This window comes from Telopea speciosissima, chromosome 11 (genome assembly GCF_018873765.1).
Source record: "Telopea speciosissima isolate NSW1024214 ecotype Mountain lineage chromosome 11, Tspe_v1, whole genome shotgun sequence".
Classification (NCBI taxonomy): domain Eukaryota; kingdom Viridiplantae; phylum Streptophyta; class Magnoliopsida; order Proteales; family Proteaceae; genus Telopea; species Telopea speciosissima.
The window spans coordinates 19,694,141-19,766,229 of NC_057926.1; the positions used below are offsets into that span (position 1 = coordinate 19,694,141).

The 72,089-nt window shown below is 41.2% G+C and overlaps 1 protein-coding gene across 1 annotated transcript; it reads right to left on the bottom strand.

Annotated features, from left to right (window-relative positions):
- Positions 1-13,410: 13,410 nt before the first annotated feature.
- Positions 13,411-35,819, bottom strand: LOC122646398 (caffeic acid 3-O-methyltransferase-like). The gene is made up of 6 exons (XM_043839947.1): positions 35,396-35,819; positions 34,542-34,852; positions 34,379-34,443; positions 33,371-33,682; positions 22,915-22,919; positions 13,411-13,426 (listed from the first exon to the last, which is right to left on the bottom strand). The coding sequence occupies exons 1-4, from the start codon at positions 35,809-35,811 to the stop codon at positions 33,380-33,382; spliced, it is 1,095 nt and encodes a 364-aa protein (XP_043695882.1). The 5' UTR covers positions 35,812-35,819; the 3' UTR covers positions 13,411-13,426; positions 22,915-22,919; positions 33,371-33,379.
- Positions 35,820-72,089: the final 36,270 nt, after the last annotated feature.

Sequence of the window (72,089 nt, forward strand, 5' to 3'; positions counted from 1 at the left end):
TTTACGAAGCATGACACCAACCCCATGATGATGTGTCAGAATGATACCCCATAATAACTGACCAATAGTCTATCACCAATAAGGCTGAGGAAACCTCATCATCGGGGACCGCGGTACTTATAACGGCGACTCTATTGGGGATTAAGTGGGCGAACACCCACTTGAGGTCAAGCTTTCTAAAATAGATGCTACTAATAAATGCAAGAATATTCTCTCCAATTCTGTGTGAAAACTTGTGTGGCTAACTTTTCTTTATAGTACTGGAAGTGAAATCAAACGACGAGGGTACTCCCTGTCATACCTTTACCCCCGAGGAGGTAAGGTACGTCATACTAAGAACTCTGAGATCGGATGATAGCCACTTCCTGCACCACTTTCATGCACACACACGGCATGGGAACACATTTACCCCGTGGTTAGTCGTTGGACCCCATGAGTAGTCATGGGTAATTCACAGCGAAGCCACAGCCCTTGATATTACTATATGAGTTTAGAATCACCAGTGAGGGTAATCACTAGTGTGCTGTGGGGTGCTTTAGCCACTCAAAAAAGGCACTAGCACGGTTACTCTGAGATTGTGTGACCTATTCTCTAGGTATATTAAAAAAACCACGCACCCGCAATTCACGACCACGAGCGATAGGTATATCGTTCAATCAAGGGTGACCTTATTCTGTCCTAACAGCCTACCTATTGCATGCATCATGTAGGAAATTAGACCATATACGACTAGGATACGCCACAAACTAACATAGTTTGTTTAGGGCTGAAAGCGAGATTCCTGGTGGTATACCTTTCCTAATGTGGATTGTCTGTCATGGAAAAGAGCTCTATTTGTCCCTCAATAGTCCCTTGTCAAAAGCGACATATCTATCTGGATTAGCATATCAAAAGTGTTGCCTTGATTGTCCCTTAAAGAATGATACACTATCCAGTATATTACGTTGACAAGGGAACTCTGATTATCCTGCAATGAAAGGCATTCTATAATAACAAAGGATAGACCGCCAAGAAATCCTCGCTTAGGCCATTCTGACTGTTACTATGTGACGATTCAAATTTAACCTTCAAAAACCATCAAACAACGAAGGATTTATGGTATCGTTACATCAACTCTAAGATTATAAAGGCCTTCACTGATCAATCAGGAGTGTCGGTGTAATTACACCATCGATTACCTGAGTAAGATGGAATTAAGGGGTCAAAGGCAGATTTGTTGCGTAGACTAACCTTGTTTGTATATATTTGTTTTGTATATTTTTTTGGTGTCAAAAAAATCCCCTCAAGTCCTAAAAATAAGTTTTATAAAGCATAATTCGCGTCTAAGAAAATTCTTGTTACCCGCGTGGGCCCATCATGACAATAGGCTAACCCAAAATGGTACAAGCCTAACCTGTATTGCCATTATCATGACTAGGCGGGTCATCCCACTGATCAATGCATCTACCTCCGACATGCCATCTAGGATTTGTTGGATGCTGAGAAGATTGAGCTATCGCCCGAAGGCGTTAAACTATGGTTATTAACTTGATGAGCATTAGTCTTGCTGACTGACTTAAAATAGTTCCAGCACCCATCTCTGGTTAGAAGGGCACTTTTTAATGGTACAGACTGCATGGTCCGATGATGAAGAAGCAGTAGTACATTACTCTTGAGTAGATGGGATCGCACTGAAGACATCATCGGGTCTGCATCCCTTAAGTCTTTAGGTTTTCATTCAGTTAAGTTTCTTTCTGTAATCTCATCAACTGTGTTTTCCACAGCTATTAATGAATATGTTTCTTTTCCATCTATCCAATCTCTTTTTTTTTTTTTCAATTCATCCAAATAGCAGTTTGTGATGATTTCATGACTGTTGGTAAAAATAAAAAATAAAAATAAAAAATCTATTGCCTTTCCTTGATGTCAAGGCCTTGATGATCAAAGATCTTGAGCTTTCCATACATCTGATCTCCTTCCAATGAGCCGAAAGCCTAAATGAAAATTCACCCTATGAAGCCCATTAAGGGAGGCCATCTTTGCCTACCAGATATCCTAGATAAATTCTGAAACAATAAAATCTGCTAGTCACCCCAATTATGCCTTAGCCCTTTCCTTAAAAAGCTCATCTTGGCCAACCTATAACTAATATCCATACATTTTCCTACTTATCGAATGTCCCACCAGCTTCTAGGGTCTAACCAGAAGAAGTCTTCGGGTTGAAATCAGAAGGGCAATATGCCCTCCATTAATGAAAAAGAAAAAAGCTCCGTTTCCAAAACCAAAGTTGGGCCAACCTAAAAAAAGAAAAGAAAAGAGAAAAAAAAAAAAAAAAAGGAAACAAAAAATGATAATTGAGAGTTCAAAAAAAAAAAAGAATGAGAGAGAAAAAGAGAAAGGATGCGTTGGCCTAGAATCTTGCAAAAGCAATTGGGAGCAATCAGCAATCAAACCATGGGGCCAAAAATTACCAATTCCCTTTTGATGGAATCATCAAAATTTTTAGACAATCATCGAAGATGAATTGCCAAAGTCTTAAGTTAAAGTATGAGCGAGGAATTGCCAAACTTCTTAAATTGCATTTCTAAAAAAAAAAATTTCAAAAACCCCAATGAGTTCAATTAACAGATTCCTGGTTAAATTTTGGGAGCAGGAGTGTCAAGTCATGGTTGGACCCTAGGGGCACATTTGAGCCATTACCATCCTTTGAAACCTAGTCCTAAGCCCCATTACAACCTAGTGTCTTCTCGGGCTAAATGATGGTGAGATTCTCATCGACAGTTTTGAGCTCACCCTGCTATGATGGAACTTAATTATCAATACTTTGACATTAAGACAACTTTGTCCTGAACTACGTTCGACCTGATCCCTATTTGGGGTACGTAGGCAACTAGATGAAGTAATAATCAAGTTCGGTCCTCCCACGTGTATAATTTTTCATTCGTCCATGTACAACTTTTCATTTTTGCTCACTTGCATCAAATCTATCAAATTTCTACTTTTCCCCTTTCCTACTGGTATCCCTCTCTCTTTGATGCGATCTTATGGTGTAAAGAAAAAGAACCATGTCTACCAAGTTCACGAAGATTTATGGCTTATGAAGAGATGATTAGGGCATTAAATGTCAACAGCATTGTACTCACCCTCTCAACCAGTAAGATGACCAAAAGAATCAACTTGTCGCTGGGGTAATCTCTATCCAAGATAAGAAGGATGAAGGAGCATAAGGAAAAAGATTTGTTTCCTTGGGGCAATCCACCAGGTAAGAGCATGTGAAATTAAAGGGGCATGTTGTCCATGAGGATCAACTCCCAATCATAGAAGAGTCTCAGCCTAAAAGGCGAAATGACCGTACAAGCGAAGAAGGATGATACTGTCTGGGATAAAATGCCATGACTCTCCATAAAGGAAGGGAAGAGTGACCTATCCACCCATCTTGTTCATACAAATTCCCTCAATTTACCCTTTGACTCGCTTTGTCAAAAATTCACCCAACACCCGTTCGATGTTGGCCAGTCGATGTTTGTCGAGCCTACGCATGTAACGAGGATGTGAATAATATGCCTATGTGGAATTATGCATTACTGAGTCAGAATGTGAATACCATAAGTTTTCAAAATAAATTTATTTTACAAATAAAGTTTTTTTTTTTAAAAACTGTTTGAGTGAATCCCAGATTTCTCTACCAAGGTTTTTTGGTGAAGCTATAACATATAATTGTGCACTAAGCTTTTGTGAAGGACAAGTGTTGTACAACACAAAAAATAGAGAATATTTGGTAAGTATCTATGGTTGTATGTGATTGGTTTTTCACTTGCTTGTATTTGTGTCATAAACATTTGCATAGAATTGATTACTTACATAGGATTGTGTTTTCCTTGTTGTATGACATAATGTGCATTAAGACTGTGATTCCTTTTGCATGCAAAAAAATAATAATAAATAAAATAAATAAATAAAAAATATATAAAAATATAAAAAATTACTTGCATAAGATTGCTTTTTTCTATTGCATTTTGGATCATAATGCCTGTGAACTTCCTGAGTTTCCTTTAAGCATTTTAGTAGTCTGATTATGACAGCACTCATGTACGATCTGATTTTCATCATCATAGTACCCATGCACTACCTGACATCTAATGGTATACATGTTGGATTGCTTTTCCATTTTCATCATGGCTATACATGCATAGGATTGCATTTTCCTGACCAATGCCATGATCATATACCATCTGAATTCTTATTTCCGCTGTACTCGCATGCAACCTACTCATCCGAGCCTGACAGAACTCATATACAGTCTAGTCTCTGATCATTTAGTTCCATCGGACCCTCATACGGTTTGACCAAACCTTCAATCATTCCTGCACTCACGTGCAATTGGACTATCTGATCACTGTTGAATTCATGTATAACTCGATCTCCAATCACTTGGCCCCATGTACAGTTTGACCAAGTCCTTAATCACTTCTGTACTCATGTGTATTTGGTTTTTCAGATCACTGTTGATTTTATCTTTCGGTCATACCTGATTCATGTATGATTCAACCGTACCTTTTAATGAATCTTGCACTCTCGTGCAATTTTGATCCCTACTATACTCGTGTATAGCTTAATCAAATCATTGACTCTTTTGATCCTCACTACACTCGTATGTAGTTCGATCATCTTATGAAGCTTCAGTCTCTATTGTACTCATGTGCTGACTGACCTATCATTTGATCCTCATTGTACTCATGTATAAGATTGATCCATTATCTGATCTTCCTTATACTTGCGTACAAGTTAATCATTGAACTTTTTTATCCTCACTATACTCGCGTGTAGTTCGATCATCTCATGAATCATTCGATCTCCATTGTACTCGTGTATAGATTGACCCATCATTTGATCCTCATTCTACTCATGTACAGATCGACCTATCATTTGATCCTCATTGTACTCGTGTACAAGATTGATCCATTATCTGATCTTCCTTGCACTCATGTACAAGTTAATCATTGACATTTCTGATCCTCACTATACTCGCATATAGTTCGATCATCCCATGAATCTTTTGGTCTCCATTGTACTCATGTACAGATTGATCCATCATCTAATCCTCATTGTACTCGTGTACAAGTTAATCATTGAACTTTCTGATCCTCACTATGCTCATGTATAGTTCAATCACCCCATGAATTTTTTGATCTCCATTGTACTGATCAATCCTCTGAATCTTTTGATCTGTACTGAACTCACATATAGATTGATCAATCCCCACTGTACTCGTGTATAAATTGATCCTTTTTTTATCTAAACCCATGAACAATTTATCATCCGAATCATTGTTTTATCCAACTACTACCGGACTCATATACAGTGTGATCACCGTGATCTCTTAATCATTTCTGCACTCGCGTGTAATTGTTGTCAAAACTTATGAACGACTCATTCCCCAGTAAGCCTTTCAGATGAGACCCGTCCCTCACTGAAACCATATCTTTCCCTTGGAATGATTGGAGTGTGTCATTCCACAAATCAGCCAGATCGACTATAAGTACGTCATGTCCATGGCTTAGAGTATCTTTCCATGTACCATTGTCTTTGATTGACAGAAGAGTGACTTTCCACGTGCCATCATCAACAGAAGAGTGTTGTTTCAATAGTCGTCCAAATCGGACGAAACCGTATCATTCTATATGATCAGCCAAAGGGTGTCGTATCATTCCTAAGTTACTTTGTAATCGACCAAAGTGTATAGGTGATCAGCCGAAAGGTGTCGAGTAACATCAAATTACTCCCATGCATCTAATATTATTTCATTCCCCTATGGGGCATTCATTTACCCATATCCCAGTGAAATAATCAGTCGTGCTCCTCCAGCACACAAATAATTTTCAGTCGAGCGGTGTTGTATCATCCTCAAAATTTGATTCTCGATCGAGCGGTGTCGTAACATCCTCAAAACTTGATTCTCGGTCAAGCAGGGTCGAATCACCCTCCAAACTTGATTATCAATCAAGCGGGGTCGTATCACCCTCAAAACTTGATTCTCGATCGAGCGATGCCGCATCACCTTCAAAACTTGACTCTTAGTTGAGCGATGCCATATCACCCTCAAAACTTGATTTTGGCCGAGCGGTGCCATATCACCCTCATGCATTCTCTATCGGTTAAGTGGATTCATTTCCTCATTAACTTCTAGCTCTTCTAAATCTTTTTCTAGATTTAACGGATGATTTCAGCACGTCTTCAACTTCTTCAAGATTTACAGATGATTCCAACCCGTCTAAATCTTCTTCAAGATTTAACGACTGATTCTTCAAAATTTAGCAAAAGATTCCTGATCATTTTAGTCTTTAATTTCTGACCATTCGGGTCACCTGCTGCTCTCAGGTAAAAGACGGAAAGATCACTTGCCAAAGGAGTACAGAATGAAGACCGTTACTCTTTGACGTGTGACCGGATGGGTTACTCAATAAAAGAGTGCAGAATGAAATTACTTTGAGTTGCCGAATGATTGGTGTTGTCATTTAACCCATGAAGATTTGGTTATTCCTGAATTTTTTCTTTTGAGGTTTATCGAAAGATTTCATCGTGATTAACCGCTGATTTGGCAACTCTGGTTGAGTAGTACCATATTACCCTCACATAATAAAGATTTGGATTTTCTTGAGTTTTTCTTTCGAGGATTATCGGAAGATTTCACCATGATTAATTGCATGAATTTTTCCTTTGTGGTTTATCAAAGGATTTGTTTACAATTAACTGCCTGTTTGGCAACTCTGGTTGAGTGGTACCATATTACCCTCACATAATAAAGATTTGGTTTTTCCCGAGTTTTTCTTTCGAGGATTATCAGATGATTTCACCATGATTAATCGCATGAATTTTTCCTTTGTGGATAGTCAAAGGATTTTATTATAATTAATCGCCTGTTTGGCAACTCTGGTTGAGTGGTACCATATTACCCTCACATAATAAAGATTTGGTTTTTTCCGAGTTTTTCTTTTGAGGATTATCGAAAGATTTCACCATGATTAATTGCATGAATTTTTCCTTTTTGGTTTATCAAAGGATTTATTTACAATTAACCGCCTGTTTGGCAACTCTGGTTGAGTGGTACCATATTACCCTCACATAATAAAGATTTGGTTTTTCCCGAGTTTTTCTTTCGAGGACTATTGGAAGATTTCACCATGATTAATCGCATGAATTTTTTCTTTGTGGTTTATCAAAGGATTTTTTTATAATTAATCGCCCGTTTGGCAATTCTAGTTGAGTGGTACCATATTACCCTCACATAATAAAGATTTTGTTTTTCCCGAGTTTTTCTTTCGAGGATTATCAGAAGATTTTACCATGATTAATCGCATGAATTTTTCCTTTGTGGTTTATCAAAGGATTTATTTACAATTAACTGCTTGTTTGATTCCTTTTTTGTAAGGTTTATCGAAAGATTTCATCACGTGGTTTTTTGCAACTCTACCGCCCTTAAGCAAAGCGTCAGCAGTACATGGTCTTGGTGACAAAATCTGTTAGTCTTTTATCTTCACCCTTTGGTTGTTGGCACAGGCCTTGGCCAAAGAGGGGCAAATTATAGACACTAAAATTTTGCCACCATCGCTGGCAATGATGATAACGGGACACAAATGAGGAATATCACATCATTTCCCCCTCAAAAAGCCAAAGAAAATAAGGTCCACAGGTCCAGACATGCCCAAAACACCAAAGAAGCCCATTTAAGGCCCAAAAAGTAGGAGGAATGGTCCACACTGACTATAGCGCCATGGACAGTCCTCCACGGCACCGTGGAAGCCTCCCTCGACAATGTTGCAAAAAATCACACCACCATGGGGGGCTGAGGTGTCAGCCTGCTGATGTCATCCATGGCGCCATGGACAAGTCCTCCACGGCGCTGTGGAGGTCCTCCACGACGCCATGGAGGACTTATCCGGTGCCATGAGGAGTTGGGTACTCCCTACAAATAGGAGGGTCCCCCTTCCCTCATTTCATGGATTCGAAGCCTAGGGAGACCCTCCCAGTCCAATTTTTGCCCTTTTTCAGGCCTTTGTAAGTGAGTTTTAAGCGGTGTTTCAACTTGTGTGTAGATCCATCGGCTACCCACTTGAGTGAAGAGTGCTCACCCCATCCTAATCAAGCCGTTATTCCATCTGTATACGGATAACGAAACTTCCTTTTTATTAGCCATTATTCTGTTCGCATACAGATAATGAAGAACAACCCCGAGTAAGCCATCATTCTGCCCAAGGAATCGGTGTTGATCCATCCATCCGTCTCCCCCTGAGCCAGGGATCGCCAAGATCCGAGGAATACTCGTGTGAAGGTATAATCATTGCATTTTTGTCGTTATAATGTAGTATTTTGTGTTTTCCCATTTTAATGTACATAGTGTAAATAGAATGTACATTATGTAGTCATACGTTATGAAGAGAGAACATTCGCCCTTTCAGCATCTATAATGGAAAGACTGGTTTTTATACGGCAAGATGGGTGCCTAACACCTTCCCACGCTTGTAAGCTGACCCCTTACATCCAAATCTCTGACCAGACCATATGGAATCATGTAGCCAGTTTTCATTCATAACGGATAGGGCTACACCCATTGGGTCCTAGGCCCTAACCATAGGTGGCGACTCCTCATTTTCTTTTTTATATTTTTAAGAAGCATGACCCCAACCCCATGATGATGTGTTAAAATGATACCCTCACAATAACCAACCAATAGTCTATTGCCAATAAGGCTAAGGAAACCTCGTCACCAGGGACCGAATTACTTACACCTAGGTTTTACACTCATCCAATTATTCACGTTAAAAGCTTTTAAGTTAGGCCCTAATTGTGCAGAGTAAATCAAGAGTCTCTGCCAGACTGTGGTTAGTGCAGAGCATCACGCCCTAATACCATGCTGTCAAGCCCCCATTCCAGTAAGGAATATAATAATAAATAAAGGGGTAACTGGGATGACATGGATCACAGATACAATGTCCCAATCTACAATCCTAAACTAACATCAATATCTCATTAATATCAGAGTGCAGAAAGAAAATAAATATTTCATTTTCATGTATCAATTGTATAAGAGGAAGCTTTTAGAGGTAGTAGTTATAGTATGTTCAACCAGCTAATGATACATATTACAGTGTTGTTACTGTCACTGACTGACCATGACATAACTACACAAAATATGGTATAACAGTAAATGTTTATACAAGGCTCGAGGCCCAAAAGTCAATAAAAGGGGACCACGTCCCAAGAATCACCAAGGCCTATAGGCATAATCATCACACGGGCATCCATTGTCGTGTTCCTTGGTCACAGTCTCCGGATCCCCAGTTCTGATACCATCATATCCCGAGGGTTCAACCTCGACACTAGCAAGACAACCAGTACCTGTATCATCATCTAAAAAGATTGTGTACACGGGGGTTAGCTCCATTGAGCCAGTGAGGGGATGGGGATGCACATACACACAATAACACAAATAGTCCATGGTGCATGCCATTATTAATTCATTTACCACCTAACACACAATGCTTAATCAATGGGTATATGCTATTGGAATAACTCGGGATGTCACACCTCAAACCACCCCCTGGGAGGATTAGGTAGGTGACCCAAATTGCACAGTAGCAATTTGCCAATCCCCAAGGATCCAGAAGTTGTTAATACCATTCACAAACACACACATCCACCATAATTAATAAGATAGAACTTAGAGTGCTGCGAAAGCTAATAGTTACATTAAACATTTAAACAAATATTTACATCATTGTTTTAGTTCATACTCTCTCTCAACCCGAGCCCCGAATAAAGCTATACAAAAGGAGATTGGTTAGTAGATTCCTATCTACAACAAAAGAATCCCATGGTCAGTAGAAAAAGTCAGTTGCCCACCCATCATGGGTCCTCATCAACTATCATAGAAAATACTCACACCAGAGGTATGACTTTCGTCTGGGTCCATACCAACACAGTCATAATAATCATGGCCCGTCCCCATGAGATGAGCCTCCCCACTACCAAAACATCCACCTGCAAGATCATCTGACAAAAGGCATATACAAGAGTGTGAGCTCCACCAAGCCAATGAATGAAATATAACCATGCATGCACATGCGAGTACAACCAAATGAGTCCTACATACAATGCAATTCATTTTATTTATTAGCCACCTAACATCACAACTAAGGTAGGTAAAAGTGGTACTACAATCCCCAATACATGTATCCCTGGTGCGGGCTTCTAACCCCTTCCTGCGATACACCCATTAAGTTGTCGGAGTGGACCGGTCAGCTCTAGCATGCTCTCCATGGTTAACCAGACCAGCCCTTTGGGATTAGTCTGTGAGGCACCCATCATCATTTCAATGTAACATTTTTTTTTTCTAGCATTCAGCCATATAATCACCTTTTCGGTGTAAAACAATTCTATTCCTTTTGCTCTTTTCCTTTTTCTCTTTCATATAGCTACTCCCACAGACATCCAACACCATAACCTCTGTTGGCAAGGGTTCGTAGCACTGGTGATGATACTTTAGCCTAATGCAGTCTATATGGCATAGTATGAGTTGGGTGGTGTCAACCGCATCCCATTCTACGGGCTACCATAGGCCTCATTTCTAAGCCGACTACAGCATCTAATCTAGCAGTTTCATATACAAGCATCATTGTCCATTCTAATTGTTCATCAGTCAAGAATTCAATATTTATAGAATATAAAACAATTTAAATAAATAAGCACATTAAATAATATTGTTGTATTTATCATGACTTGTTAGTCATGTTACATTCACACACATGGTATAATTCCACTCACCTTGTACTAATCCTGCTTACTCAGCAATCAGCCCGGTCCCGGCCGGTATCTGACACTGCATCTCGAGCTCGGGGTCAAAACCTAAGTTATCCGGATCATTAAAGTGTGTCAAACAAGGTTTAAAATTATATTAGTGTCCTAGGGTTGGTCTAGGCTTAGTTGGACTCAACTCTGTTTACATAAGCATCATTTACAATTCTCTGGGTCTTACATTGGGCTTTCGGGTCAAACTCCCAGTGCATCATCCAGAGATGTAAGGTTCATCTTTCCAAGTATTTTTACAGCCTGGTCTGCCTATGCATGGCCCTACCAATCCCATAAATCAGTACAAAGGTTTATAGCCTAAGAGAGACTAGGTCTGTGTGTGGGTTCTGGGCTCTGTGGGTCCCACTTGAGCACTCGAGGTGTGGATCACAGCAAGGACCAATGGGGAATGGTTTTTAAGACATTTTCATCCTCCCCATGTTGTTCTAGACCTATTGGTGAAGGTCCAAAAAGTTGGAATCACATCTGAGCCCAAACAGCAACACTGGGCATTTGACTGGGTGTTTGGGTCAATCGTCCAGTGCCTGTTAAACACGAGATTTGGCTCCAAATCTTGGTTTTGGTAGTAGGTTTGGCCATGATTTTGATCAAGGATGATCCTAGGAGGTTTGTGGTCCTAAAATGGAGCTAAATGAACTAGTTCTAATGGATTCTAAGTTTGGTTATCCATTTGGAAGCTGGGTTGAGTTCTGGCAGCCATTCTCCAGCACAGAGAATGGCTGCCATGGCTAAGCTCAAGCTTTGGATTTCGGTTTTGGCTACATGCAAGGAATGAATCATCATTATTTACCTACAATAGGTCTGGTTCTAAGCTAAGACATGAGAAAATCCATTTTCATGCAAAGATCCATGCCCATACTGCATGATCAGGGTGCAACTCTGTAGTTCAGCTCATCTCTGAGACTGACATCCATATCCATTGTTGTAACAGCTTTAGATCCTACTTCAAATGACTAGATCTTGCATGCAATGCTCATGCATGCAAGATCCAGAGCCCCACTAGGCACCTAGGTGATGCTCTGAGCATTACTGGCTAGAGATACACCAAATAGGTATATGAACCAAATGCAAACTTAGATGGACAGCAGTGTTAGGGGCTGAAGCACATACCTATAAGCTTGTAGAGATATCCAAACCAAGTTCAAACCTAGCCCTACTCTGTTCTTCCTTCCTTCTCCTTCTCTTTCTTTCTTTCTCTTACTGTAGAAGCAGCAAACGAAATGGGAGGGTTGGCCCCTCCTATTTATAATTTCTAAGCTCTTAAGGCCTGTTTGGCCATGAGTTCCCTCTTCAAAGAATGCATTTTTAAGTGCATTTTGGGCCATTTCAGATACATTGGTGGGGTCCACTTGGTTTCCAGAGGTGGGTAATGGTTTTTAAAATTCCCATCTACCTCTAGGGGTTGCCCACAAGCTATATGCATTGTTCCCATGTGTCTGGAGTCCAAAATACAAGTTTCAAACACTCTGGGTGTTTGGGTCATCGCCCAGTGCATAGCCCAGAGAATGAAATTTCTACTATTTTGCCTTAGCCTTGCACACAGGTTGAGGCTACCACTTGGGCATTTCACCAATACCCTTTCCAGGACCAAATACACATCTGAATGGGTATGGCCCCTATGTATTTGTTAGAGAGAGAGATTACCTAGGGTTGGAGCTGTACATTAGGCTGTGGGCTGAGCAGCTGCATGGGTCTGCAAACCATCTTCTCACAGGTGTACTGGATGACATCCTTGGAGGTTCTCCACTGAATTCAACCACAGGGGTGACACACCACAGTGTGCTTGGGTGATTGGTCACAGGCTCCTGTCCTTCAGGTAAAAACTCCAGTCAGTCTGGGGCAGGTTTAACATGGGAAGACATTGTGGATCCTTCCATGTTTACCACAATGCAACCTCAGCTATTACCATGGGGCCTACGCTGGTCGTAGCCATCACCACCCAAAGGCAGACCCCGATAACCATTACTACCCCTATCCTGGTCTCTCTAACTTTCCATGGACATCAGGTGCTCTGGTTACCCAACACCTAAACCCCTGTTGGTAAGGGTCGTAGCATAGGGAACGAAGTCCTAACCACAGTTATACTACATACTGCCTATCGTGTCGAAAGGTATTTTGGGTGTATCAACGTCCTATTCCATCTAACACCCGGGTACCAGCACAACACTACGCATATAGGCCATCATGACATGTAATAGTAGTTTTCATTCCTGGGTCCCAGTGCCGGTATGACTCGACACCGAAACCCACATGCAAGTATAACTCAAGTCACATCACATGTATTTCATAATCCATATCATCAATGTCAAATAGAAATAGATGCAATAATGCAAACATGATCATAATGATGCAATTTATAATATATAGATGTATAGATGCATATAGGCAAACCCATACAAAGCCCAAACCCACTCACCTATTGGCCACATATTATTCAGTGCGATTATTATGGGTTGTCTTAATACATGCTCCCCTGTATTAGTTAGATCACCTAGGGATGCGTGAACATGGTTAGAAGGTGTAGGAGGGGCCATGAGGGAACTCCCCCAAAATAATTATTGGTTCTTGAAAACACAGCACAAACGAATTCAAGGGCAGAGGCAACAGGGTGAATCCGTCCCTAGATCTGCCCAGGCATTTAAGCTCAAACAGGTGGAACGGAAACATGGACGGAACCTATCATTGGGTCCGTCCGTCTATCCGCCCATGACTGAGACTTTACCGAGGGGAACAGAACATTGGACAAAATCAATCCTATGGTTCTGTTCATTGTTTTACCCAGTACTGAGGTCTTACCAGGAGGAATGGAACCACAGACAAAATCACTCCTTGGATCCGCTCGTTGTTTTGCCTAGCCATGTCACCCGATTTCCATGGAACGGATCTATGGACGGAAGCACGATAACTGGTTCCGTTCGTTGATCCATTCAAGGCAACATAGACATTCCATAGGTTTCCATCTCCTAGCCTTTTTCCTTAGGATCTAACAACTACAAGGGCTAAGAGAGGGTGTCCTAAACCTCTCCAAGGTCACTAACACCTGGTTACATCAATAGTCTTAGAGAATCCATGGATTTGGTCTCTCCATTGATCAATTCTTAGGGTTATGGTTGGAGGGATCATTGGACAGCAACAAGGTTGCAAATAGGGCTCCATGAGGGTTGAATGTAGAGGGTGGAACCCATTAGTGAGGCTTATGATATAGCTCAGCCTAGATCTTGGGTTCCAAGTGGAACCCTAGGTGAAATCCATTCCCTAAAAGATCCTCAAACCCAATATAGAACAGAGGGAAAGAGGGAAGATGGGTGTTTACCTCAATCAATGTAGAAGTTAATGCAAACCTCCCCCAAGTTAGAAAGCATTCAAGCCTTCCTCCACCATCTCCACCTTTCCTTCTCTTCTCTTCAATGCCACAATGGATTGTGGTTGGAATGAGTAATGGCTAATAAGGCCAAGGGTCTTATTTAATGTAAATGGCCCTAAGGCCCTGTTTGGTTTAGCCCCAAGTTATAAAATTCACCTTTTTGTCCAAGTTTAGCCTTATGGGGTAACCTACATGGCCCAACAATGTAAGTGAAGGTCAAAAGTGGGGCCTACCACTCCCGGGGGCATAGACACTATGTTTGGAGTGTGGGATTGTGGGTTCCACACATAAAATACCCAAGACAGCCATGACAGCTCAAACGGATGATTGAACGGACTCACCAGCAATGGATTCGTTCGTTGTTCCGTTCCTGCTATCAAGGCTTAATCAGTCAAGAAATGCCACGGGCTTTGTCCCACACTTCAAGGGCTTCAAGGATGGTCCAACCACGTGAGTGTTGGGGTAAGGACTATGCCTATGATAGTTGCTCATCTTTCATCCAAGCTCAGTTCCCGGACCCTAAACAGCAGTCTCTTTTCAATGCACACACCACAGAGGCACCACTTGTTGATGCAAGCGGCCACCAGGTTCTCATTACAATCCTCTTCGCTTTTGGGACTAGTGCTAGGAGGGCAATCTAGGAAATCACCATCCACGAACCTTCCCCAGCCTCTATTAAGGAATCTCTCTTCAATCGGGAGTCTGGTACTTTAGTCGAGGATCTTATGAGTTGACTTGACGACCATTGCAAATAATTCACCAGCGTACGCTGCTGCCTCACCTACATGGCACAACATTACAAATTTTATATTAGAGCTTTAGGTGCGGTTATAACAACATTTTATTAATATGCATATCATTAATCTAAAATGACCCTAGGTAGTGCCAAATATCCCACAAATAAATCCCAAGAACAATGAACATAGACTAGTGAACAAATGCTCAAAAACTGTCAAGAGAAAACAAAGCAAATAATTTGACGGTTGTTGTTATCGGTCGACCAGGAAAAGAAGTGACATGCAACCGTCACCTATAGAAAGTTTTTTGATCGATGCCAACAGAATGTCAGTCAACCAGTAACCTGCCAATCGCACTTTCAGACGACCTATGATCAAACGGTAGATTCCAATGGATCTTTTGAACTCTAACAATCATATTGACCGGGCAACCGTCAGACCAATTGGTCGACTAATAAACAAAAACATATGGCCATTAGACTTTTCACTTCACCAACCTTTTGGCTAAATGGATGATGTTATAAAAGCTATCATTCCTCTCAATAATGTCAACCAACTACCATCCAAACTAGAGCTTTATTGTGTGAAATAAAATCATCAAGAAGTGAAAAGTTGTCCTTGAGTTCAAGAGAATATTTTTCAAATCATCTTCAACAAGGACTCAAGGATTCAAGTCTCCACACTCTTCAACTATTTTTTCAAAGGAGTGTCTAAGGAGTCCTCTTAAAGTGCATTCATTATTCATATCATCATCTTGCACTCAATACAATGAATTAGGTGACATTCCTTGTTAGGTAACAATTTATTCGGTAATTGTTCATGCTTTTGAGTTTGATAGCACTCTAGATTGAGCATTATTGCATTGCTTTAATCTAGACCGTACATAGACTATTGCAAGGACCCTCTCATCCTTAAGAGATTGCATTGTATTAGTCTAGCCATACTAAGATTTTTACAAGGATCCTCTTATCCTTAAATGATTTGATTCTCTTGTCCTTAAAAAATAGGATTCTCTTATCCTTAAAAGATTGCAGGGGATCCTCTTATTCTTGAAATGATTTGTATAGGTGATATTTCTCCACCTATTTGTATTGAAAGGGAAATACCAGTGGAATTCTCTCAAGTGTTGAGAGGAGTGGATGTAGATTTGCAAAGTCGAACCAAAATAAATCTTTGTCTCTTCCATTTGTGTAATTGTTTATTTACTCATACACATTGATTCAAAAATATCCCGCATCATACATTGTAAATCACATATAATCGAAATAAGAAACAAATCCTCTAGTAATAACCTATTCACCCCTTCTACGTTATTTCACATTTTATTGATTTTGGCTTTAATCAAAACAATTATTTAAAACTAAAAAAAAAACAATCTACTTAACATAAAAGGCAACAAGACAATGTCTCCTTGTAGGAAACTACCCATCCCTCTTCTTTTGTTTAAGGCCCTTATCGATCTCTCCATGACTGAAGATTTGATCATCTTTTAGTCAATTTTTTGTAATTGTATATTGTTAACCAAATAACAGAAAGGGAAAAAATACGATTCATCACCATTGATGATTGTATTACTAAGAACAAGATTGAAAAAGTTAAAGTTCTCAAATTGAAACCATACGTTGCATTGAGGATGGCTCTGATAGCAATCTGAAGGAAAAAATGGTATTGAATCAAAACTTTTCCGATCTGATACAAAGAATTGATCCTCATGCAATATATGGTATTCGAAACAGACGATACAATATGGGCTTAGGGTTACTTCTTGAGTGCCGCAATCAAAGCTCCTCCAATGGTTCTCAACACTTGAACACCAAACCGTAAAGGTAAGAATCGATCTCTACTCAACACTTCAATGGAGAAGGAAGCAACAGAATCCTTCCTCTAATAATGACAATACTAACTCTTGGAGAGAGAAAGTCTGCAATTTGGGAGATACTATTTCTCTAAAAAAAGTATGAGTTATGTAATTGAGCTCTCTTTGATCATCTTAATGCTATTATAAATCCAACCCTTATTCTTTTCCTTATTAGGATTCTTATGACCAAGTGATGCGAGCCTATTAGGTCATACACCAAGGTAGCCTACACTGAGCCACATTCAAATGACCAATGAAGTTAACTGTACATAAGTGCACCTTAGTTTTGATAATAACCACAAAACCCATAACACTTTAAAATATCTCACAATGGATCTTGGGAAATGGAATTAAATTATTGTCACTACCCTTGTCCATTAAACAACTAGTATAAGCATCACGATCACTGATTGGACAACAAAACAATGCAATTAAACGTTTATAAAATATATTTAAATAATAGTAATAATTTTATAAATTCTTTTGTAAACACTTTACAAAACACCGAGCTCGGAATTTTTGTCCAATCAAGTTTATGATTCTTTCTTAAGATACTGTCTGTACACAGGAAGTTGAAGACTTATTAAGTGTCACTTTTGCTCACAAGTAGACAAGTAGAGATCAACCTTATGTATACTAGAGTATACTATGTCGGTCTGCAACGATAAAACCTCTCAGGTCTGGGACCACAATTATCACAAGAACCTATTTACGTTGAACCATAGTTAACAAAAACGGGAATGACAAAAAAAAAAAAGAAAGGAAAAAGACAGTACGAGTTTTAAACGATAAAAAATTGCAAACTGACATTCTAATAAACTTGTAAAAAAAAAAAAAAAGAGAACGGTTAAAAAGTGGGAAACAAACGGTATGGCTTTTAAATGTTTATATTTGAAAAAAACAAAACAAAAAAAGGGCACTATTATCATATAAGTTGAGGAATTTTTATTTGAAATACATGACTCTAATATTCAAAACGACTGTAACATCCAAAATTAATCCATATATATATATTCCACGACCATTGGAAGTTCTAAGAAATGTCATCTATTATCATCCAATATCAATTCCCAATTCAAACACCATAATGTCTAAAGTTGAGCAATGTGGCTTGGCTACGGGGTTGCTCATTATTTTCAACATAGCCAACACATTCATGGAGTGATGCATGTTTAGATGGAGTTGGGAGTCAATGCTTTAGAAACCCTTTTCAATTGATGCATCATTTTGTAGCTCAATTCTGGGGTGCGTGAATTGACCTTGAGTTGAAGGTGATATCATGAGAAATATAACCCTTCAAGTCATTTTTATGTTGGTGACAGAATCAGGTCGATCAGAGTTCAGAAGAGAGAGATATGGTAAGTTAAGTAAGGTATTGTCAACAAGTCCAAGGTCTTAAAAATGCCAAAAAATAAAGGGTACGTATTTTAAACGTGTTTTAAATGCATTTAAAATGGTAATGCTTTCCATTTGCCTTTTTCCAGTATGTTTGGGAAACATACGAACAAAACATGTTTAAAACGGTAAAAAACGTGTCTAAAATGGAGTTTTAAATGCATTTTTGCTAACAATGTGCTGAACATCTCATAGTAAACCATGCTGAGTTCTCAAATGATTGAGTCCGATACACATTAAAATATCCTAACATTTGTGCCTACAATCTTCATTGTCAAAAACACATAATGCGACAACCACATAAATAGAGAACCCAATTCTGTACCTAGTGACAAACACTTTCAGTTATACCTTTGCATAGTCGCCCATATAAAAGTAAGGAGGAGTGTTCACGCAGGGGCCATGCTGCGTGCGGTAGCCAATGACAGCCTGCGCGTTGGCACATTAGGGGTTGAATTTCAGCCATAATGGGGGCGCACCAGTCATTTCTGACCCCGTGTGTCTGGGTGTGGTCCTTGCGTCCCATGCAGAGAACATTTCTCCTAAGGCTTCATTTGTTTCAGCGTACAATTTTCCATGTAAAATTTTCATGCGTAAAATTTTACCTGGAAAAATTTACATGTAAAATTTTCATTGTTTAAATATTTTCCAACGTTTGTTTCAAAGATGGAAAATACGATGTAAAATGTTACCATAAAATTTTTCAATGTCTGTTTTCATTTATTTTACATCGTAAAATTATTTAAAATTATTACATAATATGCCATTAATGATGCTCCTTTACTTGTTAATTTTGGTATTCTAGAGAGATACAGCCTCATCTCGTTTAATCGCCACTACCCTGCCTTTCGAAACCTAGGGTTTCTCTCAGGCGCATAAGAACCATAAGCAGGAGGCATCGCATGAGATACGGCTCACAATGCAGCCTTTCCGCCCCTGTGGCATGATCTTTCTCCACCACAGTGGCGTGCAGTTCTCCACCCTTAGTGGCGTGTCTCCTCTTCCTCTTTTTACCCTTTTTTCCCCCTTTCTCTTCCCTTTCCTTTTCTTCTCCTTCTCTTCCACTCAGATCTATGCAGCTCTTGATTTTGATGTCGAATCTTAGGAGTTTTGCCTTGGTGAGAGGCGCTAAAAATTTCACAAGCAGAGGGAACAAAAAAGTTCCCATTATTATTGTGAAGTGGCACCCCACTCCCATTGGAAAAGTTCTCATTGATGCTGATATTCCTTTGGATTCGCATAAAGGAGTTCTGGGCTGTATTAGTATTTCTCTTTTCTTTTTTTGTATGTTTGCAGGTGATGTCGCCTCAGGTACTGGTGGTACTAAGGTTATCGGCTCCAAAGCTCCGACCACTGTTCAATGTTCACCATCCCTCTCTTGTCACCAGACAAAACTCCACTCGTTGATCCAACAGATCCTTATAGATCTGTTCGAAAGTAGGTTGTAGCAGTGATTCTGGTGGTCTTCTTGTCGATGGGTGATGTTCTACTCGTTGATCCAGCAAACCTTTGCCGATCCGGCTAGTCTGTTTGAAAGTAGGCTGTGGTAGTGTGTCGGCACATGTGGGCAGTTTGGTGTTAGACTTTTTGGCATGTTTGGGGCCCCCTCTATTGGCACACATCTGCATGCGCTCAACTTTAGCTGTATCTATAGCTTTTCTTCTAAGGAAATGGTTAGAGTCCATTCCTTAGTCTGGATGACTCAGTCAATGGCATGTGAGGCCGGGTCAATTTCCACTCCTTGGTTTTGGATACCATATATCCATACCTTGTGTTTATCATGTTCTCTATCTATTTTATGTATCTGTATTTTCTTTGCTTGGCGTTGGGCATGAATGAGTGAATAGCCCTCTTTTCTACCAAAAAAAAACAAAAAAACAATGTATTGACATAGGGCACACAAGCACATAAACCTTTCTCAACTTTTTTGGTATCACGACCAACATGGATAGGAGCACCTCTGTTTGCAACACCCTAGTATTTTGACAAATGAATATTTGAATGAATTAGCAGGAAATTTTGAAATAGATAATGTCTAAGATAATTACGACTATAGTACATGATTAGCAAAAAAAGATGATACAACGCAGAACCAAGAATTAAACCTTGGTAACCATGGAAGGAAAGCCATATATTATCCTCTTCCAATAGCTTTCTATCGACCAACACATACAGAACTCCATAAATGTCTTGTAAGTTAATTAAAATTTAGTAAATTACTGTCTATAATGCTATAAAGGGAGACTCTCAAACATCACAGTTACATTGTTTTGAATGCCTACCACAATCCAACAGAAGAGAATTGGACTACAATAGGCCATGCATGTGTCAATTCTAATTTTTGCCTAGTAATGAGAATGGGAATTGTACCCAAACATGGCTAGCTGATTCTCAAGTAGAGATCCATTTCCATATTGACTAGAGCCAACATGAAGGCACATCTATGGTTTGAACCTTACATGATGGTTGATACAGGTTTGTGTACCAATACAAGTAATAAATGGGTGATTGGGTTCAAGTTGAAAATTTAGCTCTGAACCCCCAATAAGTTCCATCCGACAAAACTGCATTCTGAAGCCTTTAACTTCCTCAAGAACCCAACTAACAATTGTTGAAAGACTAACCGATAGATAGGACTAATAGGAGGGGTGATGGGTCATGATCACAGATCATCACAGCACCAACACAAGCAGGCAAGATATTTCTTATGATCATGTTGGATGTTCTTGTCTCTATTACCCTTCCCTTTCACCCTCAATTATTAAATGCATTCTCAGTACTCCAAGTTGCCATGGGTCATTACACCACATGATGAGTCATCATCCTCATCCTCCCATGTCCCAAAACAAGAGAGAGAGAGAGAGAGAGAGAGATATGAATCCCAAGTTAAAAAACAAATAATAATAACTTCATTAAGTGGAATAATATTAGAGAGATCCAATGTCACAGAATACATAAATGTATACAGATTTTGATTAATTTGAAGTCTTCTTTATCCAAAAAAAAATCACTTCATTGATAAACAGATTTCAACAAAAATCTCTTCAAAGACAAACTTTTCCCTTCCCCTCGCCTCCCCTTACTCTATATCAACATTCTGCAACTCTCCTAACTTCTCCTCTCCCCCACTTCAAACTCGCAATGACTGGTTCTGGTTTTCCTAATTCAGTCATTTGGTCATAATCAACTAGGGAACCGAAAAGCAGAAAGTTAGAAAAATGGCTTGTTCTTTTTAAATGGGTTTAACCAAGTGAGTCGGTCAGACTGTGTTTTAACATATGACCCCCCACATCCATACCAAAACTGTCCCTCCTACGAATCCTGTCTCTACCCTACCCTACCCTAAACTGTTAGGGTTTAGGGTTTAAGCACAAGGTTGCTTAAAGCCTTACATCCTGGGTATCTAGTTTGGAATACCTAGACTGCTGCCTCCAACTAGTATTTATAGGAAACTAGGGTTTAGGTCAGATGGGGCTAATTACTAGATTACCCCTCACAGCCTGAGTATTAATACAAGTAGGATTATATTAGAACATATGAAGGAATATTACATAATACCCTTATAATCTCCTCCTATGTTCTACATATATCTACCACACATGTACAGAAACCATTATTCAATCAGTAATTGAATCAATATAAATTGAATATCAATAATCCAATAAATCAAATAATTAAAAAGTAAACTTCACGAAATAAAACTAGGGTTTTAGATCAAAACTAAACCCAACAATAAATCTAAAGTTTCACATGCAAGTGGCTAAACCAAAAGAAATAATCAAAAGGAAAAGTCTTTGCAATCCATGTGACTTTACTCATCAAGTAAGTCATCCTCATCGAGATCCAGGTTCAACCGTTCTCCTTCATCTTCGCCAGTCTCTGTAATTTATCAAATATGAATTTCATAAGATAATATGAATTCAATCATTTGCACAATAGTATCTAGTTCAACAATAAGAACTTAGTACATTTCATATATGGCTGAAGGTAAATCAAAACCAATAAGCATCATCATCAAGTTTCTTTACAAGAACTCAATCCTATATAGTCTCTATCACAAGGACCATACCATGTTTTCATTTGGAATACTGTGTTTGTCATATCAGTCATAGATTTATGTTGTATCATCAAATTTGAAATGGTACATCATACTACGAAAGACATGTCATCAAATTTGAAATGACATAAAGACTAGCACAATATCATTGAAACATATCAGATATTTTCTATATTCCTTTGTGGAATCACAAAGTGAGGAAACTTCACATGAAAATTTACTACACCATCAAATTTGGAATGGTTTCACAAACCTCCATACTTAGTAACCTAACTAAGTTATCTGAAACATGTAAACTGTCCCGAATGCTTACCCAGGCTAGATGAGATTCGAATAATTCAAAATAATACTGGGTTAGGTTAAGACCTGACTAAATGGTCTTTAACCCCATCTCCCCCGTAGTTTTGAATGTTTGATCTTTATTCAATCCCTTTGTAAGGGCATCTACCGTATTATCCTTCGATCTCACATCAATTAAAGTAATAATCTCTTATTCTGTTCTATAATTCAACATGGCCTGTTTTAGCCTGATGTATCTCCTCTTACCATTAAAGAGTGAGTTATTCACTATCGTCTTTGTTGCTTGATTATCACAGAATATAGATATGGAGTTTAACTTAAAACTCCTCAATGGAATATCCATGATCAGATCCTTTATCCACTCTGCTTCATCTCCCATAAAAACTAGAGCATAAAGTTTCGATTCCATAGATGACAGAGCAATACCAGTCTGTCTCTTGGATTTTCATGCTACAGCTGCTCCTCTTAGTGTAAATACATAACCACTAGTGGATCTGCTGTCTCCCAAATCTAAGCACCAAGATGTATCAGAATATCCTTCCAAAGTTGGAGGATGTCCAGTATAACATAGAGCATAACCTAGAGTACCCTTCAGGTATCTCATCAGCCTCTTCAGGGCATCCCAATGCTCTTTTCCAGGATTACTAGTGAAACGACTCAGCATGCCTACCGTAAAGGCTATGTCTGGCCTAGTGTAACTCATTTCATACATGAGACTACCAATCAGTTTAGAATATTCTAACTGATTTACGGTGTTGCCTATGTTAGGTTTCAATCGTTTGTTATAGTCATAGGGTGTCTCAATCGATTTACAATCACTGTATCCCCAATTAGAAAGTAGCCTCTCAATATAATGAGACTGACTAAGGGTGATCCCTTGCTCATCGAAGCTTACTCTCATTCCAAGAATGGTGTCTACCACACCAAGATCTTTCATGTCAAATTCTTTGGACAAGGTTTCTTTACTGTCACTCACTACAGAGAGATCAGAACCTAGAATCAACATGTCATCTACATATAAGCAAATAATCGTGACCTTGTTTGACTCAGATAAAAAATAAAGGCACTTATCCGAGTTGCTAGTTTGAAAACCAGAGGCTCTTTACTGTCTTATCAAACTTCTCATGCTATAATTTAGGTGCTTGTTTAAGACCATAGAGAGATTTGTTTAATTTACAAATTCTTTTTTCAGAACCTTCCATGACAAATCCTTCAGGTTGGTTCATGTAGATTCTTCTATTAGGTCTCCATTAAGGAAAGTCGTTTTTACATCCATTTGATGCACAACATAGTGTTCAATAGATGCTCTGGCAAAAAGAATCCTTATCGTTGCCAAATGGCAGACCAGGGAGTAGATGTCAAAATAATCTATCCCTCTCACCTGGGTATAGCCCTTAGCTACTAATCGTGCTTTATACCTGGCTATAGACCCATCTGGATTAAGTTTCTTCTTCAGTACCCATTTACACCCTATTGTCTTGGCCCCTTTAGGCAGATCAACAAGGTGCCAGGTCTCATTCTGCATTAAAGAGTTCATTTTCTCATCAATGGCTTCTTTCCATAGCAGTGAGTCCCTAGATCTCATCACATTCTTATAGATGGATGGATCGGCCTCTAGATTGTAGTTCACAAAATTCTCATCAAAATTCTTGGGTACTCTATCTCTAGTAGATACTCTTCTAGGTTTTGATTCAGTAACCATTGTGGGTTGAGTGACAGAAACAATTGGTTCAGATTCCAAAGGTGATTCTGTAACCATTTTAGTCAAACCAGGCAAGGTTAGGCCTTTATCTCTGAGGAATTTATCTTCAAAGAATATGGCATCCCTAGATTCTATCATCACATTGGTTGATAGATCAAAAAATCGGTCTGCAGCACTGTCTTCTACACAACCTAGATACACACAGGTGTTTGTTCAAGTTCCCACCTTAGGTCTCCTAGGGTTTTGTATCCTAATATAAGCTATACAGCCCCAAACCTTAAGAGTGTCATATCTACATAGATGGTTATGCCATAGTTCATAAGGTGCAGAAGTCAGTTTTGAATGTGATAGTCTATTTAGAATGTGATTTGCAGTCAACACTGCTTCTCCCCAATAGCAAGAGGGCATGTCCGCTGTCAATAACATGGAGTTTAACATCTCTGTTAACGTCCTGTTCTTTCTTTCAGCTATGCCATTTGATTGAGGTGAGTAAGGAGCAGTAGTTTCAAGGATTATGCCTGCAAAGGCACAGAATTCCTTGAACTCGATCAATTTGTATTCTCCTCCCCTATCAGTTCTAAATCTTTTAATTTTCAAGTTTAATTGATTTTCTACCCTATTCTTGAAAATTTTAAAATTTTAAAATGCTTCATCTTTAGATTTTAAAAGGTATAAATGACAATATCTAAAAAAATCATCTATAAATGTTATCAAATACTTTCGACCTCCTCTAGTTGTGTAGCTTTTAAAATCACAAATGTCAGAATGTATAAGTTCAAGAAGTTGAGTGCTCCTAGAAACTGGTCTGAAAGGTTTTCTAGTTATTTTGGTCTGAGCACACACTTCACATCTATTAAATTTAATTGAAGTGTCTAATGATAAATTATGAGTTTTAGCTAGTTTGAGTATTTTCTTATAGGTCACATGTCCTAACCTACAGTGTAGTATTTTGGGATCAAGTGAAATATGATTAACCTGGCTTATTGTCTCATTAGCTAAACTCAACCTAAACATACCATTCAAATTATAAGCACATTCAAAATAAAAAGAGTTAATAGACAATGTTACTCTACCACTACTAAAAGTAATAGACATGCCAGCATCAAGCAAAATTCCAATTGAAATTAAATTTTTTTCAAAATCAGGAAAGATTTTAACAATTTTCAAAGTTAATATTTTACCTGATGATAGAACCAGGTTCGTTGTCCCTTGTTGAATCACTTCCACGACGTCTCCATTTGTAACAGTGACAGTCTCTGCTACTTGAACAACATCAGTGAGCAGGTTCTTGCTATTGTAAACATGACAAGTCGCTCCAGAGTCTAACCACTAATCTGAAGATGTACTGGCCAACCCCTTACCCTTGCCAACCATGGCAACAAAGTTAGTAGGCTCAGTCTTGTCCACCAACATGTGAACTTCTTTCTGTGGTATGTCAGTGTTCCCTATCTTAGGACTCCTATACTCAGATGCATAGTGAGCCTACTTTCCACAGTTGCGGCACTTGCCCTTCTTTTTAAAGTTAGTCTTTTTGGCCTCCAACTGTTGGGGTTCTTTCTTAGGTGGCTTGGATTGCCTAAGATTTTTCTTGGATTGTGAAACTAAATTGGCAGATGCCTTTTGTTGTTTCACCATCTCCAAGTTATACCTGGCTCTGTTCTCATCTTCGATTCTAATGAACCGTTTGAGATCATCCAGCCCCACTTGTGTTTTCTTCCTATGCATCTCAGTTTTAAAGGAATAAAGAAATGCTTGGTAGAGGGTAACTTAAAAATAATTGCACTCACTAAGAATGCATCAGCAACAGGGATATTTTTTTGGTTCAGTTTTGTTCTCAAGTTCTCAAAGTCTGTTACTTAAGGAAGTCTTTCCTTATCTTCTTGAAACTTGAAATCCATAAACTTGTCAACCAAGTGAGTCTTTGATAGGTCCTCCTCCTTTTTGAATTGGGCTTCTAAGTTTTCCCAAATCTCTTTTGCAGTTTCATATTTACTATAGATCTCTACCAGCCTATCTGACAGGCAGTTCAATAGGTAGTCTTTGCAAAAGTCCTCATCACTTATCCATTGAGCTTCAGTTAGGTCCGTACAATCAAAAAAAGTATTTACTACAGTGTAGAAAATATTGAGGTACTTCAGTCCAAACTGAATCCTCCTTTTCCAAGAACTAAACTCAGAGCCACTAAAACTTTTCAATTTGATCATCTCAATTGGAACAGCGTGTTTCTCCATATTTATGTGATTTGTTTATATGCCCAAGCAAAAATTCAAATAAAAAATAAATGCTCAAGGAACAGTCACACCTGAGATAGAGAACCATGGATTTAGACGACGGAGGAAAGGATGGCGGCGGTGCAGTGGCGTTGATAGTCGTGGTGTGCACCCTAGTGTTGGCAGGCACAGGTCACTGGCTGATGTTGGCGCAGGTGCAGGCGCCAAAAGACTTTGACAAGAGAATGATAAACTTTTTTCTTTTTTCAACAAATCATAAGGCTTTGAAGAAAAACTTACTGGAACGTCCTTTGGCTTTGTAATCAATTACAAACTTTGAAGAGAAGCATACTGCCAACATCCTTTTTTTGGCTTCTGTTTTGTTTTGTTTTGTTTTGTTTTTTTTATTTTAAAAACAAACAAATCAAAGTTTCTGCCAACAAATTCTACAAAATCCATATTCTGCAAAACCCACTTTCTCCTTTTTTTTTCAATCAAATTACCAATGCTTTTCACTCTTTTGTCTTCTTTCAAAATTCAAAACTTTCCTTGTGAATAGAGACAAAAAGCTAATTGCAGAATTCACTTTTCTTTATTTGTATTAAAATCAATCAATCCAAAGAAAAAGGCTTGTAAGAGAATACCTTTAAAGAGAAAAACGAAGACTTATCTCTTAAATCCAGAACGTCAATGGACACCAATACCGATTTGCTTTAGCCTTTGAAATCAATGAACAAAAACCTCGAACGGAGATAAAAGCAATAACTGTGAAGCCGATTCCGTGAAACCGATTACCAAAAATCGATATCTCAAGAGGTCATCACTATGGATTTGATCACCAAAAGCCGATCAAAGAGGGAACAAAATTATTCTTAATGCTTTAAGATTGTTAGGGTTTAGGGTTTAAGTACAAGGTTGCTTAAAGCATTACACCCTGGGTATCTTGTTTGGAATATTCAGACTGCTACCTCCAACTAGTATTTATAGGAAACTAGGGTTTAGGTCAGATGGGGCTAATTACTAGATTGCCCCTCACAGCCTGAGTATTAATACAAGTAGGATTATTTTAGAACATATGAAGGGATATTACATAAATACCCTTACAGAATAAGTTTGTTTTAACTAATAACAACTAATGGGATCCAGAGAACAATTCTTTTACCGATATTAGATCATATAAGAATTGACAATATTATAGCAATTCTTTACAAAGAAAATATTAAAAATTTGTTTTATCGGCTATTTTAGGTTGAAACAAATAGAACCTAAATGTACATATGAATTAATTAAAACTACATGCGGACAAATGGTCCTCCATGGGGGCCATGCACAACGAACAACGATTCTTAATAATGAGTTCCAACTTCAAAAAATAAAGCATCATTTTCTAGTTTCTCCATGGGGACCATGCACAACGACCAACGCTCCTATTTTGGTGTTTTTATGTCAGGTTCACTTTAAATTATGTTTTACAATTACAAGTTACAATGTTGAAAATTTTTACCATATCCCCATGTGAGTAAAAAAAGCTATATAAACAACCTAAAATACTCCTGACACATTGTTCTCCTCCCTCCTCTTTTTTTTTTTTCTATCATCTTCATCTTCCTCGACGAAGGAACACCACTCCCTCCTAGTTTCCATGAAATTTTAGGGGAAAAAAAAAAGAACATATTCACCAGCACACAATCTATCAAACAAGAATTTTAAGGGAAAAGAAAAGAAGAAGAAGATAAGAGACAGAGAGCAAACAAAAGTGAAATTTCTAAAGAGGGCTTGTCCACCTGGTTTCCACGAAATCTCTGTCAAATCTGAAATATCCATTCATCCATGGGAACCTTTGTAGATCAAACTACGGTCCATGGGATCATTGTGGTTCACCTTGGTAAACCAATAAACTTTATATTTTGAGTTTCCAACTCTTAGAATCTCCAGGGTTGCCCCCAGAGCACCCCAGGGTTGCCCTAGTGCACCCTATTTAATTTTTAGGGATTCCCATGATCTCCCATGGAAACCCTAATGGCGTTTGGTATAAATTTTTTTTACCAAATCCTTCTCTTTCTTGTCCCATAAAATTATGAGATCCCAAAGACAGAGAAATTCCATTTGTTTTCCATCTTATGGAAAGAGGGATCCATGCCATACCCGAATGTGTAGCGAAAAGAGATCGATTCGGGTTTCTTTCGCATCCCATGAATAATAAATAATCAATAACAAGAGGAATTAACCAGAACTTGCTAACCTGATGAGCCTCAAGTGTTGCTCCTCCAATAGACAGTAGTTCTTCCTCCAACGAGCACTCCAAGTAAACAGATATGAACCTCCAATGGTGCAGCCAAGGTTCTCCAAACCAATCCTAGATCCTCTTCAGTTCTTCAATCACATATTTGGGTTTCCAGAACCCTAACTCTAAAAAACTAGAGCAAGAAGTAGAAAGAAGAGATCACAAGAGAGAGAGAGAGAGAGAGAGAGAGAGAGAGAGAGAGAGAGAGAGCAAGAGAGAGGGAGAGCCAAAAACGTGGAAGGGGGGGAGCACTGCCCTAGGCAAAACGTGGAGCAGCCCCCCTTCTGTGTTTTTGGGCTTTTATAAAGATAGGGTTTCTAAAACCCGGATTGGAAAATCCCAGTGAGAGTCAGACACTCTCTCTCCTCATTGGCTTGATCCTGTATAATCCTGTAGTGCTTCTAATTGGTGAAGAAGCAGAATCTAATAGGGAATAGTATAATTAATTAATTATTTTAATTTATAAATAATTACAATTAGCACCATATCCATTAATTAAATAAATAACTAATTATTTTAGCAAATTCTAAATAAATCCTTACATGATTATAAATCATCATGTACCAACCCTTCACTAATCAACACCATCGTTATGGATTCTAGGGCATGTACACTAGTACTGCCAAATCCCATTCCATAGAACATGTCCATATAAGAGTGTCTATGTATATGATCGGGTCCCGCAAAACTCGATAAAGCATTTTAATTAAATAAATACAAATAATCTATCATTTTATGTAAAATAGGTTTTGCAAAAACCATTTCCAAAATGGCACTGGATCCAGATTCTGATCCAACCATTCACAGACAACCTCAATCTTGGTGTTCCCTAATCGGGCAGTGGAGACCATGTTGAGTAACTCCTTCACTCACAAAATGTTTGCACATTCCCAGAACACCGACATTGACTCACTTGAGTCTCAGTCATTGATGAACCAAAGAATGCGGTCACATTTTGCAGTGACAGGGTCCTCTCAGGTACAGGGTCTCGATGACACATGCCTATCCCATCCTACATTTGGAAGTAATACATGAGGGAATTGAAAAAGTAGATTCTTCGCCAATATACACATCAAACATGTGAGTACTCGCATTCGTACCCTAACATCACATGTCTACACATACCCAATGCGACGACCATATGATAAGGGTGCCTAGCCCAAACCCTAGTCGTGACTACCATTTTAAGTATTACTTATGGACACATAATGCTCAAAAAGTTTATATCACATGTGATAATATTAAACTAAAATGAATAAAAGGTTCAATACAAAGTAAAGTGGACTGAACCGAACCGAACCAGGTTTGATGGACACATAAATCCAACAACCTCTCTCTCTGTCTGTCTCTTTTCCTTTTTTTCTTGTATGTGTGCCCTTCTCTCAAAGAATTAAAAAATATAATTTTTTTTAACGAATTTGCTCGAATGTAAGAAGAAGAAGGGATAGCCCGAGAAACGATCCACTTTCTCCTACTCCGTAACGCCTAAAAGTCAAAATCTCATCCAATCACAGTTCTCTTGTTCACAGTTCACAGGACTACTCTCTTACATAATTTCGCCAATGCCCCATTTTGTTTTCATTTGGATATTTATTGTAAATTTTGGGAAACAGAGATGGCTGTAGATGTTCTTGGTGGAGGAAGTTATGTGCCTTCTCCGACAGAGGTGGATTGGTGTGAAACATAACCCTTTCAGCAATTCATGCTCGATAGGCATTTTAATGGTGCTTTGACTAATCATTATGAAAACCTCTGCAGGGTCGCCCCCATACATTCATTGAAGACTAGGGTGAGCTTATGAGTCTCCTACAAGTTCCTCTAGTGGTTGGGACTGTTGATCAAGGTAGTGAAGTCATTAAAGAGCAGCAAGGGGGGGGGGGTTTGCAGGGGGAAGGAGGGGGTGGATGGCGATGGCGGTGGTGCAGGGCAGGTTTGCAGGGGTGGTGGGAGTGGTGTTCCTTCTTTCGAGGATGAAAGAAGGGAAGAGAGAAGGATGGATCCAGCTCCTCTCCAGCTAGCGTGCAGCACACATCATACAATTGGGGGGCTCTGATCCACACAACAACACACATACATGTGCACTAGCATGTGGATCGAGGCCTCCCCAACCGCAAGATGTGCGCTGCACACCGTGCCGTGTGGGAGAGGAGCTCAATCCAGAGAATGATATTTGGGGTAGTTTAGGCTCTTCTTTAAACTTTTTTTACTATTATGAGGATTTGGTAAATCTTTTCAAGATTGTAACTTGTTATTGTAAAACATAATTGATACCTACTAATTTTGTAATTTTTTTTCTATTTAGTAGATCTAGGCAATTCTCCAAAAAAAAGAAAAAAGACAATGAATCTCAGCCATTGAACACTCAACCTGCAATAGGCTGTGACGGTGATCTCTCATCCCTTACCCCAGTTGTGCATCACTGTCCCACCTCTCGGCATATCCTCCCAGATCCGGATCCTCTACTTTCGCCCTGCCCCTATAGCATGCGCCCTGCACACAACAAGGCAGAAAAGACCGCCTTACCCTCGCTTGTGCAAGGTGCTTGGGCAGGGGTACAACAGTCTTTTCACGCCCTGTTGTGTGTGAGGCACACACGACAGTACAGGCAGGGCAGAAGTAGAGGACCCCGATGCTATCCTCCATTCCTCCCTCGCCTCTTGGCATCTCCCTCCCACCCCATCCTCTTTCGCCTGCCTAGCTTCTGCCTTCCCCTCCCCCTCCCCCTGCCCTCTCTCTCTGCTCTTCCCTATGCAACCATTTAGCCTTTCTTAATCTATGTATAAGGGTATATTCGATAGTTTTGAGCTTCAAGAGAGACATGGACAATGTTTCAAATGCAGAACAGAGAAGAAGAATTCATTTGCTCTCATCTCTTCCTCAATTCTGATCTCTCTCTCTCTCTCTCTCTCTCTCTCTCTCTCTCTAGGAGTTGAATCTTGATTCGACTATTTCTCTATACCTCTGTTCTTAACATTGGTGCTTTCATTGGCAGAGTAACTCTAAGGGAAATTTATTATCCTGCTATATAATAGGTTGAATCTTTGGGGAGATATTCTGGTTTTTTTTAATTTTCCAATCGAAAGGATTCATTTTATTTTATTTTATTTTTCTTTTTGCTGATGGAATTTGGCCAATTGTGCTTTGATCTACTGATCGTTGTGCAACGGTGTGCTTTCCCTCTGTAAACAAAGTCACCTATTACTATTTGGGTGATGGGTGCTCGAGGTTCCCAGTGAGAAGAGAAAGAAAGAGAGAAAGGGCGACAGGAGGAGAGAGCAACACTAGCAATAGGATACCTCAGTATCAGACCATCAATTCCTAACAACCACAACATCCCAAACACCTTCAAATCCTCGTCAATGAAATTTTACAAGAACCACGCCTAGAAGCAGAATTTCTAGCACCCTTAGACAAGCAGGAATTTTCGAAATGAAATAGGGAAATGGATCTTTATCTCCTCCAGTTCCCTGCCCGGCCCAATTCCCAGTTCCTCAATAGGGGGTGGTGGACCTCACTTGGGTAGAGTGTTTGGGCAGGGTAGGGTGATCATTCCAGCCCCCCATGTTAGAGGAACTGGGGAACTGGGCCGTACAGGGAATTGGAGGAGATAAAAGATCCTGCCACCATTCACCCTTTTTCTTTTTACATATAATATATATATTTTTTTTGTAATCATAAAATCGAATCAAACCACACACCAAACCCAAAAGATTAACTTATATATAATATTACTTGAAATAGAGTTGAATGGTGACACTAGATGTGTAACAAATCGCATTTAGTTGATGAAAGGCTTCTTTGAGTTATGACTAAAATGTACTTCACTTTTCATTCAAATTATTTTTGTCTCGCTTGGTTAGATGTGCAAAATAGAGTGAAGTAAAATTAGATTTGAATGGGTAATATAAAGCATTGTGACATGAAAAAGAAAATATTAAATTTAGTGTTTGATCAAAAGTAAAGTTGATATGAAATGGATCCACATTGGGGTAACTAGGGATGTAAACGGATAGGATTCGGTTCAGATATGGATTGGATGTGATCAGATTCGGATATTTTCTAGCCGAATATGGATACCTCTAAACGGATTCGGATGCGAATCGAATTTGGATTTTAGATCATCCGTTTACATCTCTGCCTTGTGTAACGTAGACCTTCCTCTCCCTAGCATATATAATTCACTCTCAATCCATATCTCTTAGATCATGATTCTCTTTTCCTCATATTCTAGAACCCGTTGAATCTTTAAAAACCCTCAAAATTATTATATATTTAATTTTTTATTATTAAATATTCGGATTTTTTTCTAGATGGATTTTTATCGGAGTATTCAGATTTTTTTTCTGGATGTCTCTTAACGGATACAGATGCAGATCGGATTTGGATTTTCGGTAATTCATTTACATCCCTAGGGGTAACATATGAAAACCACAACATCAAATTTCAGTTCTCTTTCTCAGAAAAATGGAAAAGTGTTTATTTCATAATTGATAGATTACCCACAAAACATCAATCTGACTCTTAGTTCGGATTGAAATTTTTTTTTTTGGTGAAGAAAGTTCGAATTGAAATTTTGATTCAATTGAGGAGTAGGTCTATTTATTTCTTGTTCTTGGACCAAAAAAACTTAAATCTTTTTAAGTAACTCCATGATACAACTATTAAAAATACAACACACCACTCGAAAGTCTGCAAATCCAGCACCCTTGGCCAAGGCTTCGAAGTCTTTCTGGGTCCTCTCTTTCCCTCCAGGGGTATTAGCATACATGATACTGTCTAGTTGGAAGACAACCTTTGCAGCAAGGCTTGGCTCAGGTTCTATTGGAACTATTGATTCGATAATGATAACCTTCCCATCATCCGCTATGGTTTCATAGCAATTCTTCAATATCTTCGACCAGTTTTCATCATCCCAGTCATGGCATGTCCACTGCAAGTTTGTATATATATAGACTTCGTTAATTAGCTTCTCTAGCCATGGTTCAAGATAGTTTCATCTCTTTTGTAAGTAGGGTTTTAAAGGATTAACGTTTCGTATGTTATTTGTAGTTGGAAAATCGGAGTTTGATTGGACCAAGTTGTCCGAATTGATTAAAATATTTTGGAAAACTTGGTCAAATGTCGTGTAGATTAGGTCAAGGTACAAAAATACCGAGACTCGGTCATTAATCGTAACTCAGTATTTTTACCCAAGTCATGAAAGACTTGATGAGTTTAATCGTGTAAAAAAAAAAAACCATAAAGTCAATTCACATAGAAACTGAGTTGAGTAAAATAGTAAATTAGTAAATCATTATTTTAAAATAATAAGAAACCAACCCCTTGACTTCCTTCTCTCATTCAATGGTATAAATTCAAAATGCATAGATATGTGATTCCTTGATATATTTTTTTTCTTCTGGTTTTTCCATATTTTTTTTTAATTTTTATGAATTTATAAATATTTATTGCACTAACAGTTTTTTTTTAAAAAAAGGTGACTTGCCTTCACTGGGTTTGACAAGGACAAATCACCAAGGTTTTTTTTTAAGATGAGTCAGAGTCAGAAAACCTGGTTTTCCAATTATGATGTTTTTAGGGGGCTAATTAATCTACTCTAAATTAATGCAATAGGCTTTTGGCTTACCTTTAATAAGATGACATCTCCTTTTGGAATTCTTCCAAACATGCTTCCTCCAACATGCTCTATACCTGCATATTTATATAATTATGAATAGTAACACAGCTATATACGGTGAACAAGTTGAGGATTAGTAGTAGAAATAAGCCAATTAATGATTGGTACCAACCAGGATACGAAGGTGCATCTTTAATGACATGTGGTAAATCGAAATTAATGCCCTTAATGGAAGGGTATTTGGAAACAATAATGTTAAGTGTTGCCCCGATTCCACCACCAACATCGACCACTGACTTGATGCCTTCAAACCCTTGGTAGATCTCAACAATTTTTCTCATTGTTATGGTTGAATAATCTGATAATCCTTTGTTGAAAACCTTACTGAATCCAGGATCCTTACTGAAGTATTCAAATGATGTCATTCCATATGCCTTGTGAAATGGAATTCCACCCTCAAGAACAGCATCTTTCATGTAGTACCTAATATATAGCCAACATATAAATAAAGGATTGAGTGAGGATTGATACCACATACTACTATTAGTCTTAACAAGAAAAACAGCCACCACCCCAAGGGGGGTGGTTGCTCAGTTGGCAAGGACCAACATCTTAGAAGTAGGATCTGGCTGTCCTCCAGCTGTGGCGGGGACTGGAGGATCCAGGCCAGCAAAAACAAGAGGGTTTTGGTCATTTTATAGGGGGCCTTACCTGCAAAATGACTCAAACACCCCTATTTTTGCTGGGCTGAATCCTCCAGCTCCCATCACAACAACACTGGTAATTGTTTGTGTGTGTCACACAGAGAGAGAGAGAGAGAGACGTGATCGTCTAGAGACGTGATCGTCTACTGCGTGCTGCCTGTAGTGGCCATGGCGCCCAAACATATTGACTTCCACAATGTCCACCTTACCCCTGCTCGGGCAGGGGTAAAGCAGACATTGCGCATGGCTATGTGTCTGGGCCGCAATGGCCGCTACAGGCAATGCACCGTAGAGAATCTGAGAGAGAGAAAGAGATTCCTACCAGCTTTCCATGGGGACTTTGCCTTGGTTCAGAAGCACTAAAGGAGCCATGGATCCTCCAGCTTGGTTCTTCAAGAAGTACTTCCCAACAGGAGTGAGACCGTAAAGTCTCTCAACCCGGCCATCTTCGTGGCCTTGCAGAGAATAACTAAGGATGGAAAAGCTGGCAAGGAGTCTCAGAATACGATCAAGCACAAGAGGGGCATCTGGGTTCATCGTGGTCAGGTGAGAAGCAATCTCAGAAGGGGACATCTGCACACCAGGACCTGCTTTGGCAATGATGTCAAGCAGGTCGAGCTCAATGGCTGCTTTCAAGACCATGGGAAGGGCAGAAGCACTGGCTAATTGCATAGCATACATGCAAGCTTCCTCCTCATCTGCGTATGTGGTTGGGGTCTTATTCTCAATCGAACTCATGTTGTTGATTGTTGCAGCTCTCCTGGGAAGCGTAGGAGAAGGGGGTTATATATAAGCTCTTGAATTGAAGCTCACCTACTAATTACCCAAAGTCCTCTAGTGGAGAGTATGGGATATGGAAGAACCTGGTTTCTACTTTTGAGTGGGGGTGGGGGTGGGGTTGGGTGGGGGTGGGGGGAGGGTGGAGGAAAGGACCGTCTGGGAGCATGGTTCCTGCACCCATACAACACATGATGGGGCTAAATAACCATCCTGCCCCGATGAAAGGCGGAAATGTTAGAAATCTATTTCAGAATACAAATCATGGAAATCAAAGAGCATACGATAACAAAAATGGAGGCGGTAATGGCATACCTGAATCCATGGTTGTTGAAACACTGTGCCTCACAATGATTCCCTTTCGTCGTACGATGATCAATGTCGGTCTGATCGACCCTATTCTCACTCAACTTTAGGTTTCTTGTGTTGATCACTTAATGGAACAGTGCCAACTATTTATAATAAGTGCAGGTAGGGACAAATCTTGTGAAAACAAATAAAAGCTTTTTTTCCTATTACAGAATAAATTAGTTAGGTCCACACTGTGCAATATTTTCATGGCAATTAAGGGTGTCAAATCTCAGTCTAATATCCATACGTGATCACTTTCTACTATTGGACTGAGCTAGCCAACTCCACAGTAGTCAACACTTACAAATATGGTTTTAGAAAGACAAGAAAAGTGACTACGCTAGCCCACCTAAAAGGAAACCTTACAATCTCTCACTTGGGCAGCATATGTCACAAGTTTTAGATTTAAAACATTTGATTTTAAACGACACTCCGTATTAGACAAACTGAATATTGCCATAAACAAAAGTGTTGCATGGAGTATACACCTTAAGCCAAATGCTTTGGTCCAAATGAAACTACAAACACCCACTCGTGCAGGTCATCACATCTATAACGACATGAAACAAAAAACGTCAAAGTGCTTATAATCTCACTGACTTGGGCTGTATAGTATGAAAGTATGGTATGGAAATTACATAATATAATGATCAACTATTTCCAAATTGATCTAGACTTCAAAACTGAATAAGCCCTATGAGACAAATACTGAAAGTCTTATCTATAAGCGTCACCCAAATGCATATGCTTCACCTAAGGGAGCTCATTTAGGACTAGGTCAAAATGTCCCAAAAATGAGGCTCTACTAGTAAATAATGTGTGTGTATTTTCATAAGTCCTCAGTTACTGAAGGAGGTAAATACACCACATAGCCTCAGTAGTCTGAAGTAGGCAAATATCCAAGTGTACACACAGGATTAATAAAAGATGGCTATAGCAAAATGATGCATAAATATTCTCGAGAATATAATTAAACAAGATACTGAAAGTCAGTTGCAACTAATTACATAACAAGAAAACTCTCATTAACAAAATGCATCAAAGGATCTAACTAATCTCATATTTAGACCTTTAGACTATCCAAGGGTCCATCCTTTACTAACCTACTGATTCGGTTCATGTTAATGTGACTTAATCTCAGATGTCACAGATACATTACATTCATTGGAGCTGCTTTTTGTTTCATATCAACATTTGAAACAATATTCATTTTAATGGAGCAATCTAGAAAATACAAACCATTTTGCAAATAACCAGATGCCATAAAAGAATTATTTAAATGAATAACTAATTTAGAATTAAAAGAAAAACTATACCCGTCCTAAACAAGTTTTAAAACAGAGAGTATCTTCCTCTTAAAAGATGGTACATAATAACAATCCTTTAAAACTAAATTAACAGAACCAAAATTTAAATAATAAGTTCCAACAGCTATTGCCTTGGCTTCAGCTCCAGTGCCCATCCTCATGCGCACCTCATTTCTTTTCAGCTTCCTTGTCTCCTTAAACCCTTGCATTACATTGCAAACATGGATAGTGGTGTCAAAGTCCACCAACCATGAATTAGATGGTTCAATAGACAAAATCGACTCATAAAGAACAAATACATCACATGTACCTTCTTTAGGAGTACCTGATTCATTTGGCTTCTTATCTTTCATAGTCGCCAAGAATGCACGATAGTTCCTCTTCCAATGGCCCTCCTTCTTACAAAAGCATCACTTGCCACGTGCATTCTTCTTGCCCTTCTCCTCTCCCTTAGATTTCAGGGTTTTCCCCTTACTATCCTTTTCTTCTTCTTCCCTTTTGAAGAAGGCTTATCATCAATGGTATTGACTTCGGGCTTATTATCCTTTAGGGTCTTCTTTGCCTCTACCAGAACATTGGCGAGCTCATTGGACTCCAATTCCTTATCGCTAGTATTGTAAGACATGCAAAATGGAACATAGGTAGTGGGAAGAGAATTTAAGTTAACATTCGTCTTGTACCGAAGATCGAATGACGTCCCCATGGACTCCAGCTTCTCAAATAGATTAATAATTCTCATGACATGATTCATCGCTAAAGCCCTCTGGGACATCCAGGTGTTATGGAACTAGCTCACCACATTGTAATGTGCATGAGTAAGCTGTCTGTTAAACAACTCAGCAGGCTTGGCCATCTTAACCCCAAACGTTCTTATGTCCTTTATAGAATCCACCATTGTCTTATCTATGGACCCCAATATACACAATGAGGATTTAGAGTATCTCACATTAAAATCCTGATACATTTCCAAGTATTCGGGTCCGTCATCTAGGAGAGGTTCTATAGGAGGTTCATCATCAAGAACTGAGTAAAGTCTTTCTGCAGTTAGGAGCAACTTAATGCTCCAGTACCAATCAACATAATTGGTTCTAGTTAATTTTGAATCACTAATTAGAGCTAACAAGTTTGAATTCATGACAACCATCGTAATAGAATCTACCTTTGTACAAGTAAAATTGCATGCATTAATAACCATCAATAAATTAAGAGCAAGCAAACAATATCAATGGTCTCTCACAATTCATATCTCCCTCATGACTTGGAAAGTGAGTTGGATACCTACTACCCTTGCATGCATAACTTGCCCTATCGGGAGTCATTATTCAACCATGGTAGTGTGGATTATGTTGTCCGTCCCTTGGGTTTCCAATATTTTTGGCCACTTGAGTGTCATGTCCCAATCCTGTAGGCTGACACACACTTAAGTCATGTATACACCCACTGGCCACTGCATTTATTAGAATAACATAATCATGAAGGCAGGACCATTGTCGCTACCCCTCCACTATCCATTCTCTAAACCTATCTTTATTAGAGGTCAAGACCTTCGGAGAAAGAGAGAGAGAGAGAGCTGCCAGAGAAAAAGGGGATGGGAGATGAGGTGCTGCCTAAATCAGGTGGGATTAGGCCGCCGGAGAGTGAGAAATAGATGCAGATCGTGGATTTTTTTAAGCCTAAGCCTAAAAAAGCTGCTAGTGTGGAGCCAGTGATTGAGAATCAGACTCGGGCAGGAGAGGGCGGTGCCCCTGTCAGTCTTCCTCTGAAAAAATCTTTTATGATGGCTGTGGGAGGACCTCTTCCTGTGATGGCTGATGCGCCGGAGCCAATTAAAGAAGGTAACTTTACAAAGGTTATTATCCCTCAAGACGCCTATGAAGAAGAGTTGCAAGGTTACAAAAATGCCCTGATTGGTAGAAATAACTTCCAGTTTGTCATACTGGATGAAATAAGGAATGCAGTCAAGTCTTCATGGAATATGCAAGGAAGAGTTTTCATTTCACCTTTAGGGAAGGGATACTTTCTGATTCATTTTGAGAAGGAGGGTGATATGGTGACCATCTGGAAACGGGGTTCGATGAAGATGGTATCACAGGTGACCACGTTTCAGCGTTGGAGGCTGCGATTTAGTTTCCATGAAAAATTTGCTTTGACAAAATTGGTTTGGATTAGATTCCTAGACCTTCCTCTTGAATACTGACATAAAAAATTTTTATTTTCCATGGCTAAGGTGGCATGAAGGCCGGTGGCAAAAAAATAAGAAAAAAATTCATCATTCATAAGGATTGCATTGTCACATGTTTAAATGTTGATTTTTGTTACACTCACATACAACCTGATCTCATATCGTTTGGCTCCTACCACACTCACGTATGACTTGACCAAACCTTCGACCTCTTCTACACTCGCATGCAACTTGATTATTCGACCACTGCTGAATTCATGAATGACCTTTTTAAAAAAAATAAATAAAGAAATTTTTGCACTCTTGTGCAATTTGTTCCTATTGATCCCTACTATACTTGTCATAGCTTGATCATTGCAATCCCACTATACTCGCGTATGGTATAATCACAGGTGAATCTTCTAGTCTCAGCTGTACTCGCACATAAATTGATTGTGCAATTTGATCCCATTGATCCCTGCTATACTCGTGTATAACTTGATTATTCTTGCTATACTCATGTATAGTCTGACCATCCTATGAATTTGACACCCCCTTGTACTCGCATACAATTAGATCATTGACCTTTTTGATCCTCGCTATATTCATATATTGTTCGATCACCCCATAAATCTTTCGGCCCCCGTTGTACTCACGTACAAATTGAGCCATCATCTGATCATCTTTGCAAGTTAATCGTTAACTCTTCTGATCTTTGCTCTACTTGTGTATAGCTCGATCTCTCATTGTCTGATCTCCACTATACTTGCGTATAGATTGATCTCCCATGGTCTCCAGATTTCTGCTATAATCGCGTATAGACCGACCTCCCATGGTCTCTTGATCTCTTCTATACTTGCGTATAGTTTGACCTCCCATGGTCTCCCGATTTTTGCTATACTCGCGTATAGACCGACCTCCCGTGGTCTCCAGATTTCTGCTATAATCGCTTATAGACCGAACTCCCGTGGTCTCTTGATCTCTTCTATACTTGCGTATAGTCCGACCTCCCATGGTCTCCCGATTTCCGCTATACTTGCGTATAGCTCGACCTCCCATGGTCTCTTGATTTCTGCTATACTCGCGTATAGACTGACCTCCCGTGATCTCTTAATTTCTGCTATACTCATGTATAGACCTACCTCCCTTGGTCCCTTAATTTTTGCTATACTTGTGTATAGACCGACCTCCCGTGGTCTCATCATTTCTGCTATACTTGCGTATAGTTTGACCTCCCGTGGTCTCCTAATTTTTGCTATATTTACATGCAGTCCGACCTCCCATGGTCTTTCGATCCCCGCTATACTCGTGTATGGTTCAACCTCCCGTGGTCCTCTGATCTCCTCTATACTCATGTATAGTTTGATCTCATGTGGTCTTCTGATCTCTGATATACTCGCGTATGGCTTGATCACTCGTTGACCCCATCCTTTTAGTTGAGTGATGCCACCTCATCCTCAAAATCTAAACCTTGCCGAACATTGCTCAAAATCAAAACCCTGTCGAGCGTTGCTCAAAATCAAATTCCAGTTGAGCGTTGCTCAAAATCAAAACTTTGTTGAGCGTTGCTCAAAATAAAAAATTTGCTGAGTGATGCTCAAAACAAAAAATTCCAATCGAGCGTTGCTCAAAATCAGATTTTTGATTAAGCGTCGCTCAAAACTTTGTCGAGCATTGCTCAAAGTGAGATTCCAATCTAGCGGTGATCAAAATCAGATTTCCAATTGAGCATTACTCAATGCTTTACTGAGCGTTGCTCAAAACCAAAAATTCCTGTCGAGCATTGCTCAAAGTCAGATTCTTGTTGAGCGTTGCTCAAAGTTAGATTCCAATCAAGTGTTGCTCAAAATCAGATTTCGGATCGAGCGATGCTCAAACTCAAAAGTTTGTCGAGCATTGCTCAAAACCAAAAATCCCTGCTGAACGTTACTCAAAGTCAGATTTCCTACCAAGCGTCGATCATAAATCAGAATCCAATGGAGCGTTGCTCAAAACCATTACCCTTTTTGATTTGTTGATCACCCGTTGTCATCCGATTTTTGGATCACCCATTACCATTGGATCTATTGATCACCCGTTGTCATCCAATCCCTTGATCGCCCTTTGCCATTTTATCTTTTAATCATCCATTGCCATTTGATTTGTTGATCACCCATTACCATCCGATCCCTGGATCGCCCGTTGCCATTTGATCTGTTGATCACCCATTGTCATCCGATCCTTGAATCACCCATTGCCATTTGATCTGTTGATCACCCGTTGTCATCCGATCCTTGGATCACCCATTGGCATTGGATCTGTTGATCACTCGTTGTCATCTGATTTTTTGATCACCCATTGCCATTGGATCTGTTGATCACCCATTGTCATTTGATCCCTGGATCGCCCGCTGCCATTTGATCTTTTAATCATCCATTGCCATTTGATCTGTTGATCACCCATTGCCATCCGATCCCTGGATCGCCCGTTGCCATTTGATATGTTGATCACCCATTGTCATCCAATCCTTGAATCGCCCATTGCTATTTGATCTGTTGATTACCCATTTTCATCCGATCCTTGGATCACATATTGCCATTGGATCTGTGGATCGCCCGTTGTCATCCGATCCCTGGATTGCCCATTGCCATTTGATCTGTTGATCACCCATTGTGATTCAATCTTTTAATCATCCATTGCCATTTGATCTGTTGATCACCCATTACCATTTGATCTTTGAATCCTCCGTTGCCATTTGATTTGTTGATCACCCACTACCATCCGATCCCTGGATCGCCCATTGCCATTTGATCTGTTGATCACCCATTGTCATCCGATCCTTGAATCACCCATTGCCATTTGATCTCTTGATCACCCGTTGTCATCCGATCCTTGGATCACCCATTGGCATTGGATCTGTTGATCACCGGTTGTCATCAGATTTTTGGATCACCCATTGCCATTGGATTTGTTGATCACCCATTGTCATCCGATCCCTGGATCGCCTGTTGCCATTTGATCTTTTAATCATCCATTGCCATTTGATCTGTTGATCACCCATTGCCATCCCATTCCTGGATCATCCGTTGCCATTTGATATGTTGATCACCCATTGTCATCCAATCCTTGAATCGCCCATTGCTATTTGATCTGTTGATTACCCATTGTCGTCCGATCCTTGGATCGCACATTGCCATTGGATCTGTGGATCACCCATTGTCATCCGATCCCTGGATCGCCCATTGCCATTTGATCTGTTGATTACCCATTGTGATCCAATCTTGTAATCATCCATTGCCATTTGATCTGTTGATCACCCATTACCATTTGATCTTTGAATCGTCCGTTGCCATTTGATTTGTTGATCACACATTGTCATCTGATCCTTGGATCACCCATTGCCATTGGATCTGTTGATTGCCCATTGTCATCTAATCCCTGGATCGCCCATTACCATTTGATCTGTTGATCACCCATTGTCATCCAAGCCTTTAATTTCCCATTTCCATTTGATCTGTTGATCACCCATTTTTATCCAATCCTCGGCTCGCCCGTTGCCATTTGATCTGTTGATCACCCGTTGTCATCCGATCCATGGATCGCCCTTTGTCAGTTGACTTTGTGATTATCCGTTGTCATCCGATCTATTGATCGCACACTGCCATCAGATCTTCAATCTCCCGTTGACACCCGATCCTCTAGATCGACTGATTGAGCACCAGTTGCTACTAAACCATTTGCCGAGATAGGTTTTATTGTTCAAAGCAAAAGATTTCATCGGACGGTTTGCCGAGATAGGTTTTATCGTTCAAAACAAAAGATTTCATTGGACGGTTTACTGAGATAGGTTTTATCGTTCAAAATAAAAGATTTCACCGAGCGATTTGCCGAAATAGGTTTTATCGTTCAAAATGTAGTAACCTATGAGCAAAGTAGCGATAGTAGTTGCTCAACCCGAGGAAGCGTACTGAAAAGTTTGTTGAGGGAACACCATCGCCCATGAGCAAAGTGATGGTAGTAGTTGCTCAAAAAATTTATCGAATGGTTTATCGAGACGCGGTTTTATCGTTCAACTCCGCCACCTATGAGCAAAGTGGCGGTGATGCATACTCCTGGTGACAACATCAAACGGTCTTTTATCTTTGCCCTTTGGCTGTTGGCACAGGCCTCGGACAAAGAGGGGCAAACTGTAGATGCTGAATTTTGTCACCACCCTCGACAATGATGATAATCAGACACAAATGACTTATGACATCCCCCAAAAGGACTTTTTCCCCCGTACACGAGCCATATCACCCCCTCCATATCCCTAAAAATAATTTACAAGACCCTTTTACTTAGTGCTGAAGGAGGTATTGCTCACCTTCCCCGACCATGGTGGTGGTGGTTGTAGGGGGCAGGCAGCCCTCGTGTTGGGGGTGTAGGGGGGCGGAGTCACCCAACAGAAAATTTTGTGAAGGGTCAAAAGAGACAAAAATCCTAAAAAATGTCCCCACCCGAAACCACGATTTGGCGGCACCACGCCCAGCCGCTGCGTCACGCAGTAACGCCACACCCGACTGCGGTGCCGCACGGTAGCACCACACCCAGCCAATCCTTGGCCCGGCGGTGCCACCCAGCGGTACCCTGGCCTAAGCCACGCCCCCCCCCCAAAAAAAAAGTTTTTTTCTTTTTTTCATGCCTCACGGCTCTACAGATTTTGCCGCGGCTCCACCAAGCGCGATTTTTGCCTATAAATACCCCCTCCACCCCTCATTTCCACATTCCAAGTTTCCTAGAGGAGGGGAGCTCCTAGACTTCGAACCTCTACCAATTTTTTTCCTTTTTCCTAGTTTCCTTGTTTTGGGGTCCTTCCCCAACCCGATTTCGGGTTTTCGAGCCTTCAAGCCTCGTTCCTCTGTCCGAAGTTCGGGACTCTAGAATTCGCCTCCCATCACCCATTTTCATCCAAACCCCCGAGGTCACCCATGGCCTGGTCACCCTGTCTGACGTCCTAATGCCTAGCTTCCAAAGCTTTCCAACGCACTTTGTCCGAGGTCCTAGTGTCCGACACTCCGATGCCGTTATTCTGCCCGACATCTGGGTGACTACCTTCCCGACGCCATTATTCTGCTCGACATCTGGGTGACTATCTTCCCGACACCGTTACTCTGTCCGACAGAGTTCAACCCAATCATCGTAAGCCGTTACTCCATCCGATAAAGGATAAAGTCAGTCATTTATCTCCACCTAAGCTGGGGGACGTCTTTCACATTGTATTTTCGTAATTGCATTGGTTAAAGCATACAGGTACACGTTTTTACCGTTAACCTTTTATTTCAGCACAAGGTAGTCCTTTAAGTATTCCTGTTTAGTGTACATAGTATTTAGTATAATATAGTTTAATTTTATTTAAGCAGTTTGTGCATCATCTTAGCCTTGCATGTTGGAAATAGGACATTTATAAAGGGAGAACATTCAAAAACCAGAATCTAGAGGAAAGAGCGGTTTACCCGGGTGAGGTGGGTGTCTAACACCTTTCCCACTCTCGTAACCTAACCGCTTACCCCGAATCTTTGACCAGACCAAACGAAGTCTCGTAGCCCTTCACAGGGCTACACCAATGGGTCCTAGGCCCTAATCCTAGGTGGTGACTCCATTTCATTTAATTTTATGACCCCCATCCCCCAATTAATCATAACCCTTTGAGAAGACATATTCATTCTCTCTCTCCAACCGAGGAACATAACCAAACCCTCCAACCTACGGGAACCCCCCCTTGAGTTTCGGAACAGATCCTCACAGATGGCAATCAGACTTGCGAGATGGATGCACACGAAGAGTAGTAGTTTGGGGCTTGAGGCCCTATGGTCATGAACATTATTTTATTTGATATTTGAAAGCACTTTTTGGATAACTATAATTAATATTGGTTTATACCTTGCTACCACCCCTTATATTTTATGTTGTCTATATGGCATATGGTACATAATGGTATTGTGGTTAGTTGAGATCAAACGCTACTTCTATATATATGATATCATCTTTAGAACTCTTATATTATGAGTTATCAAAATTTCCATAATTCTTCCGCTGCAATCTCTGAATTTTATTCTTGATCTTCTCTTGTTCGGTGACCATGGCACTTCAAAGTGTCAATCCTGTGATTTTGAGTGGAATACAGGGGTATTCCGTCACATTGCTCTTTGTAAGTACCATGGTCCTCTCCGTGACGGGTTCTCCGCAGCCTTATTGGCGATAGGTGGATTACTATTGGGTAATATTGTCAATGTATAAGAATGATATCAGGGGATTGGGATCATGCATCAAAATATATCAAATCAATGTGAAGTCGCCACCTAGGGTTAGGGCCTAGGACCCATTAAGTGTAGCCCTATCCGTTATGGACAGAATCGGGCTACATGACTCCATGTGGTCCAACCAGAGGTTCTAGGTAAGGGGTCAGGTTACGAGCATGGGAAGGTGTTAGGCACCCACCTCGCCCGGCCGAAACCGGTCTCTCTGTAATAGATGCTACAAAATGACGAAAATTCTCTCTTTTATTACGGGGGGAAGCATTATGTATGCTACATTATAACATTATGAAATGCATTAAATCTATGAAATGTACATTAAAGCGATGAGATATAAAAGGACTACATTGAATCGATAAAAGAATGCAGTAATTATACCTGTCTGAATGTATTCCCTTGGCTCAGGGGAGATGGACGAATGGACCGACGCCGATTCCTTTTGGGCAGAATAACAGCTCTTTTAAGTAACTTGGCAGTGAACCAATGGACAAAATAACGTCTGTGATGGGAATTTTGCTTATTATCCGTGCACCGACGGGATAACAAACTCTAAGAGCAAAATTGCCTTATTATCGAACGGGTAATCGAAGGATCTACCCATGCTGAAGGGGCTTCATTCACTCACCAGAGAAAGAGGGTGAAAAGAGAGAAAAGAAGGGTGGGAATCACCTATGGAGGGTCTCCCTCCCCAAAAACCATCAAAAATAAGGGAGGGGGACCCTCTCCCCTGGCCGGATAAGACTTCCACGGCGCCGTGGGGGAGTTTTCCACAGCGCCGTGGGTGACGTCAGTAGGCTGATGTCACACCCCTTCGTGGTGCTGTGAAAAAAGCACATTGGTGCCGTGATGGGCCCCCACGATGCCGTAGAAATGTCCACGGCGCCGTGGGAGCGCAGTGTCACTTTTTTCTTGGTTTTGGGCCTGAAATGGGCTATTTTGGGTTTAGAATGGTTCTGTGGCTTATGGGCCAGGTGTTTTTAGGATTTAGAAAGAGGGAGGTGCATCGCCCATCGTCCGTGTCCCGTTGTCATCATCGCTAGAGGGGTGACAAAATCCAGTGTCTACAGTTTGCCCCTCTTTGGCCGAGGCCTATGTCAACGGCTGAAGGGTAAAGACAAAAGACCAATTGATTTTGTTACCAAGAGCATGTACTGCTGACACTTTGCTCAAAGGCGTCAGAGTTGCTAAAACAGACGGTTAGTCACAATGAAATCTTTCGATAAACCTCAAAAGAAAAAACTCGAAAAAAAACCAATTCTTTATTATGTGAGCACCACTCGACCGAGAATCAAGTTTTGAGGGTGACAAGGCACCACTCGACCGGCAATCAAATTTTGAGGGTAATAAGGCACCACTCGACCGAAAATCAAGTTTTGAGGGTGATAAGGCACCTCTCGACCGAAAATCAAGTTTTGAGGGTGATAAGGCACCACTCGACCGACAATCAAATTTTGAGGGTGATAAGGCACCTCTTGACCGAAAATCAACTTTTGAGGGTGATAAGGCACCACTCGACCGACAATCAAATTTTGAGGGTGATAAGGCACCACTTGACCGAAAATCAAGTTTTGAGGGTGATAAGGCACCACTCACCGACAATCAAATTTTGAGGGTGATAAGGCACCACTTGACCGAAAATAAAGTTTTGAAGATGATAATGCACCACTCGACTGACAACCAGTTTTGAGGGTGATAAGGCACCACTCAACCGACAATCAAATTTTGAGGGTGATAAGGCACCACTCGACCGAAAATCAAGTTTTGAGGGTGATAAGGCACCTCTCGACCGAAAATCAAGTTTTGAGGATGATAAGGCACCACTCGATCGATAATCAAATTTTGAGGGTGATAAGGCACCACTCGACCGACAACCAATTTTTGAGGGTGATAAGGCACCACTCGACCAAAAATCAAGTTTTGAGGGTGATAAGGCACCACTCGACTGAAAATCTAGTTTTGAGGATGATAAGGCACCACTCGACCGACAATCCAGTTTTGAGGGTGATAAGGCACCACTCGACCGACAATCAAATTTTGAGGGTGATAAGGCACCACTCGACCGACAATCAAATTTTGAGGGTGATAAGGCACCACTCGACCGATAATTAAGTTTTGAGGGTGATAAAGCACCACTCGACCGACAATCAAATTTTGAGGGTTTCGTCCGATTTGGATGACTATTGAAATGGAACTCTTCAGTCGATGATGGGGCGCGGAAGGTTACTCTTCAGTCACGAATGGTACGTGGGAAGACATCCTAAGACATGGACCCGGTGTACCTAGGGTCGACACACTCTAGTCATTCCCAAGGCAATGGTCGGGCAAAGCAATCCAACATGTATATTATTAGACATAAATAATGCATAGGCACTAGGATGATAAAAATCAGATGGTGCATGAGTGTTGTCATAATCAGAGCACTGGAGTGCTTAGAGGAAAATACAACTTTGTGTGTGTGGATCCATAAGAGAATTGCCATTGAAACCTAGGTAATTCTCAAAAAAACCTTATTTTTGTGTATTATTATTTTTTTTTTCTTTTTTTTTTTTTTTTTCTTATGTTTATGGATATTTATTTGTCTATGTTATTTTTCTCTCTTCTTTTTTTCTTTTGTTACATTATTTTTCATTATTTTTATTTCTTTCTCTTATTTTTTTTGTTTCATATTTTATTATTATTATTATTTTTTACATATTTTGTTTTTTTTTATTGTTATTAATTTTTTTGTTTTGTTTCCTATTTTATATATATATTTTTTATTATTTTGTTTTTTTTTTTTTTTTTTTTTGGTCCACGGCGTCGTGTGGGGGTCCGCACGGCACCGATCTCGCTTAGCTCTGTGCTCACGGCACCGTGCCAAGGTACACGGCACTATGCGAATATACACACGGCGTCGTGGGGCAGTGGCCCACGGAGCCGTGGAGATCTCCACGGCGTCGTGGATGCGGCAGGGTTAAATCTATAAATAAGGGACACCCCTATCAGTTTTCTATGCTCATTTTTGCTCCCAGGCCCTGCCAAAATTTTTTTCACCTCATTCCTTGACCATTTCATGGCGTTCCACAAGCGTGCTCGCCAGCCTTCACATGGTCTGCTCCTTGGCATGGACACCAGGGACTCTCGAGCCGCCTGGTACCCTACAGGAGTTACCCTCGCCGATACCGCTCGCCATGGCTGTTGTGCCATCTGGGGTCAGGTGAGTCATCTTACCCTCTTTATTTCAATTTATTGTACTTGTATTTAAACGTCTTTGGCACACACTAGACATCCACCCATTGAGACACATCAAAAATAGTCATTTTAGGTTCGCAAATCTAGGTGATACTTAGGCATCCATGCAAACCGAGGCGAGGCCATTAGACACTACCCTAAGTGTCTTTTGGCGCGCAAATTGAGGTGATGCCCCTAGATACCACCTTAGGCACTTATTGACATGTAAACCGAGGCGAGGCCAATAGACACTACCCTAAGTGTCTTTTGGCACGCAAATTAAGGCGAGGCCACTAGATACCACCCTAGGTGTCTTTTGGCACGTAAATCGAGGCAAGGCTACTAGACACAAACCTAGGCACCTATTGACATGCAAACTGAGGTGAGCCCATCAGACATTACCCAAAGTGTCTTTTGCCACGCAAATCAAGGCGAGGCCATCAGACACAACCTTAAGTGTCTTTTGGCATGCGAATCGAGGTGAGGCCACTAGATACCAGCCTAGGCACCTATTGACACATAAATCGAGGCAAGACCATCAGACACTACCCTAAGTGTCTTTTGGTACGAAAATCGAGGCGAGGCCATTAGATACCACCCTAGGCACCTATTGACATGTAAACCGAGGCGAGACCATCTGACACTACCCTAAGTGTCTTTTAATACGCAAATCGAGGCAAGACCATTAGATACCACCCTAGGCACCAATTGATAGCAAATCGAGGCGAGGCCATCTGACACTACCCTAAGTGTCTTTTGGCACACAAATCGAGGCAAGGCCACTAGATACTAGCCTAGGCACCTATTGACATGCAAACTGAGGCGAGACCATCAGACACTACCCTAAGTGTCTTAATCAAGGCGAGGCCATTAGATACCACCCTAGGCACCTATTGACATCCAAACCGAGGCGAGACCATCAGATACTATCCTGAGTGTCTTTTGGTATGCAAATCGAGGCGACATCATTAGATACCACCCTAGGCACCTATTGACATGCAAATCAAGGCGAGGTCATCTGACACTACCCTAAGTGTCTTTTGGCATGCAAATCGAGGCGAGGCCACTAGATACCACCCTAAGCACCTATTGACACGTAAACTGAGGCGAGGCCATCAGACATTACCCTAAGTATCTTTTGGCACGCAAATCAAGCGAGGCCATCAAACACTACCTTAAGTGTCTTTTTGGCATGTGAATCGAGGGAAGGCCATTGGATACCACCCTAGGCACCTATTCACACATAAACCGAGGTGAGACCATCAGACACTACCCCAAGTGTCTTTTGGTATGCAAATCGAGGTGAGGTCATTAGATACCACCCTAGGAACTTATTGACACGTAAACTGAGGTGAGGCATCGGACACTACCCTAAGTGTCTTTTGGCATGCAAATAGAGGCGAGGCCACTAGATACCACCCTAGGCACATATTGACATGCTAAACGAGGCGGGGCCACTAGACACGACCCTAAGTGTCTTTTGGCATGCAAATCAAAGCAATGCCCCTACATACCACCCTAGGCATCTATTGGCATGTAAATTGAGGTGTGGCCATTAGACACTACCCTAAGTGTCTTTTGGTGCGTAAATCAAAGCAATGCCCTTAGATGCCACCCTAGGAACTTGTTGGCTTGTAAATTGAGGTAAGGCCATTAGACATTATCCTAAGTGTCTTTTGGCATGCAAATCAAAGCAATGCCCTTAGATACCACCCTAGGCACCTGTTGACACGCAAATTGAGGTGAGGCCATTAGACACAATCCTGAGTGTCTTTTGGCAGACAAATTAAGGCGAGGCCACTAGATACCGCCCTAGGTACCTATGGACATGCAAACCGAGGTGAGGCCATCAAACATTACCCTAAGTGTCTTTTGGCATGCAAATCGAGGCGAGGCCACTAGATACCACCCTAGGCACTTATTGACACGTAAACCGAGGTGAGACCATCAGACACTACCCTAAGTGTCTTTTGGTATGCAAATCGAGGCGAGGTCATAGATACCACCCTGGGCACCTATTGACATGTAAATCGAGGCGAGACCATCAGACACTACCTTAAGTATCTTTTGGTACGTAAATTGAGGCAAGGCCATTAGATACCATCCTAGGCATCTATTGACATGCAAATCGAGGTGAGGCTATCGGACACTACCCTAAGTGTATTTTGGCATACAAATCGAGGTGAGGCCACTAGATACCACCCTAGGCACCTATTGACACATAAACTGAGGCAAGGCCATCAGACATTACCCTAAGTGTCTTTTGGCATGCAAATCAAGGCGAGGCCATCAGACACTACCTTAAGTGTCTTTTTGGCATGCAAATCGAGGCGAAGCCACTAGATACCACCCTAGGCACCTATTGATATGTAAACTAAGGCGAGACCATCAGACACTACCCCAAGTGTCGTTTGGTACGTAAATTGAGGCAAGGTCATTAGATACCACCTTAGGCACCTATTAACACGTAAACCAAGGCAAGGCCATCGGATACTACCCTAAGTATCTTTTGGCACATAAATCGAGATGAGGCCACTTGATACCACCCTAGGCACCTATTGACATGCAAACCAAGGCAGGGTCACTAGACACCACCCTAAGTGTCTTTTGGCATGCAAATTAAAGCAATGCCCCTAGAAACCACCCTAGGCACCTGTTGGCACGTAAATTGAGGTGAGGCCATTAGATACTACCCTAAGTGTCTTTTGGTGCGCAAATCAAAGCAATGCCCCTAGATACCACCCTAGGCACCTGTTGGCATGCAAATTGAGGCAAGGCCATTAGACACTACCCTAAGTATCTTTTGGCGTGTAATTTAAAGCAATGCCCCTAGATACCACCCTAGGCACCTGTTGGCATGCAAATTGAGACGAGGCCATTAGACATTACCCTAAGTGTCTTTTGGCATGTACATCAAGGTGATGTCCCTAAGTACCATCCTAGGCTCATATTGACACCACCCCTCTCTTTTCATTTTCATTGTTTAATTTTTATTGCTTATTGGTTATTGCTTGGGCTATCATAATTAACTATTTCTTTTATCTTTATTTTTTTTACAGGGCAAAGCCCTTCCTCTGCCCAAGAATTACTGTGGGCTGGAGAAGGTGGCAGAGTGGTATAAGACACTCTACCCGGAGGTGCAGGTGAGGGTGAGGAGGACCGGGCTAGGCCACATTATTGCGTCCTTCGCCCGAGAGTTAGACAGCCTGACAGTGAGGGCTCTGATAGAGAAGTGGTGGTCGAGCACCCATACATTTCATCTTCCTTTGGGTGAGGTGATGGTCACCCCTCTCAATTTCTACATGATTACTGGGCTTCCCTTTGGAGGGTTGCCCGTGACATTGACCTCGGAGGAGCGGGTCGTGGCCTCGATGGAGCCCACAGAGTTCCTTGATTACTACAGGCGGCTCTTGGGGTTTCAGGTTGCTGATAGAGAGATCCCTACAGCGGTCCTAAGGAGCTCCTGGGATGAGAGGGTGGTGACGGATCAGTCGCCCCCTGAGCAGCTCGACCAGATGGCGCGGTGTTTCCTTCTCTACCTATTGGCGGAGGTCGTGTTCAGTGACATGACGGGGAGGGTGACTGCTGATGCCGCCTATGTTCGACTCTTCGAGGACTTCGATCTGGCCACGGGCTGTGATTAGGGAGGTTCGGCGTACGCCCACTTCCTCTACATGATGGATTTCTTGGTTATGGGGTCGCCGAACCTGATCGCCTGCTGCTATGTCCTTTGGGTGAGTCATCCCTCTGTTCTTTTATTTTATTTTATAATTATTTGATCCTATTTTATTGACTTACTTCTGTTTATTGCAGACATGGAGCTATGAGATTGTCCGATTCTGGGTCCCCACTTTCAAAGTCTGGGATGACCTTGAAACCACATTCCCTAGGTCTACGTAATGGCGTAAGACCCACCTTCTCAGGAGCGGATGCCATAGGGATCTTGATTCCATACGCAGCCTCTTGAACGAGCTGCAGGTTGATGAGGTATATTTAAACTTATCCCTCTTATTATTATTATACACATTTTTTTTTGTGTTCCAATGTGCTTACTTACCTTTCATGCGATAGGCTTTTCTTTGACCATATCTGGCGGAGTTCAATCTGGAGCCGGACCTATTCGCCAGGGCCTTGACTCTCTCCTCCCATCGGGTTCTCTTTGAGGGTTTGTGGGGGTTCTCCTTCTACATGGGCGAGTGAGTATCTCCATAGTGGTTCGAGGCACGATTGGTCCCCTGCCCTCCTCCAGTTCGGGTCCACGATCCATCCTTGATGGATCAAGAGGAGATTGACCATTGGAGGGCTGGTGAGCCAGGGATTAGTCCGGTGTTAGTCAACACTGACTACACCACCTTCCTCTACCAAGAGACGGTCTGCATCCCCCTTACTCCAGAGGGGCCTCGGGTACGATTCCTCACTTCTTTCTCTCTTTTCTATTGTATATTATTATTATTTTTTCCTTTTGGATTGTTGAACCAACTCTTGTTTCCTTTTTTTTTTCTTTCTTTTTGCAGTATCTTGACTGCCCCTTGTGCCAAGGGGTCTTTGGTGGTGGGAGCTCTTCCCACGCTTCTCGAGCAGTGGAACCAGAGTCTGAGGCTGGCACTTCTGGTGGGGTCCTAACTTTACGGATCGCGGGTCCCGATGATCATATCCCGGGGTACCGCCCGTGGTTCATCAATCATCCCAAGCCTGGGAGGGTTGAGATCGTCCTAGAGCCTTGTCGTTCTGAGGATAGAGACCTAGGCCTTCCTTTAGCGTACGATGGGGTGAGCAGATTCATCATTTTTTTGTTTTACTTGTTGTTTATTCCGATGATTTGCCAACCTCATTGATGTATTCTTCGCTTAGGTGGATGCGGGTCGATACGTTGACATGAGGCGTATGTTGGCGAGCCTAGATGAGGTCATCATGACTCGTATAGAGGCGACGCACCAGCTGGTAAACCTCTTATCCCTTTTTTTTTTTTCATCTATCTCTCGATGTTTAACTCTTCGGTTTCTTTTGCAGAGGACCGAGCGTGATTTTTATTGGAGAGAGAGTGAGAGGCAGAGAGTCATGACCGAGGGTCTCTAGACTGATTTGGCTTGTGCTCGAGTTGAGGCAGAGGCCGAGAGAGCATCTCAGAGTGGTGATGACATGGGTTTGGACATCTCCATAGCGGATTATTCGGGGTGGTGACCTTTTTTTTTTTTGTTATTACACATTTTTTTTTGTATGGATGGAATTGACATTACCATTATTGTATATTATTATTATTATTATTTTTTTTTTAGAAAATGAATCATTTGTACACATATTTTGTATATATTTATTGCTTGTTTATTTCCTTCTTTGTGTATGCACACCTGTATCAAATCAATCTCTCTTTTCTAGAAGCACAAGTTCTATTGATAGGAGATTTAATTACATAAAAAAAAAAAAAAGAAAACTGCCATTGGTCTGATATCACTTATTTAAAACATTTTTCCCACGTCTAGGATAACAGAATCACCACTTCTTGAGTTAACATCTCTGGGGCTCTGAAATTCTTCGACTTAAGCTGTTCCTGCTTTGGAGACACCAAGGAGGGAATTTAAAAACTAGTGTGGGTCAAACCCATGAGTCTCACATGATTGCTCCCGGGTGTTTTCGGCTCTTTCGTCTTGGCCTTCATCCAAGGGTTGTTCCATTGGATTTCTTGAACAGCTCTTCCATCCAAAAATTTCTTCCAATCCTGGATCTGGTGAAATTCAGACTTTTCTCTTTTCATTTGATAGTGTATGGGTCGAAGGTGAGGACATGGAATTGGCTTTACCAATTTCAATTTCTCCATCAACCACATTTGGAACACCGCCGGAGATCCGTGAAAAAAATCCGCTCCATATTTTTTAGACTGACTCATGACATCAAACCCTTTGAAAGTCTCTGCTAAAATGGTGGGGACAATGTCACATCCTTCTTCAATTTGTTTAACAACTTCCGCAATCATTGAAGACATGCCTTTCCCTGGAGATGTTAGTAGGCACTTCCCGATCATACAGAATAGGTATGCCCGCTTCCTGCATTGGGTCTGACTTTCTTCTTCAAACCTATTGTTGTTGAAGATTTTCACAACTCTTAATGCGTCCACCCTGTCATAATTAAGAATCTACTTTATCTCTTTTATATTCATGACGAAGAAATCTTCTAGATTTTTGAAGAGTTGCTCTTTCTGTATGATCGGGAGGAACAATTTTCCTCGAGGGGGTGCTAACATACAAGCCCGAAATTCTTCAATAGTTGGAGTTAGCCTGACTTTTCTAAAATGGAAGGCGTGCAGCTGAGGATCCCAACATTTTGACGCTTCCCTGAGTAAGTCATGATGAAACTTGAAGCATCTGATCCTACCTAGTATCGTCAGATGGAGATCATCTAGAAGTGTAGGAGCATTCATATGCATACAAAGAGTCCACTGGCGCAGCTGCTCGTCTAGCCCTTCTTTTTTTGGTCCCCGCATGCTACCTGCATCAAGGATCATGTTAGCACTTTATGACATAGAATGAATAAGTCCATTGTTAATAACCAGCTCTAAATGACCCTATCCCTAAACTAAGTCCAGAAAAATGGATTTAAGGCCAAATGGCAAGACTTACCCATGTTTGCAGGGGACGTCGGGTGGCAGAATTACGGGAGGAAATCAACACAATGCCCTCTTTTCTTTTTATATATATATTCTTTTTTTTTTTTGGAGACCGTACCCGAAGATACCAAGTTGCCTTCGTATCCCTTGAAGGGAATCAGATCAAACGTAGTTCATGCCACTTCAAGCAACTCAAACGAAATACTTCTTTAATTGGTCCATGTTGACTAATCCCCGAAGATCTTCTCCATCAAGGTCAGAGAGTTGAACCGCCTGGCCTGGAAATATGGTCTTGACTTTGTAAGGTCTGCTCCAATTGGGCCAGAATCTCCCCCTTGGGTCGTGAATAGGAGCTCGCTGCTCTCTTAGGACCAAATCTCCTTCTTTAATGCTTCGAGTGCGTACACCCTTATTGAATGCCCTAGCCATTCTTTGTTAGTATTTCTTGAGATTGTCCATGGCTTTCATCCTTTTCTCATCCAAGAGATTGAGCTCTTCATATCTAGCCCTTACCCATTCTCCTTTTGGCAATTAACTATCGAGTAAAACTCGAAGGGAAGGGACTTGAATTTCTATGGGCAATACGGCTTCCATTCCGTATACAAGAGAGTATGGGGTTGCCCCAGTAGATGTTCGGATGGATGTCCGGTATGCCCATAAGGCCAATGGGAGTTTCTCTGCCCAGTCATTATGTGTATCTACCATCTTTTGCAGTATGACCTTCATATTTTTTTGGCTGCTTCTACTGCCCCATTAGTCTCTGGACGGTAAGTAGTAGACTTATGCCTCTTAATGCCAAAATGGTTACAGAGTTCCTCCACTTTTCCTCAAAAATGCAAGCCTTGATCTAAAATCAATTACTGAGGTACACCGTACCTACAGATGATGTTTTCTTTTATGAACTTTGCCACATTAGCGGAAGTCAAGACCGCATAAGATTGGGCCTCCACCCATTTTGTGATGTAGTCAATGGCGACTAGCACGAATTGATGGCCATTAGAAGCTTTTGGGGTAATCTTGCCAACTACATCAATTCCCCAAGTAGAAAATGGCCAAGGGGCATTTAATGAGTGCAACTCTGTTGGAGGAATATGAATAATATTGGCAAATATCTGGCATTTATGGCATCACCTCACGAAGACAGCACACTCAGCTTCCATTGTTGCCCAATAATATCCCATTCTGAGAATCTTTTTGGCCAGCATCTTTGCGTTCATGTGTGGCCCATATATTCCTTAATGGATTTCTTTCATAATGGTTTGAGCCTGATCCTCATCTACGCATAATAGCTGGATGCCATCATAAGACCTCTTGTACAACAAGTTTCCTTGGAGGATGAATTGAGTAGCATATTTTTGTAAATGCCTCTTCTCTCTTTCTAAAAAATATTCAGGGTACCTCCTTTCCTTGATGTAGTCAATTACTGGAGCGTACCAAGGCCTTCCATCCTCGGTGAGCGGATTGATTGGTTGTCTATAAGCTGGCCTAGTTCTTCTTTCTATCAGGAAAGGTTGGATCCTGTCCCGAGTATCACATTCCACCATGGATGCCAAAGTAGCTAATGCATCGGCAAACCGATTGCTATCCCTAGGTAAATACTCAAAAGAGACCTCCTCGAAGCATCGGGTCAGTTGCTCCAAATAGACTTGGTAGGGCTTCAACTTCTCGTCTTTAGTCCTCCACTTCCCTTGAGTTTGACAGATCACAACAGAGGAATCTCCAAAAACTTTGATCCTTTCCACTCCTACGGACAAGGCCATTTTCAACCCTATGACACATGCTTCATATTTTGCTATATTATTAGTGCAACCAAACTCTAACCGGAATGCCATCGGCAAGTAGAAACCCTCTGGGGTTATCAACAATACCCCAGCCCCAAATCCTTTTTGATTTGTGGCTCCATCAAAATACAACTGCCATTCTTTGTTTGGCTCTGCTTCTATAGAGTGCAAATCTTCATCTGGGAATAAATCCTATATTGGTTGTGAACCAGCTTTTACGAGGAATGCTGCCAAATGGTATGAGATTGCTCGCCCTTTTACAAATTTTTTATTGACACAAGTTATGTCAAATTCTGATAATAATAACAACCACCTGGACATCCTTCCAGTCAATGCTGGTTTCTCAAAGAGGTACTTGATTGGATCCGTTCGTGAGATCAATCTGACTGGATGTGATATCATGTAATGCCTCAGACGCTTAGTCACCCAAACCAGAGACATGCATGTCCTCTCAACAGGAGTATAGCGAATTTCATACTCTAGCAATTTCCTACTCAAGTAGTAGACCGCGTGCTCTTCTCCATCTCTTTTATTTATTTGTGCCATCATTGATCTGATCGACGTCTCTCCTACCAACAGGTATAGGAGCAAAGGTTCGCCCAGCACAGGAGGGATCAGTATAGGAGGAGAGAGCAGATACTCTTTGATTTTCATGAAGGCATCCTATCATTCTTCATTCCACTCTTTCGGTTCCTTCTTCCTTAGAAGTTTGAAGATGGGTTTACAGGTTGTTGTCAACCGAGATATGAACCTACTGATATATTGGATGCGGCCTAAGAATCCTCGTACTTCTTTTTCTATCCTTGGTGGTGGCATTTTTGTATGGCTTTTATCTTGTCCGGGTCCACTTCTATCCCTCTTTCACTGACGAGGAACCCTAGTAATTTTCCTGCTTTTGCCCCAAACACACACTTCTGAGTGTTTAGCCTTAGCTTATACTCTTTAATCCTTTTAAAGAATTTTCTAAGGGCCACAAAATGTCCTTATCGGTCAACGGATTTGACTATCATATCATCGACATACACCTCTACTTCTTTGTGTATCATGTTGTGTAGTATGGTCGTGGCCGCTCTTTGGTATGTTACCCCAACATTCTTCAACACAAAAGGCATCACCTTGTAATAAAACGTTCCCCATGGCGTGGTGAAAGCAGTTTTCTCCCTATCTTTTGGACACATGCTGATTTGATTATTCCCTGAGAAACCATCCATGAAGGATAGCAGAGCATGGCTTGCAGTATTATCCACTAAGATGTCGATGTGAGGTAGCGGGAAGTCATCCTTAGGGATGACCCTATTTAGGTCACGAAAATCCACACACATTCTAACTTTTCCATCTTTCTTAGGGACGGGGACAATATTGGATAACCATTGGGGGTATTGAGTTACTTGGAGGAATCTTGCATTCCACTGCTTGATGACCTCTTCCCTGATCTTCTCACTCCATTTCGGCCGCATCCTTCTCTGCCTTTGCTTGACTGGGCGAGTGTCTGGATATGTTGGTAACCTGTGTTGCACAATCTTTGGATCAATGTCGGGCATATCTTTGTAAGGCCAAGCGAAGACTTCCTCAAATTCCTTGAGAAGAGAGATCATGTGGGATATTTCATCGTTGTTAAGAGAAGAACCAATCTTAATCATTTGAGGGTATTGGTCAGTCCCTATATTTATGAGATTGGTGTCCTCTCGGACGGGTTGAGCTCTTCTTTGTTCCAATTGCTTTAACAGGTTACTATGCTCAAGAATATTGTCATCATCAGAGGAATAAGGAGAAGAAGAAGAAGATGAATCATACTCAGAATCAGTAATTTCATTCATGATAAGAGGAAGAGTACAAATAGACTCAACAGACTGGACATTTCCAGTTTCTGTAAGGGATTCAGACACAAACTCAGAGACAGACTCAGACAGGACTAAGCTAGAGCTGGTTATAACTTCAGACTCATTAACATGGAAATTTTCCATCATTCTTGCCCAGTTTGCTATAGATCCTTGAAGAGGCTGTATGAGGAGATGTGGTGTTGGCCCTTCTTTTTCTTCCTCGATGATCACTGCTGCTTCGAACAGCTCACCGATTCCCTGATCTCCTTGAACTTCTTTCTTGCTTGCTTGGTCCAGCTCTATGGCCACCCAGTCTATTTCATCCTCAAAGAACATTTCAAACCCTGGTAGACGTTTGCCTTGCTCTTGATCAAACCATGGTTCTTGATTTCCACAGTAGGGAAAATCCTTGCCCTGCTTTACGAAGTACCCGTTCAGAGTCTTGAAGTATGGGGTACCTCTTGCTACACCGCTCCTTTATCCTGAGGCATTCTTTTTTAGATCCTTTGGATTGAATCCTAAACCATAATGGCTGGTGTTGGCTTGTATTTCCAGGAACATCGGTATTCCTTGTTGATTCTTCCCTAACCCCAGTCCTGGAAAGTATTTCATCTTCTTCATGATTTTCACAGAGGCCTCACTCCACATCATTGGGAACTTCTCTAAAATCAACTCTTCTTCGTTTGCAGAGGTAATGCAAATGTGGCCAATTTCAAATCCTCCCAACTGTATCTCCTATATGGGTGACCGTCCCACCTCTATATTAGCCAAAGTGTGCACCATTTCTGGGTCTCAAAAGATGGTGACCACTTTCTGGTTGTATAAAAACTTCAGCTTCTGATGGAGACTTGATGCTAGAGCTCCTGTCGAATGCAACCATGGCCTCCCAAGCAATATATTGAAAGATGCTTGAATGTCAATGACTTGGAAATCTATGATGAAGCAAGCTGGCCCAATCTTGACATCGATGGTGAGAATCCCAATCACTTCTCTCCTGGAATTATCATATACCCTGATGGTTTGACTGGATGGTCTCATCTTGTCCAGAGGTAAACCCATACACCTTGCAACTTTAAGAGGCATTACATTGAGAGTAGACCCATTATCTATCAGGACTTGGGGAACCTGATTTTTATTACATTCCACAGTGATGTAAAGTGTCCTGTTATGGTTCTTCCCTCCTAGAGGTAAGTCTTCTTCTGAGAAGAAGAGTGACTGGATGGCATAAGTGGCCCCCACTATGTGAGACAATTCCTCTGGTCCCATCTCTATAGGCACTTGCACCTTGGTAAGGGCTTTCAAAATAGCTTCTCAGTGAGTAGGTGAGGCCATTAACAATCCCCAGATGGAGATATTGGCTTAAGCCTTCTTCAGCTGGTCCAACACTTGATTCTCTGGTTCAACACTCGGCCTTGGCTGGCTGGACAGGTATTTTTCCACTGTTAGATCCTTATTTTTGAAGTTCCTGCCACTTCTAGTTTCTGTGACTTCTGACTCCCTTCCCTTAATGACCAGCTTGACCGGGCAAAGGTTGTCATTTTCCTCGTCACTGTCAGTGATGATAATGGGGCCCTTGGGATGATCTTGCATTTTGGCATCTTTGTTCGACAAGGCTACAATAGACTTCTGGGCTTGGCCTAGGATTTTAGATAAAGTTTCTTGTTTCTTAGCAACTTACTAAACCAGGTGAGAATCCTCTAGTATCAATTGGCTAATGGCCTAAAAAGCTTCTAGGGCAGCTTGGTACATTTTCTTTGCTTCTACCAAGGACTTGTAAAAGTTGCGATTCTTCCCTTCCTCTTGGGAACCCAAACTTTTAGACCTTTCTTCAGGACTTGAAATAACTGGGTCGATGTTCCCTGTTGGATCATTAACTGCTCCCTCCTCGTTAACATGACACATATGGAACTCATCATGTGCTCTTACCCATGCGTGATATTCTTTGCTTCCCTGGTCCAGGGACGAAGGAGGAGTCCCACACAAGTCTTGTGCCAAAGCCAGAGTTAGTTTCACAAAATTCTCCAAGTGATGGATTACTTGAGGGAGTGACCACTGTTCTTTGACGGGTTCCAGTTGTTGGAGTTCCTCTTGGTACTTATCATCTAAAACCACCGACCTCATGAGCATTTCCTAGATTTTGTCCACATTCCGGTGGATTTTGTTCACCTGAAATGACAAGGCCCATGGTGCCGGCCCATAGATGTTCTCATACTTTGCCAGACGTGTTCTTGGTTGCCAAGGTTCTTCATCCTCGGTTTCTTCTTCTTGTTCAGATTCTTTGTCATCCGATCCTTCTGGTACCAATTCTTGCTCGCTTTCATCTTCTTCGGATGATTGTTCTCCTTCTGAATCTTCATCACCTCCATCATCGACATCCATAGGAAAGATGCCTTTAGTTGGGTCATTCTGAAATTCTTCGAGACTGATGTCATTAATCCATGCATCCCACGTTTCACTTCTTCGGGGTGGATCAGGATAGGGAAATGAATCTGAATATAGGGCAAGATCTTCAAGAGGGGTTACGAATAGATCTCAAGCCAAGGCATTGCTAACCAAGTCATATTTTACAACTCATAGAGGGTCTGAGCAAGCACATCATTCTCATTTGGCATCACCAGCTTCTCACAACGTGCCACAAAATTGCTGCACACTAGATTTGGAAACAAAGAAGTGGCCTTGTAGAGGATTTCTTGAGTGTTGGTGGAGATGTCCAGTATGTCTACTACCTGATAGAACACACTCATGCTCCATCGCTTGAAATCTTCTCTAGACACAGTCCAATCCCCTCTTGGCACTTCTGGCGAGGATATCTCTCATCATCTCTGCTTTCGTCATCATCTGACGATATGGGTTGGATGAGGTTGGTTGGATCGCTATTATCATTGCTCTCGATGTTGTTCACCCAATCCATTGTATCGAATCCTTCATCATCCATTGTCGTATCTTGTTCTTTCTCGACGTACTCCATCCATTCCTCATAAACTGCTAGACCATCTACCTCCTCTGAACTGTCATCAGTATTTCCCCCTATGTGGATAAGAGAGACTTCTTCTGATAGAACTTGACCAATGGCCAGTGCCAAAACTGCTTTGAGAAGATGGGGAGTGACTTTGGTGATCTCATTCTCCTCTACTTCTTTAGGGATTAAGTGACATATTACAGATGGCGAGAAGCCTTACATGTGCAATGGTGCCCTTGTATCAAGACCTTCTAACCCAAATTCCAAGAAATCTAACTTTTAGAGTCGATTATTGGATGCTATGCCCCTACCGTGATCACACGGTTATCTGCCTGTTCAGACATTCCCACCACAGTTAGTTCTAGCGCAATACACGCAGACTTGCATCTTCTCTGCCCGCACTTGACGTGACTATTCGTCTTTCCCTAAATACCATGGGATAGGCTGGATCAGTGTGGTAGGATCCTGGACCGGTACTTCTTCTCGCTACATGTTTACCGATCCCATAGATGATTCTGGAGAATAAGTCCCCTTCAAAAATGGTTGTGGTACTTTCCATGCTGGTATCGGGTACTCCACCCACGTGGCACCTTCTGACCTTGGATGATAAAAAGGGGAATCTGGTCGATCCACTTCTTGAGAAACTTCCTCTTGAATCAGACATTTCTTTTCTTCTTTGAGTCTTTTGGCCAAAATTGCTCTATAAACATGTACCTTCATCAACTTCCTCTTCTTCCCGACTGGACAAATTAAGGAAGTGGGGTCTACATGTTTAACATCTTCTTGGAGCATGTTTACTCCATGAGCAGGTAGAGGATTTATAGTAACATTCAGCTACTGCTTCTTCTGGAGTTCTATCTTGCCTTCGTCGATCAAATCCTGGATCACGTGCTTGAGGGATATGGATCTATCAGTGTGATGGCCTTGTTGGTCATGGTAGTGGCAATAGAGATTGGACTTATACCATGCAGGTGGATTATTTAAATCCACAAGCCTAGGGGGAACTGAATTGATTATTCCTTCTTTCTTGAGCTTTGTAAATAGTAATGAGGACGTCATCCCTCCGAATTCAAAAGTCCTTCTAGGTGGTTCAGGCTCAGCTTGGATCACCAAAGGTGTGGTTCCCGTGGTTACTACCTGGACCTCTGCTGCTTGGTTACTGGTCCCTGCCGCATTTCCTCCCTTCGCTCTTGGACTTTTTCTTATAGAATAACTTCCTGTAGCTTCGCGGGTCACACCTTGGTTTTGCCTTTCTTTGAAGATCTTGTCTTCAATCTTCTTTCCTATTGTCATGAACACATCAAACGTCTTGATATGCTAAAAATATATCTTCTCACGGTACTCCCCATACAGGTTTTCTAGCAGTATCTCAACTTGTTCCTCTTCAATATGACGGTTCCACATTTTTACAGCTTTTTCTCTGAACCTCATAATGTAGTTAGAAAATTCTTCACTCGGCTCTTGCCTCAGAGTCTCCAACTCTCTCCGGGTGATATCCATCTCAGTATTGTATGAATATTACTTTGTAAATGCTTTAACCACAGAGGCCCATAATTGGGTTTGAGTGTGATCGAGCTGTGTCAACCACCTTAACGCACATCCAGCCAAGGAATACAAGAATGCCTACCCCATTTGGTTCTCAGAGAGTCCCCATGATCTGGCGATGGTGGCAAAAATCTTGAGGTGAGCTCTAGGATCTTCTGACCCATCAAACTTGTCCAACTTCCACTTGAAATCTTCGGGGATTTTTCCTTCGGGAAAGAACACCAAATCCTCTTCATCTTTCTCCTTAACCTTGCCTTTGACAGCCACCTCTAGTTCGGCTACCTTTTCTCTCATCTTCTTCTCCTTTTCAATTTTAGGGGGGTCTGCAGGACGACTGTCATCCCCCTCCTCCACCAGTATGGTGATTGGAGTCTTGGGGGTTGTAGAGTTGGTTCTCTCCATCGGCCTAGATATGGATCGGCCTTAGAGAGTTCATTGACTGATTACACCAGTTGTGCCATGAGTTGCCGCATTTCAGCCATGTCTATCTGTAACCTATCCACTCGGTGCTCGACCTGACTTTCAGATAAGTGGTCCTCTGTAGGATCCATGTTATTCACATGTGATATCTCAGCCGATGAACTGGAGGAACGAGAAGAGGACGAAGAGCTTGAGAAGAATGATGGACTGGCTCGAGTTAGCCTTCCACCGCGTCGGATCCAGATGGGCAAGAACGGAATTGTGCTTCTATGAAAAAGAGGAGAAAATCTAGTTCAGATCCTAAGAAGGAAGATAGCTTATTCAAGAATTTTTGTATTTTACTATTTTATTTATCACTTTTATCTATTTTTATTTTTATTTTCTTTTTTATCATTTTTTTTTTTTGTATTTTATCATCTCTTTTCTTTTTTTCTATTTGGTTTTATCATTTTTTTTGGTACTTTATTTTTATTCATGTCATAACATTTCTTCTATTTTTTTATTTTGTTTGGCTCAAGTAATCAAAACTGTCATCAAAGTTTTAGTAGAACCCCTCTGAGACCGGACTTTGAATGTCGTCATTCCCAAAGCATTTTTTGTTTGGACACAAAAATAAACAAACAAAAGAAAGACCCTAGTTATCGGGTTACTGATGATTGTGTCTGGAGTCAACATGAGATGCCCTTATTTTGAGGGACATGTAAGGTTCCATCATATGGAAGCGGGCTTCCATTTTTCTTCGAGGGACCATCGTGGGACTATGGAATTCCTTACTTTGGGTGGCATCTCGTATTGAAGTCAGGTTAATCATCAAGTGACCCTAAACTCAATTTTCCTTACAGCTAACAAGGGTTAGTTTGTGTCATACCCTAATCATATATGGTCTATTTTCCTACATGATGCATGTAATGGGTAGGCTTTAATAGGACAGGACAAGGTCACACTTGACAGAACCGATATACCTATTGCTCGTGGTCGCGAATTGTGGGTACGTGGTTCTTTTAATATACCTGGAGAATAGGTCACACAATCTCAGAGTAATCAGGCTAGTGCCTTTTTTGGGTAGCTAAAGCACCCCACAGCATACTAGTGAATACCCTCACTGGTGATTCTAAACTCGTACAGTAAATATCAAGGGCTGTAGCTTCGCCGTGAATTACCCATGACTACTCATGGGGTCCAACGACTAACTATGGGGGTAAAAGGGGTTCCCATGTGGTGTGTGTGTGAGAAAAAGTGGTCCAGGAAATGGCTATCATCCGATCTTAGAGTACTTAGTATGGCGTGCCTCACCTCCCCGGGGGTAGAGGCACTACAGGGAGTACCCTCGCCGTCTGATTTCACTTCGAGTACCATGCATGATGCGGTTAGTGCACACAAGGGTTAGCCACACACATATATTATTTTTATTTTATTATTTTTTTTATTATTATTTTTACTTTTTTTTTGGTTTTACAAAAATTCGGAGAGAATATTCTAACATTTGTCGGTAGCATCTATGTTAGAAAGCTTGACCTCAAGTGGAAGTTCATCCACTCAATCCCCAATGAAGTCACCACTGTAAGTACCGTGGTCCTCGTCGTGACGGGTTCTCCGCAGCCTTATTGGCGACAGGTGGATTAATATTGGGTAATATTGTCAATGTCTAAGAATGATATCAGGGGATTGGGATCATGCATCAAAATATATTAAATCAATGTGAAGTCGCCACCTAGGGTTAGGGCCTTGGACCCATTAAGTGTAGCCCTATCCGTTATGGACGGAATCGGGCTACATGACTCCATGTGGTCCAACCAGAGGTTCTAGGTAAGGGGTCAGGTTACGAGCGTGGGAAGGTGTTAAGGACCCACCTCGCCCGGCCGAAACCGGTCTCTCTGTAATAGATGCTACAAAATGACGAATATTCTCTCTTTTATTACGGGGGGAAGCATTATGTATGCTACATTATAACATTATAAAATGCATTAAATCTATGAAATGTACAAGGACTACATTGGATCGATAAAAGAATGCAGTAATTATACCTGTCTGAATGTATTCCCTTGGCTCAGGGGAGATGGACGAATAGACCGACGCTGATTCCTTTTGGGCAGAATAACGACTCTTTTAAGTAACTTGGCAGTGAACCAATGGATAGAATAACATCTGTGATGGGGATTTTGCTTGTTATCTATGCACCGACGGGATAACAAACTCTAAGAGAGGAATCACCCTATTATCGAATGGGTAATCGAAAGATCTACCCACGCTAAAGGGGCTTCATTCACTCACCAAAGAAAGAGGGGAAAAGAGGGTGAAAAGAGAGAAAAGAGGGGTGGGAATCACCTATGGAGGGTCTCCCTACCCAAAAACCATCGAAAATAAGGGAGGGGAACCCTCCTATTTATAGGGGAGGGGGGACCCTCTCCCCTAGCCGAATAAGAGATGTCCATGGCGCCGTGGGGGAGTTTTCCACAGCATCGTGGGTGACATCAGCAGGCTGATGTCGCACCCCTCCATGGCACCGTGAAAAAGGTACACTGGTGCCGTAGTGGGCCCCCCACGGTGCCGTAGAAATGTCCATGGCGCCGTGGGTGCACAATGTCACTTTTTTCTTGGTTTTGGGCCTAAAATGGGCTATTTTGGGTTCAGAATGGTTCTTGGGCCTATGGGCCAGGTGTTTTTGGGGTTTAGAAAGAGGGAGGTCCATCACCCATCAGCCATGTCCCGTTGTCATCATCACCAGAGGGGGTGACAAAATCCAATGTCTACACTCTTGTTTTGGGATAAGGGTGTGACACACACATCCAACAAAAGCAGCTATAGATCTTCATGTCTTGGAAATAATAGCCAAAGCTAGTCTTGTGCATGCCTCTCCCCTTTAGACATCACATTTAGGCTCCCAACTCAGAACCCAGATGCACCCCATCACCTTGATTGTATGTTGTTGATGAAGGTGAATCCATTTTGTGGGAGAAGGAAGAATAAACAAAGATTTTCAATTGTTAGATTTAAACATCATTTTTAGTACAATCTCTTGTATTTCAATTTAGTGCAGACAAGGATGGGATGGGGAGATTAATCGTCATCAAGTTTAACAGGAGTAGGTGAGGTGAGGTGAGGTGAAGTGTAGGGGGTGAGGCGATGGTACCGGTTGGCCTTTGAAAATTAAAAACTTTTTAAAGTCCGGTTGGCCTTTGAAAAATTGAAAAATTGAAAAATTTTTAGGTTAGATTTAAACATTAATTTTTAGTACAATCTCTTGTATCTCGATTTAGTGCAGACAAGGATGGGATGGGGAGATTAATTGTGATCAAGTTCAATGGGAGTAGATGAGGTGAGGTAAGGTGAGGTGAAGTGTAGGAGGTGAGGCGGTGGTGCCGATTGGCCTTTGAAATTTGAAAATTTTTTGGAGTGTAGTTGGCCTTTGAAAAATAAATAATTTATTATGTTAGATTTTGTTGTGCAAGAATTTCTGCCGAAGAAATCCCTTGCTGTAAACACAATTCTCTAGCTAGTAAAGAAAGTTAAAAGAAAATTGAGAACGAAAGAGAGAAGACAGTGGAGTAAAATATTTTCTTTATTGATTGTTGAATACATTCTGATCCCCTTACATGAGGGGCTAGCCCTATATTTATATAGATGGATTGAATAACCCATTCTTCATCAGCCATGGTCTTCCCTAACAGCACGGATTTTCAGCACTCCCATTCTTGATGTGGTCCCCTCTTTAATCCCGGGATTCCCGGTCCATGTGGGATTGATCATGAGTGGTTTTCTAACTGCCATGGTGGGAGTGAGTTTTATAACCGTCGGGCACGTGAGATTTTCCAAACGTGCTTCTGAGCCTTATTTCCATATGAGTTCACATGTACGATCATGATTTAAACTAGAAATTATGGTGTATCATTTGCCCCCTACTCCCTTTACCTCAGTTGAGACATCTCGGTTGAGGTGTAGGGTGTAATTTAACAGAATTTGGAGAAATGTCTGGATGATCTGCTTGGAGTTCGTGTCTATTTCCTGGGGCTGACCAGTACCAGTCGATATCTTGACTATGACTTTTTCTCGTTTGGACATATCTACCCTTTATAGGTCATTTATAAATGCGCCGTCATTGGCCGCTGCTAGCATGTGGGAGCGAAATATCTGTTGCCTTTTTGCGCCTTTTGAGGGGAGATTGATGGAAAGTTTATAAAATTTAACTTTTGAACTTCCTTACTTTTCCCGGTGTTCTCTAATGATAATGCTCTCTTTCCCAGGTATAGGTTCCTTCGTCTTCCCCACTATCTGATCCGTCAAAAAATACTTAAGCAGTTGGATCTAACGAGTGTTATAATAGATGTCCCCAAGGGTATAAAATATTTCAGTTTTCTTGAGTTTTTCATTTCTTCATCTTCCAGTTCTTCCGTGAAGGATATTTCTTCAGGTTCTGCCATAGTGTCATTCTGTTCCTTCATATCTTCTTCAACCATAAACTTCTTCGTTTCAAGTAAGGGTTTTTCTTTTCTTCTTCTTTTCTATCTATAGTTCTTTTCTCTTCCGTTTATTTTTACTTTTGGGGAAATGGGGAAAATCAAGAGAAATTCTTCATCTTGGGAGGTCAGAGAAGTGGAATCTCTATTAGATGAGGGTGAGCGATTATATCATGGGATTACCCAGGAAAAGAGTAAGGGAATTTCTCCTCGATCATCTTCAGTTGGGGATATAGCCCTTAGGATTTCAGCGTTTGTCCCCAGAAGTTTTACTGGGGCACTGGCCAGTACTTCTAGTCTTGAATCTATGAAACAACTTGGGAGAAAAGGTTATCGAGTTCGACAACCGCAATTGGATCCTACTATTGGAAAAGGAGTTGATGAGATCTCCTCTGTTCTATCTGAATATAACCTCTCAGAAATCCGAAGTGTTTACGCGATTCCAGAGGAGATCATTCTGAGAGTTCCTTCACCCAAAGATAGATTGAATCAGCCTCGACCTCAGGAGGTGGGTTTCATCCTTGATGCTTGTGAAGCTGGTCTTCAATATCCCCTCTCTCCTTTCGTGGGTCGACTCCTTAGGCATTACAAGATTGCCCCCAGTTAGTTGGTTCCTAATGGTTGGAGGTGTATAGGAGCCTTTTTGATAAAGTGTTTTCGGTTGAGAATACGTGCTTCTCCAGCATTGTTTATTAGGTGTTTCACCTTGAACCAGAATAGTGGTTACCCCAGGTGGTACTATTTTCGCCAACGGAGTGGTATTCCCATAGTGGATTCTCTTCCATCATCCAACCACGGTTGGAAATAGAGATTTTTCTGGGCGGTTCATGTGGGACCTGAGTGTCCTACTATGTGGGGTTATCCTGATACTACAACTGGGAACAAAATTCCTCGATTGGACTCCATGGATCAGATAACCTTAGGGAAGTTGACAGCAGATAAGAGTCGCATCAGGGGAGAAGCCGTCGATGTCCAGGACATAGGCGAGTTGGAACGGGGTGAGCTTCTTGGGAGCTCCTCCCCAAGGTATTTTATGTTATAAATTTTTTCTTTGTCTCATATGTTTCCTTTGTTGGTTGCAGTGGAATTCAACTTGGACTCTCTTACGTCGTTTATAGAGGAGGAGGACCTTCAAATTGTCGGGAATACGGTTGTTGCCTCCTCAGATAAGGGTAAGAAGAGAAAAGCACCCTCCAGGGAGCTGAACAAGGATTCCTCAAAAAAGGGATCGCATAAGCCTCCCCCTGCACCTCTCCGAAGTTCAGAGATTGTCGAGGCTTCTTCAGGTAAAGAGAAGACTCTTGACCCGAGCTTGGTTCCTCGGGATGAGGGGTCTTCTATGGTCCCAAAAGATCTTCCTCCCCCCACCAATACCAAAAAGGATAAGGGTAAGGGCAAGGCCAATCTCGATGTATTTGTTCCCCAGTGATCTATTACGAATGATCAGAGGGTGATTGGTAATGTTGTGGTGGCTGAAAATATGGCTTTGAATTACGTTGCTCCCGCAGATCAAATCTGGCTTTCCGAGATGTCTGATGATGTTTTGGAAAAATCCGCTATGCCCGGGGTTATGAGGTGACATTCTTTCCTCAGTTGGTATCTTCAGTTATTTCTTCCTGCTTGCTCATATAATTTTCAGTCTATTCTAGATTTTGGCCTTTGCATCAGAATTGGTGGAGCGAAGGAGGAAGGTTGCTAAGGTGTATCAGAAATCCGAGGAGGAGACGAGGGAAATAAAAAGGTTGTTAGATATTATAAGGAAGAGTCTCCCCGCCTAAAGAAAGAATTGGCCAATCTAAAGGTTCAAAAAGAATCTGCTGAGAAGGCGTTGTCGGAAGTTCAGGAGAGTAGGAAGAAAGCTGAGGAGGAGGTTCAATCTTCCAAAGCTTCCTACAAGAAAATCGAAAAGAGGTTGAATAAGAAGAACCAGTTGCTCGGTGAGGCACAGGCTGAAATTGTTAGCCTGAAAGCTCAGGTTTAGGAAGCGGGGCGCAGGGCCCTTAATGATTATCTTAAATCTAAGCTTTGCAAGACCCACCATATGTCGACAGCTTCTCTGATCATGTTGAAGACGGCTTACTCCATCTGAGATCGCATAAAAAGGAATTATCCAGATTTCAGCTTCAAGGGGATAATCGAGGTGGAATATATACTTGAACGACTAGAGTCGGGTGCTTATAAACCCGGGTCCTCAGTTGGGAAGTTGGATATTCCCTGCCCCTCCAAATTTGTGATTCCTCAAGTGCTTTCTGATAAGGCAGGTGGGTCTAGTTCTGATGGAGCTGTTGTTACCGGACCCGAGGAGGTTGTGCCTTCCATCTCCCCTTAGACTGCTCCCAAGAAAATGAAGTCCAGAATGTAGAGCAGGATACTGAACAAGGAAGGGCTCCCCCTGCTCCGTTGGCCACGCTAACTGCCCTCGCGAGCCCTGAAGAAGCCGTAGATGCCTCTACAGTCTAATTTCTCTATTCTGCCAAATATTTGTGTTTTGTACTGTTTGTCACAGTTTTTGTTTATTGTTGTGTGTTTTTATTTATTTATTTATTTATTTTTTGTAATCCTGCGTATGCTTGGTTAATGGAAAATTTGTCGTAGGTTTTCTTAGCTACTTTGAATTTTTGTTTTGTTGCATACCCAATTATGACTCCTTACTACTTGTTGCCTAGGAACACCTTCCTTTGGTCAATGTCGTTGCTCAAGAAGCTTCAGAGCGGGAGGAGTTGCTGTCACACCCCAAACCACCACTAGGAAGATTGGGTAGATGACCCGAATTGCATAACAGCAATCCACCAAATTCCACGGATCTAGAAGCAGTGCTTACATTCATGGAACCACATTCATTCACTTTACCAAGGGCAAGATCAGAGTGCTGCAGATAAACTATAATTTCAATAAACAAAGGAAGCATAGTGATACGGGGAAATGATGATAATATATACATAAGAAAGATTGTTTTGTTACATTTCCCATCCACCCACAAAGTAGAAAACAAAGCTGACAGAACCAAAGCTAAAGCTACTATATACACATATATACACAGGGTGAGCATACTCAACCCCAAAAATAAAATAAAGTAAAAACTACAACAGGTCCATGGTCAGAACGGGGATGAACTCCTAGCAAAAACAAAAAGGAGTCCCCAAAACAAAAAGCATCAGAAGCACTCCTCAACGGTCTTCATCAATGACCACCGAGAAAATACGTAGGATCGATATGACCTCCGTCGGGGTCCACACCAACATCATCGCAACAACCAGGACTCTCCTCCTCGAGATAACCCTCCGTGCCACAGTGACATCAATCTGTAAAATCATCTAAGAAAACATTGTATAACAGAGTGTGAGCCCCATCGAGCTCG

Coding starts and splice junctions, on each gene's coding strand:
- LOC122646398 (XM_043839947.1), bottom strand. CDS start 35,811: ATGAGTTCGATTGAGAATAAGACCCCAACCACATACGCAGATGAGGAG. Junction 34,853..35,395: donor AAAGTCCCCATGGAAAGCTG/GTAGGAATCTCT, acceptor GCTATATATTAG/GTACTACATGAAAGATGCTG. Junction 33,683..34,378: donor GAGATGTCATCTTATTAAAG/GTAAGCCAAAAG, acceptor ACAAACTTGCAG/TGGACATGCCATGACTGGGA.